This window comes from Rhinolophus sinicus, chromosome 18 (genome assembly GCF_057876585.1).
Source record: "Rhinolophus sinicus isolate RSI-liver-muscle chromosome 18, RSI-T2T, whole genome shotgun sequence".
Lineage (NCBI taxonomy): Eukaryota > Metazoa > Chordata > Mammalia > Chiroptera > Rhinolophidae > Rhinolophus > Rhinolophus sinicus.
Window position 1 is genome coordinate 3,528,059 of NC_142518.1, and position 72,089 is coordinate 3,600,147.

Here is a 72,089-nt window from a genome sequence, read left to right on the forward strand (position 1 = left end):
CCCATGTAATGTAGTCCACCAAACCATACCTGGAAGCTGCTTTCTTTGTTTTTATTGTATTACATTTATTATGTATGAGTCACATTCTTAAGATGCAACGAGCCTTCGAGGTAAGAGCAAATTGTGTAAACTTTCAGGAGTGACAAAAAGCATTGTGCATGTTGGTCAAAATGTCAGTTATGTAAATAAAACATGACACTCAAATTACGTTTACATAGAGGATCACAGGCCAGTAGCTCAGGATGGAAACCCAATTTCTATAATAGAATGGACTTTGCTTATTCATACACTTTATATTCTGCAGCTTCATGCTGCTTTGGTTGAAGTAACTTTTTCGGAAATATTTAAAATTAGGCAGGTGTGAGTTCAAAAACATGAACTTGTTATAACTCTGTGATATTTACTATCAGATTACTAATTCTATGACTATTGATGAGATTTGTAGAAGTTATATACTATTGGATTTGATTTCTCTGTGTGTGTGTGTTTTTTTTTTTTTTTTTTAATTTGATTTCTCTTAATACCTGAGAGTTAACTAACCTTATTAAAATTCCGGACAATAATTTGCAAAGAGTTTCTTACATAGCAGAAAGTTAATTGCTTCTTCTCATTTGAAAATCTCCCTTCTATATAGTTGTGTCTATGAATGTTCTCCAGTTCTGTATTTCCTTTCGTAGAAACACTGTACGCCTTCCGTTCCTAAAGGAATTGAAAACAGAACGCTGACATGGCTTGCAGGGATAAGCCTCACATCACATGTATGAAAATAAACTCCTGGAGGCTGAATTCCAAATGAATCTCCTCACGCTAATGAAGAGATGCAATCTAACAAGGATTCAGAAGAAAATGGTGCCTTCGGTTTCACTGGGATTTCAGTTCTGACTTTGGTATTCCAGACAACAGCCCAGCCTTCTCCAGCTTAAAGTGACCTAAAATTAACTTTTAGCTGCGAAGAACATCTTTAATTGGGCAGAAATGGAGCAAAACCCAGGGGCTGGTGGACAGTTTGTCGGCACTAACCCAGGCCATGTGTGGTCCTAGATACACATCATTTGTCTTGAGAAAATGAAGTGGCTTAATTATTTTCACTAAACAGGGTCTTGCATAGTTATACATAATGAGTGTCTGAAGTCTATTGAATAGCTCTTCTCAGAGAATTATAAGTAAACTAACAGCAGTTATCTGTTTCTATCATCCACCTGTGTGTCTGTCTGTCTGTCTGTCTGTCTGTCTGTCTATCTATCTATCTATCTATCTATCTATCTATCTATCTATCTATCTATCTATCTATCTATCTATGCATCCATCTATCTATACCAACGTGTACCCTGTTTTGCTTGATTCAAAACTTTGCATAAATGTAATTACATTGTGGCTATCCTTCAGTAGCTAGCATTTCCCCCCAATTTGTTAGACGTTTTTGCATGTTAGTATATCTCTCGTGGACTGATTTGATCTGCTGTAAAAGGTTTTCGTTGCATGAATAGGTAGCACATGACTTTGTTTCTCTGTTGGTGGGAAATTAAGTTGTTTCTAGTTTTCAGCCCCATGGACCCTTCTTGTACGTGTGTGATTTTGAACACAGATATGAGTGTTTCTTTAACATAAATAATTAAGAGTGAAAAGGCTGGCTAGGAGGGCAGGCTCATATTTGTATCATTCTCCAGCATAGAGTTGGAAGCAACGCCTGACCACTGAGATTGGCAGACTCTTTAATATTTTCCAGCCTTATTGTTAGGCGATAATACCTCATTCTTGTTTTAATTTACATTCTTCTGATGACTGGTGCAGTTGAATATCTTTTCATATGTTTATGAGCCATTTATCCTCTTCTGAGCGCTTCATGTTCAAAATTTTGCGCATTTTTCTTTTTTCTGTTTCATTTTTTTAATTGAAATATATACACATATACATACAAGTAATACATATATTATTACCACAAAATATTTTATATAACATACTTGTATAATAGGTGTCCCATATACAGTACATATTTATATAATATGGGTCCTAAGTATTTATTATCGATATAAAACTTTCATCAGTTACATGCACACCAAAAAAATGTGTGGTTAATATTTGTGACCTTTGTTTATGACTAGTTATTAAAGTTATGGCTAAAGAATTTATCTTGTAATTATGAGGTTAACGTGTCAATCATTTTCTCCTTGATCTGTATTCCTTGTCTTGGGTCGGAAAACTTTTCCTACTTGAAGTCATAACATTTTAATGTATTTTCTAGAATTTTTAAAGTGTTGTTCTGCACATTCCAGTATGATGGGTTATATTTAGTTTCAAAGTAGCACTGCTTCAAAAACCCTCTGGGGGCCGGCCCCATGGCTCAGGCGGTTGGAGCTCCATGCTCCTAACTCCGAAGGCTGCCGGTTCGATTCCCACATGGGCCAGTGGGATCTCAACCACAAGGTTGCCAGTTCGATTCCTCAAATCCCTCAAGGGATGGTGGGCAGCGCCCCCTGCAACTAAGATTGAACACGGCACCTTGAGCTGAGCTGCCGCTGAGCTCCTGGATGGCTCAGTTGGTTGGAGCGTGTCCTCTCAACCACAAGTTTGCGGGTTTGACTCCTGCAAGGGATGGTGGGCTGTGCCCCCTGCAACTAGCAACAGCAACTAGACCTGGAGCTGAGCTGCACCCTCCACAACTGAGACTGAAAGGACAACAATTTGACTTGGAAAAAAAGTCCTGGAAGTACACACTGTTCCCCAATAAAGTCCTGTTTCCCTTCCCCAATAAAAAAAAAAAAAAAAAGCCCTCTGGCTTCTGCACTTTTCAGCGGTCGCCCTGTCAGATAATTAGAATGGAAGGCGTGTTATCAGAGTTGAAGAAAATAAAATTGTGCGTATCGTGTTTGGGCTTAATCGCTAATAAAAAGCAAAGATAATCATTGGAATTCTCAAGTATCATTAGCAACCTGAAGAGCGGCAGGCAGACATGTGAAGCAAAGTCTACAACAAGGAAAGCATTTTGATGCCCACCACTTGTCATTAGGCGGGCAATTACGGTGCAACAGCAGCACCTCATTCCACATGCAAATCCCCCGTGTGAGGGTTTAGGACACCTATGCCAAAGTCTAGCAAGGACCTTACTGAAATCAGTTTCCACTGATTGCAACAAAAGATAGCGTGTGATGCGACACCTTGCTTCCCAGGCTCATGGTAACTGGCGGGGCCGGTGGTGCTGAGCTGAGCTCAAGCCCCGGTAACTGAGCCCCGTTTCTTTCTCATGGCTGTTGTGTACACTGACATTTCGTTTCATAAATTATTCAGTATCATCATTCTGAATCAATTTACTGGGGTCTGATCGATGCTGGGTAAATAGATAAAAATTGTATTTTCCAGCCAGTTCAGACCATATTGATCCGAGAGCAGAGGGGATGGTATTAATCAATGGAGGGTCTGCCTGGGCTGCCATCTCAGGATCAGACGGACGTGTCATGTGATTCGGGAACACTGAGGTTCGTGTAAGTGCCAGATAATTCTGTCAGTGCCGTGTAAGCGATCCCCATACCCCCACCCATGACATGGCCGGTAGCCAGTCTGGAAAATCGGAGAAAATGTAAATGATCAGACACACCGTTGATCGAAGTGTATCCTTTAGTTCTCTTGCTACAGCTTTGGTACACTGGCTCAACACATTTGCGTGAAGTTACGGCATCCTACTAGGCGAGCGTGGCTCCCTACTGGTTGGAGGTGAAAATCTCCTGATGCTTGGCACAGTCCCTGCTACAGCACAGGGACTTGGGTCAGGTCCCCCACAGGCAGATGCTGGGCTAGGGTTCCTCGGGGTCTCAGGGAAGGGAAGTGAGGAGGCAGGACAGGAAGTGGGAGAGCGCCAGCAATGGGATTTCTGCAAAACCCCGGCCTCGGTTTCATCTCTGGAGCATGCTGCCACCTGAAGACTAACTCAGAGGATTTTTTTGTTTGCCTGAAGGCCAGGGAACTGGGCGTCCCTTATATACGCCCGTTCAATCATCTGCTCCAGTTTGGGGTTTAGGAGGATGAGGGGTGGGGATGCACGTGGCAAGGGCATTTGAAGTCCTAGCACAAAGGTTTCCCAGTAGCACACACATAGCAGGTCCCCTGATGGAGGTGCTCGAGGAACACATCCGAAAGCTGAGTGCACGCAGGACTGACAAAGGCATCTGCTTGGGAACATGGCAGATGAACATGGCATGGACTGGAAGGGGCCCTGACTGTTTGTTGAACTGAAAATCCATTTGCCTGGAGACTCTGTAAAGATTCGATCTGTGGTGGATTAAACACAAGAGAGAGAAAGAGAAAGAGGAAGGAAGGAAGGAAGGAAGGAAGGAAGGAAGGAAGGAAGGAAGGAAGGAAGGAAGGAAGGAAGGAAGGAAGGGAAGGAAGGAAGAGAAAGGAGGGAAGAAGAGGGGTGGGAGGGAGGAAGGAAAGAAGGGAGGAAGGAAGGAAGGAAGGAAGGAAGGAAGGAAGGAAGGAAGGAAGGTATCCATCTGCCTCTCAAATATTCCTTGCAAGGAAAATAATATTGTTAAAGGTCCTCTCAGCAATCATCCTTGAAGAAAATTGCCTAATCACTGAATGTTTTTCAAAAAACAGATTCCACCAGCCATGTGTGCCTGATCGAATCTGGAGTTGGTAGGAGGGAAAAGCGTTGATCAGAAAAGCCAGAGTGTACTTAATTTGGGGAAAATTATTGAAGAGATTTATGGAGTGGCAGAAATGGTTATAAATTGGGAAGCAGCCAGAAGAAAAGCGGAGGCAGAGGGATTATAATGTAATCAATACTTCAGTGAGCAGGTTGCCCAAGGGGGAAATAAAAAAAAAACATTCCGTGAAGCGTGGTCTGAAAATAATGACGTTTTAGAGATGTAATATTTTTTAAAAGATGTAAACTTTTTAAAAGTTGTAACACATGAACTAATGATTATTCAGTCACATATTGGATGGACTTTTACTCCGATGCTCCTTTTTAGTTTTGTTTTGTTTTTGATTACAGGACAGAAACTGTTTTGCAGTGAGATACACGTGCTATGTTATTTCTGGCGTTTTATTGCATGCTTATTCCTTATGTAGCATTGTAGGATGGCAGATGGCAAGTTATGACTCATGTGCCAAACACTGACCACCACCTGCTTTTGTAAATAAAGTTTTATTGGCACACAGTTATGCCCATCTCTTTATGTATTGCCTATGGGATTTGTGCTGTAAGAGGAGAGATGAATGGTGATAGAGACCAAATGGCCCAGAAAGCCTAAATTAGGTCCTGTCTGACCCTTTAGAGAAGTTGGCTGACACCTGTGTTAGGAGATGAATGAATTCTCAAATCGGGTTTCCCCTTTCCTTCCTCAGCTGCTTTTGTTTCAATATCCTAAGAGTGCATAGAGTCAGAATGGATCTCAAGAAAGGCCACAGATTCTATTGTCCAATCCTCTCTTTAAATGCCTGGAAGTTGCATAGTGAAAAAAGACTGCAGCGAAACAAATCCAACTCCAACAATGGCTTACCTCTGCATAGTCAAGTGTTTATCTCTGGGTAGTTAGGTGATGTTTTATGCTTTGTACCTGTAATATTTCCTGCATTTTTAACAATAAACATTGGAGTCTTTTAATACTTCTATCATAAAAAATAAAAGTCTTTTTTTTTTTTTTTTAAACTTCCAAACGTATAAAAACATCAGAGAAGCATTCTTTCTTCCCAGTCAGTAAGCAGTGGGGCTAAGTCTTGGACAAAAAAGAAAAAAATCAACATTTAACGAGCATCTTCTGTGTTCAGAAATTTTTCATATCATCCCACAGGAATGGTGTGATATTGTAATTTGGAATAACAAATATATATTTGGTGTTTGTCATGATTTCTGGCACAGAGCTCCTCAAACCCTTGGAATTTTCTAAGTGAGGAGGGTGATAAAGTGTTTTTCTGTGAATGAGGTAACTTCTGGGAACCAACCCTGAGTAGAGGGTCAGAACTTCCATTCCCACCCCCTGACCTCAGAGGGGCGAGGGGCTAGAAGTTGACTCAATCACCAATGGCCAGCGATTTAGTCAATCATTCTTACGTATTGAAACCTCCATAAAAACCCCAAAGAAGGGGTTCAGAGCCTTCCTGGTCGGTGAACAGGTGGAGGTGCTGGGAGAATGGACACCTGGGGAGGGCGTGCCCTCTGTGTCCTTCCCACATGCCCTGAGCGTCTCTTCCATCTGGCTTTTCCTGACTTACATCCTTTTATAATTAGCTGGTGACCTAGTCAGCAAAATGTTTCTCTGAGTTCTGCGAGCCGTTCTAGCAAATTAATTGTGTCGGGGTTATTGGGACCTCTGATCTACAGCTGGTCTTTAGAAGCACAGGTGACAACCTGAGTGTTTGACTGGCATCTAAAGATCGGGGGCCAGTCTTGTAGGACTGAGCCCTTAACCTGTGGAATCTGACACTTCTCTAGGGAGATAGTGTCGGACTTGAGTGGATGGAGGACACCCCCAATTCTGTTGACCAGAATTTCGCATTACAATAGCATTCTGCACTAAATAGTACTGTCCTTGCTTCAGAAGACTTGACTCCTTTCGCCAATACGACTCTGTCTGTAAAGGAAGGAGTATGACGTTGGATACAAAACTGACGCGAATTCTCATGGTCGTTTCACCATTTCACCTACAAAAATTATCAAGTACTAAATGAATTGGAAACATTAAGAATTGTGTATAAATATGTCATTAAACAAATGGTACATCACATACATAACAATATCAAAGCAAGGTCCGCCTGTTGGGACACTGTATATTACCAGAAAAAAAAAATATATATATATATACACACACGCACACATATATATGTATATATGTATTTCTGAACGAATATGCTAGCAAATAATAAATTATAGAGTAACAAATAATTTCAGAGCAATAATTTCCATTACACATGTGTCCATTAGGTGAGTGTTCATATTCATGAGAAAATAATTGGAGGTTTTTTAATAGACAGTTGATTATGGGGTATATTTTCACAAACACCTAAATTAGATCAGGCGCTTGCCTCATGTATTTAAAATAGGTTTAATAAGAAGACTTTTCTAGAACAGTCATTCCCTAATTGTCTTCTGTTCAAGGTGAGCTTTGTGAGATAAAACTGGGGCCTCTAAAACGTGGCGGAGCACATTGGAAAATGCAGTTGGTCTGACTTATTTTTGTATCCCAGGACTTTTCAGAGCCTTTGCCAGAATATCGTTCCTTGTGAATATTCATGATAGGATGCTAGAATAAAACTTCTCTAGGGATGCTGTTTGGCAAGATCTGAAGTCTTCTTTCATTATTACAAGTGGGGGGCGGGGGTATTGTCATCCAGTGGATAGAGGCCAGGAACACGTCTAAACATCTTACAGTGGTCAGGACAGCAACCAGCAAGGGATTATCTAACCCTAAATATGCATAGTGCCAAGGCTGAGAAACCTAGCATTGGGAGGGAGGGGATTTGAATAATCTCCTGGGTCCTCTTACCCTTACTTTATGACATGACCTGAGGCATCTCATTGAATTCTAGGGCTCTAAGAAGTGCTGCCTGAGGAAATAAACTACTGTGTGGGGGTCGGGGGGACTCTGAGCTCAGAGGATTACGAGTACCAGTGTCAGTGTGATGAATCAGTGATTTTTTGACGCAAGTCTGCATGACAGTGGAACACACCCCTGTGAAATAACATCTGACAGCTGTCTGATGTCAAGCTTTTCTGGGGACATCTGGTCAACCAGGGCACACGGATCAGCGTTGGTCTATTGGGTTGTGGTAAAACACTCCTGGTTAATAAACACACTCTAAGCAGAACAGGTGCCTGGAAAAAAAAGCACTCACCCTTTTAACGTTGACTGTAGGAGAGAAGCAACTCTTCTGAGGGATTTGTATCTGGGGGTTGCTTCCAGCCCAGTTCCAGGACAGACACACGAAACTTAGGAGGACACAGTATCTGGACGATAAAGTTATCAACGTCCAGTGCATATGTCAGCTACCTGCCGGAAGTTTCGTGGCCGTACAGTTGAACAGGAACAGGTAGAGGGAAATGACAGGTAGCTTCAGAATTGCATGTAGGGTCATTTTATCAAAGACCTGCAAACCCATGCAGATGAGGGTAAATATTCAAGATACATGAGCAACACTTGTCATTTGCATCTCATTTTAATTTAATTTTGATCAACATAGACCTGATATATAGATAGACAGATATAGATAGATAGATAGATAGATAGATATATACACACACATACATATATATACACATATGTGTGTGTATATATGTATATATATACCTTTTTCTTATATATATAAATACCTTTTTGTATTTTGTACTTATATATATAAATACATATATATATATGTATATGTATATATATATATATATATATATATATATATACATATATATATATATTTTTTTTTTCAATTCAGGTGAGTGAAATACTTCCTCTTTTCCTGCCAATTTCTCCTTTGCATCCCTGTTAACCCAGTCCCAGATGAAATAAAACCACAGGCATTCAAACACATGAAAGCCCATCCTCTCTGCATTGTAATTTCCATAAGAAACTAGGCCATCTTTCAAAAGGATCTGAATTGCTAGCCCCAGCCAGTACCTTGGATCAAGCATTCCCCCTGCTCCAGATGCAAACCTACTTGCCTTCCAAAGGAACCCCCCCCACCACACACACACACACACACACACACAGTGATAAATTTCACAGAAATGTGCACATCACTTTGGTTGGCTATCTTTCTACGCATGTGAGCAGGGTCTGCTAACATTTTAATCACCCCTCCTCCCCAATTCAAATATGAAAAAACAGATGAGAGCTGAAATGTCTTTTCAAGGGCAAACAGAAAAGGCCACCTGCAGGTAAAGAGCTTAACTAAATCTCAAGATTTCAGGGTTCTGTCTGGAATTCCTGAGGTGTATTATCTCGCCCACCACACACACACACACACACACACACACACACACACACACACAGCACTGGAATTTGCTAATGATTGATTTCACGCTAAATAGGAAAAAGACAAGTTGTATTTAACATAAACACAACATTTTCAGGAAGTCCTTAACCTGTTGTGTTGCAAGTACAGGAAAGTGCTTTAAATTTTATATTCCTATGTGCAAAATGGAATCGCGTTCAATAGTAGGTCAGTGGGGACACAGGAAAAAAAGAGTGAGTTCCTGTCACTTTTCTGTACCCTCAGGGCACTCAGACAGGGAGATATTGGGACTATTGTTCTGGATAGACTGGGTAGGATAATCGCTCCTGGAATGCAGCCCAAAATCTGGGCAAGGGAACTTGTGTTCATCAAACTAATCCACTGGTAAACAAAGTCATCGCATTGATTCAGACATGATGTGACAAGCAAGACACTCCTTGGTGTACTTACCAATACTTCCAGGTTCCAGGGTGCGTGGAGCCTGACGGAAATATGGTTTTAGACATTTTGTTGCCAATACATTGGATGTTCTTTCATGAATGCAAATTCTTTGAATAAAAACTCGTTAAAAGTTATTTGGGAGGAAAATTGTTTAAAAATCCTTGGTTCATTGCTAAACAGTGCATGCGTTTTCCCCAAACTCTGTGGCATTTGTTCGAGTCATATTGAGTTCATTTACATGCAAAAATCTTATTTTTTTAAATAGTGTGGGCGAGTAACACACTTTCCTCCAGCCTCATGGTTCTTTTGGCTCATCTAATACTCAAATAGACAGGAGACAGATTAGCAAGAGAAAAATAAGCAAATTTAATATGTACATGTGTATGACAACCCCGCATCCGTGAGAGAGTCAGAGACCTCACATACAGAAGAGGTTTCACAGGGAGAACGTGGTTATACAAGCCATCCTGACTTAGGCATGAGGTAATGCACCTCGGCTGCAAAGGGTCATTGCAAGATGATAAAAAGAACAGAGGTTTAATAAGCAGAAGTTTGTCCTGCCCTATAGATGGACAGAGAAGGTGATCTCTGATACTCTCGTTATGGACATGGCCTCTAACTCAAGTTCCTCTGGGTAGTTAAAGTGGGACATAGAATTTTCTCTGAGCCTGTGGCTACAGTTGCCTTTAGCTCAAAGTAATCTGTGCACCACAGAAGGCACATCTTGGGGTAGCCTGTTCTGAACCCCCACAACAGCATTTTACACTCTACTTAACATGCTCTGGGTTTGAACCTCAGAGTAGGGCTGTGGACATGCGGAGTTTGACCCATGTCTCCACTGGGGAGAACTGCTTTGCTCCTGGGCGTGGTCACCGTGTTTTACACGTTAGGGGCCAATGCAATCCTGTTTGCTTTCTCTCCTCTGGCAGTTCAGCACACGGGCTGCATATCATGGTGCGTTTTGGTTTGGTGGCAGGGCTTGGCCATCTTCACGACAGGAAGACTTACAGGAGCCCCAGCCGTCTTTGATTTAACCTTTGTTAGAAAGCTGGCCTTCTGTGATCGGTATCGGCACTGCAAGAATATTTGAACAAAGCTGAAATATTTGTGGACATTTTCAAAGAGTTGTGATGAGTGTGGTCCTTTCTTATCCGATGAGATCAAGGCTTGTTATACTAATTCAGTTAATCAATAGTTGGGTACCATAGGGGATCGTAAAAACAACATATGCATACTTTACATGGTGCATTTCACTTTATATACAGAGGGTGCCAAAAGAAATGTATACACATTTTAAGGAAGGAAAAAACTGTATAAAAATTGTAATACTCAATATATACCGATAACGAAAGATGAATACAAGTCCCGTGTGACTTCTGCAATAACAAGAGGTGCTCAAAGTGGTTACCAGCAGCGTCCAGACACTTCTGATGATGGTGAACTACTGACCAAAGAGTCCACGTGTACACATTTTTTTGGCTCCCCTGGTATATACCACATATATAGAGAGATTTATTATACGCATTCACCCACCCTAACAGCTAGCCTGTTTGCCACAGAGTTTAGCAAATTACCAAAGTAGCCAGAATATTTTACAGAAAGAATAGTCTCTGTTGAGTATTCCGACATGATGAATACATTGAGGTCATCTTAGAGAAAGTTTCCTGTGATAATAAAACAAATAATTTTTCATTTGGATATTTTTTTTCTTACTTGTACGACTCCTAAAGAGTGGATTGTAACAATGGAACATCGTCAGCCTTTCAAAATATTGCTTTGATTGGATCCTGGGCCGTTATTCCTTCATTGGTACTGAGTTTGCTGTCTTGTTCTGTTGTTGTATATCTGGTTTTAGTCCAAAATTGTCCAATCATCAAATTTCCCAGGCAGCAAGTTTCGCAACTGTTGAACAAACACTATTTGACATTTGAAGGGAAAATTCATGTTTTTATCCATCTGTTCAAAGAAAACAGACCAAAAAAATCACTCTAAAGGGAATATTGAGTAAGATATTCCTAACACATGATACAGGGAAAAGACCCAAGTTAGTAAATTCTACATTTTGTGTAGCATCCCCTGAGGGCCAGTCCAGGTGAAATAGACCTATAGGTGATGAAATGGCCCTGCATTCACAACCAGTTCTTATGGGAGATGAGAATAATTTCTTTGAAGGTATTCTCCGTAGGCTAATTACTTGCGTTAGAGTGAATGCAGATTCCCTGAGGTGGGTCCCAGCCAAGCTTGGGAACAAGGAAAGGGGAAGCTGCTAGAACCTTCTTCTTTCATCAAGCCCAGGTCTACCTGTAATTAAATGGAGAACACATCATCAGATGACGATAAGGACCAATAGGAATCTTGCTTCACCTGAGTGTCTCAGGAATGATACATCTTCCGTAGCTCCAAAGCCTGATGACAATTATTCATGTAGCCATCAACTGATCCTGGCATTAAAAATTCTAACTCATGAGTTTTGCCATGATCACAGTCTGCTCTAATAAATATAACATTTGAATTTGCTTTCCCTCCCTTACAAGAATAGATCAAGGACAATTTTTCTATCTATCTATCTATCTATCTATCTATCTATCTATCTATCTATCTATCTATCTATATCTACCGTCTCTGTTATCATTTTAAGTAGCACGTTAGTGTTTCAATGTGTAAATTGTACTATAATTTGTTTAAACACCCCTAGTGGTGAATATTTAGAGTGTTTCTAAACTGTTCTGTATTTTACACAAAAATGTGTGACGGATATTTGTACGTCTTTCCCCCCTCCCCACATTTGTCTGATTATCTTCCTGGGGTAAATCCCTAAGATGGAATTGTTGACTAGATGGACATTCCCCTTTAAGACTTTGATACATATTTCCAACTGTTGTTCTACACATCCATTGACATTGTTTGTATACTGTATACTGATATCAGGTGGTGACAATTTTATTCATCTTTGTCAATCTTGTTGTTGAAGCAAAGACCTTTTTTTTTTTGATCCACAAGCATGAGGAAACTAATTTTTAAAACTCAACTCTTTTCTTTAAAAAATAAAAACGAAAGCTTTTTCTTCCTTGCCGTAGATGGACTTTTTTCTTCTCCGTAGTATTCTAATAATTTCTGGTGAGCTTGTACTGTCCTTATCATACTGAAACTAATTTCTTTTTTGTTACATTTTGTTTGGGGAAAAAAAAAGTGTCCATAAATAAGGAACAATAAATGGTCTGAGGACTATAAAACTATTTATTTGTCAGGAAACTTCTAGCTGTGTGAGTCTAGGAAAATGGACAGAATTTTTAATAGAGCTTAAAAGTAGTGGCTTTGGGTTCAGGATTCTCTGTTGAGCTCCTTGTTGTTATGGAGAAGATATAAAAATGGGGGTGACTTCAGCATTTATAATTTTCCTAACAAGAGACCATTTCATCTGTTTTAGTCATTCATTTGTATGCAGCATGTCTGTGAGAAAACAGTAAACGTAGCTAAATCCTTCTTTGAAAGCAAATTAATTACTAGTAAGAAATGAAAATACTAAAAGAACTGTAAAATGAACAGATGTTTAAAATCTGAAATATATGTTTGAAAGCAGTGTTCTCTAGATGCTAGGGTGAGAAACGGATTTTTACCTGGAACTTTCATAGAAGTCTATTTGCATAGCGAGTTCAAAATATACTTCATTAGTGCTTTTCCACCCCCATTAAACATCAGTGAGTTGGACAGAAGGATTGAGTCTGAATGACAGTTTATGAAGAGCAGTCTGACGGCATTTGTTGGGTACTATACATCCAGGGCAATCTTTGAGGGACCCTTAGCAGCTGTGACATTTTCCCTGCAGGTGCAGAGTCATTGCAGATTAAAGAGAAACACAATATGCATTCTAGTCAGAAGGGGGATAGCAAACACACCAGGTCATCCAGTGCCCTAGGAGGTAAGCATGAAAGTGGTGAGCTTTTTCCTCCAGGCCAGACCCTGGGGTGACAGTTAGAGGCAGGCCTTGGAAGCATGCTGTCAGGGACCAGCAGAAAACCCAAAAGTTGGTGACGTGGGAATGCCAGGCAAGGTGGAACAGGTGGGAACTTGGCTTCAATCCATGGTTGCGGAATAGAAATGCTGGTTATGTGTTAGTTCTCTGTAATGATTGGGAAGATGTGTCCCTTACTGCTCCTTCCAAGTGCATCATCTAAGACCACTGCCCTCTTTCCATTACTTATGGAGTTGCATGTGTTTCTGAGCCACGAGCTACCCTCAAGGCACTCCAGGAGTCTGTGGTCTCCCTCCAGGGTGCGTGCGGTCTGGCTTTAACCAAAACAATTCAGAGCGTACCGTCTGCAAGTTTGGATGTCCTCTTTCTGACATCACGAACGTTATCTTGTCAGAGGCACTTTTGTTTGCAAACAACAGAAACCCTTTCCTAGGAGCTCAATAAAATAAACAGACACAATGACAAGGTTATACCTAGTAGCATCCTTCAGAAACAGGAGAAGGAGGGATAGTGGGGCCTCTTGAGGAAGGAAACCACGCACGGCAAAGATATTAGAAAACAGGCCTTAGCTTTCTCTCCCTCTTCCCTCTTTCTGTTGTAGGGGGAAATGCAGTTCCCTGAAAAATGGCACTTCTGCCTCGATTTTCACCCTGTTCATTGTCCCTGAGCTATTTTGCACCTCTTTGTAAGTTAGAGGTAATGATAGATATGCAAACTATGTCCTCTGCAAGGGAGTTTTAACTGACACCTTCCCGCCCCCCCAAAAATAAAAGGTTTGCCTCCATTTACAATTCAGTTCCTTTGCCCCACAGGGATTGTGTTGTTTTCTCTCTTTGAACCAGTTACAACATCTGTCTGGGTGTCTGGTTGATTAATAAGTAAAATAAAATCTTCAACATGTGTTCTTTGTTTTTTATTATTTTTTTTTAATCTGGATGAGAGTCATGCTTTTCCTTTTTTTCTGACAATCATCTTCCCCCTCCCTTGCTTTGAGTGAGTCTGCAGGCACCGGTTATTTTACCCCTGGCCGATTTTGCATGGCCTCGGTTCAAAGGAAGAGTGCCTTAAATCTCAGTTCCAACTTCCTGGGGGAGAAGCGTATGTTTGTATGTGTGCAGGTGGCTTCATCACACCCTTCCTACAGATATGCCCCAGGGGGGGTAAGACTTCAAAGGGCCAGCGTGTTGGCTAGACCCAGCCTTACTGGGAAGAGTTGAGGAAGGCATCCTTAGGGGTGTGTGTGTGTGTGTGTGTGTGTGTGTGTGTGTGTGTGTGTGTTTGCAAACAGCATGCCCGCTCTAGGTGGTTGGCAATGGTTTCCTGCCCAGAGCAGATAATGAAACTAAAGATAACTGCCACCTAGTAAAGGCTGTAAGGAGAACTCATACATGCCATATAGAACTGGGCCATCTATGCTACGCAGAGAGGATCTCCCAAAGGCATGAGTGACGTTCATTCCTTCATCTCACAAAATGTTACTGCATGAGGTGTGTTACATAAACTCATTAGAGCTAGAGGCTCTGGTGTCAACCCGAGGGGGATGCACCACAGACACGTGATGACTCACCGTCACTCAAATTAGTGTGTGATAAGCGCTCTCAAGAATTACAGGTAAATGTCTGTGGGAGTCTGGAAGAGGGCGAAGTGACATCCTGGTGGAGGGAGTCAAAGAAGGCTTTAGGGTGTGAATAGCATTCAGTGTGGACCCTGAATAAGGAAGCAGGGAGGAACTTGGGGGTTAGGGGGAGGGTGTGTGTGGGGGGGGGGTTGGGAGCAGGCAGCAGCTCGCTGGATGTATTCCGACACAGAGCTCTGCATTTCCAGCAGAGCACCCACCTGGGCTGCCTGGGACATTCTCTTTTAGCTACTTTTTGTCTCTTTAAATTGTAGCTCACGGGTGGATATGCAAACTCTGTGCAGTTTAGATAAACGTACCTCCTCCCAGCGGCAAAAGCTTTGCCCACACTGGCCTTCCGCTACCCTCAGTCAGCGTGCAGTGTTCACTTTTCAACGGATTTTAACTGCTTCCGTCATACCGCAGGAGTGAAATAAATGTTCTAACACATATTCACTTTATATCTGTATGAGAGTCATGAGCTTACCTCCTTCTGAAATTTTATCTTTTAACAAACCCTTTTGCTGCTTTCTTGGTGGTTTTTTTGGGCAGTTTTTCTTCAGTTCCTTCCGGGGTTAATGTACCGTAGTTCAAGAAACCATTTCATATGCAATGTGATACTTTTAAATACAAACTTCTGTTTTCAGAAGGAGGAATTAGATTGGCCCCATTCTCGCCACCATGTTTACCCCGGATCTAATCCACTGACACAGCGTGGCTCCCTTCTGTGTGGGACAGAGGAAGTTTTAAGACAAAGGAAACAATATGTATGTGTTTTCCCTCACAATGAGGAATTGTGATCTTATCATGGAGTCACGTTGACCTACTAAGCGCCCGATTAACCACTGTGTGTCTGGAAGTTCTGATTCGTTCCATTAATGTAAGTGAGACCCGGTGTGACACAAGTACAAGATAAGGGGAGGATAAGACTCAATTTATGAAAGCTAGGAATGCTTTTAATCTATGACATAACATTTTTTCTCAAGGAAGCTTCACGCCTGGGACTCATATCTAAGACACCATGAAGCAGATTGAGGTAAATTTTAGGAGGAAGTAAATTTGACGAGGAGCTTATTTGGGATGTGTTATATCCCCAGAGCCACAATCTCTAAACTATAGGCGTTCTTTTGCTTGGCGTTGGGTGTGATAAAAATGCCTTCCCATTTCTACTGGCTGTTTTATCCTCTTGGCATTACAAAGCCATTTATTATTTATTTATTCTTCTGCAATTCATGAATCGAGGCAGCAGTGTAAGAGGCTTTCCGTCCCACCCGAGACACAGTTTGATTGCCGTATTCATAGGGAAGCATTTTAACGTGAAATCTGAATCCTGAGGGCGTGGGGGATTGAAATGCACCCTGGCAGAGGGAATCTTCCAGCAACACTTCAGTTACGTGTCAGAAAGTCAGGACACGGCAAATGGAACTCGCTGGGAGATGTAGCATCACCGCTCAACTTCCACAAAATGAATTAGCCAAAGCAAAGACAGGGGGTTTGAATTTAAATCATTCTCTAATCCACAGCCCCATGGCGGATGGGTAAGTGCTGAATAAAATGACCTGGACGTAAGAATGAGAACAGATGAGAATCAAAGATAATCCCCAAGATCTGATCTGTGGCTGGGCAGTCACTGGACCGACGGTTAAAGGGGAAACTTGGCCAGCATTGTTTTCTAACTTCCGAATTTTTTTTTTTTTTTTTTTATTCCAAGTGGATATCAGTGGTCTTGAAATATTCGTGGTCTCCAAATCTCTATCCGTTGCAAGACATGAGTGTGGAAGCTTGTAAGAGTTTGCAAACCATAACTGACATCTTTTGATTTCCCCAAATCAATACTGTATCCCATCATTTTGTTTCCTTCTCCTGTAAGCACACGTCGTCCTCAAATATGTATTTTTAAAGGGAAAGATCGTCTTTTGTAGGTCGATGGCCATCTAAAAGAAGGAAGTAAACCCAGGAGGACATTTTGTATTTTCTTGTTCTTTTCTTTCGGAAGGTAAACCAGTCAAGGAGATTGCCAGAGTCTTAACTGTAACGTCGTGCAAATGACTTTCCTGTGTTGAATTAATTGAAAATACTTTGGGTACTGAATCTCATTAAACTGGCAACTGGAGACTAAAACAAATGCAATGGAGATAAATTCGTGTTTACTGCAATCTTGCCACCTCATATTTATTGGTTTGCATAGTCTGTTTAATATTTATGTAGTCACCATGTGATTCATAGCCAGTATCTTTTTTCAAAGATGACAACTATTCTCTTCCTATTTTCACCGTCTACACTCATTACTAGGTTTTATACCCTGTCACTCAAGAGTCACCTTTATCTGAGCTGGTTTAGGCTTATGGGCACCAACAATTAATATTTCAGAACATTTTTATTTTAACATGATTTTACACTTACAGAAACGTGGGAAAATAGCACATGGAACTGCTGTACACATTTTATATAAATTGGCAACATTTTACACATGCCTCCATTTGCGCTCTCTCCTCTCCTCTCATCTCCTCTCCTGACCATTTGAGAGTAACTTACATGCTGTTTTAACCCTAAATATTTTAGTGTATGTTTCTTAAGAAGAACAAAGCATCCTACATAACTATGTTACACTGATCAAAGTCAAGAAATTTGACCTTCATGTACCACTACCGTGTTTCCCTGAAAATAAGACCTAGCCAGACCATCAGCTCTAATGCGTCTTTTGGAGCAAAAGTTAGTATAAGACCCGGTATTATATTATATTATGACATGTTATATTATATTATATTATATTATATTATATTTATTATATATTGGTATGGGTCTTATAAGTACAGTGTACTTCCAGGCCTTTTTTCCAAGTCAAGTTGTTGTCCTTTCAATCTTAGTTGTGGAGGGTGCTGTTCAGCTTCAAGTTGTTGTCCTTTCAGTCTTAGTTGTGGAGGGCGCAGCTCAGCTGCATGTCCAGTTGCCGTTTCTAGTTGCCGTTTCTAGTTGCAGGGGGTGCAGCCCACCATCCCTTGTGGGAGTCAAACTGGCAACCTTGTGGTTGAGAGGACGCACTCCAACCAACTGAGGCATCCGGGAGGCAGCTCAGCTCAAGGTGCCGTGTTCAATTTTAGTTGAGGGGCGCTGCCCACCATCCCTTGTGAGACTCGAGGAGTTGAACCGGCAACCTTGTGGTGGAAAGCCCACTGGCCCATGTGGGAATCGAACCGGCAGCCTTCGGAGTTAGGAGCACGGAGCTCTAACTGCCTGAGCCACTGGGCCGGCCCCGCTTTTGTCTTTCTTAATGTGAAGATTCTGTGTCATCATCTAAGATAACCCAACTAGCGTTTCGAAAACTCTCCTAGGGCACTAAAATTATATGCCAGATGACAAGAGCTTATGGAATTGGTGGCCCCAAGATTTGACATGTTCTTTTTTGACTAAGTCATGAAAATTAAAGAACTTCTAAGGCCAGCAGACTCCCTGCCATTCTTGGTGAGAGCCCCTCCTAGGTGAGCAAATCAATTCATCAGACAGTAACCAGATGCTGCTGGAGTTGTTTAGTTAACAGGAAACCCAGCCACGTGTCTGGAATGCACTGGGTTCAGAGGAGGTATTGCCCTGGATGTGAGCTGGGACCAGTGGATGAGGGGGCGTGGTCAGGAGATTGAATTACAAGTTGAAAGAGAATCCACACTAGCAATAACTCACACACACATGCTTATCCATATCTCTACTGCTCATATATATTTACGCAGATATTCCTATTTTGTTCACCGAAAAGTGTAGAAGAGACAGAACCAAATAAAGGGAGAGATGCTCAGACAAGAAAAGAAATCACTCAGTTATGATCCAGTGGCAAGAGAGGCATCAAAAGTCATCGTGGACTCTATGAATTTTGGTAACACCAAGGACAAAGAAGCTACGAGGACAAAATGATGGAGTAGGAGGCTTTCATCTTAACCTTGAGGAACGGAAGTGAGATAGCAAGTGAAGTGAGAAATCCCTGTTTCTTCAAGCTCTGCAAACGCTTTACCAATAGGGTTGGCCTTAGAAAAGGGCGACTATAAGTGTAGGGAGGTGCTCGGGAAGGAGGAGGTGAATACAGAGAGGGCAGGGCTTTTTCAGAGACGATGAGGTGATAAGAGTTGAGTACCAGGATCCTGGCAGGTGTAACGTGTGTGTCAGGATCAGGCTGGGCATAGAACCATCCCTGACAACAGCGGTCATTCTGCTTCCGATTTGCTTAGATGTGTATCTTCAATTTCTGTTGTGTCTATAATGTAACAAATGACCACAAACTTAGCAGCTTCAAACGCCACCAGATGTATTATCTCAGTTCTGTAGGTGAGAAATCCCAGTGGGCGTGGCTGGGTTCTGTGCTGATCACAGGTCCCCTTCATGTTCAAAGCCATCCACGCCACACTAAATCCTTCTTCTACTTTGAGTTTCTTGACTTCCTCTTGTGTCTCTACTTTTTGGGGTTCATCGGATCACATTGACCCCACCTGGAGACCTATGAGGATACCTACCTTGATCTCCCTATTTTAGGGTCAGCTGATGGGTAACCTTAATTTTATCCGGGAATCTCAATTCTCCTGAGTACAGATGTCAGTTCTGTTGTTGCCATTGGCCGGATACACGATTTTGGGGCAAGTTTTTGCATTCTTGGTTCTTCAGTGCCCTCAAATGTGAAATGAGGAAAATGGCGGCACTTATGCCATGCGGGTATTTGAAGGATGAAATAAGTTAATCGTTGTCCAGCAGATAGAACGATGCATGGCATGTGGTTAGTGATTTGAAAGAGAAGCTATCAGTGCAGCTGGGACCAGAACCCAGAGATGAACTGCTAATCAGAAAAGGATGGGCATGAAAAATGGAGTTCACTAGTTGGACTGATGGTCAGATAGGGCAATGGCAGCAAAAACCACGTCCTCCTAAGGGGGAGCTGAGTTTAGTCGACGAGGAAGCAAGCAAGCAAACATAATTATTTCAGATACGGTTGAGCATTAATGAAATCATTTAAACAGGGATGACCCAGGGAGCATCGTCTACTTACGACATCTGGTACTATTCTGATTTCCTCCTTGGCAAAAGCTGAACACCAGGTGTGCCCGAGGATGGGATGGTCATACTCCCTCTTCTCTTCTTTCTGAGAGGCCGCGCTTAGCAGTGTGGATGCAGGCTTACCTGGAGTGAATTGCTAGTGTGACAAAACCATCTGCCAGCCACGTTTTATCTCTGGCTTCCATGGGAACGTATTCTCCAGGTAGATCTCGATTGACAAAGCTCCGTCCATAAATCCCTCTGATGAAGGGTTTCAAAGATCTGCTAGGAACCTAGTAAGATAGAAGAAAGAATGATTTTTTTCCTCCCCTACATCCTAAAAAGATATTAGAAATGTGTTGTGCATTCACCCAGACTGCAAATTCACTCGGCCTGAATTCGAACCGATATTTACACAATTTTACGACTTCGGTGGCTTGCATTTTCTTCTGTCCTCACTTAAACATACAGCCACTGTCTTTTGTCATGGGAAGGTCTGCATAAGGATATCTGAAGTTTTTTAACTTGTCCAGAGAATCGGTGATTGTCCTTAGAACAAGGAGGGTGAATAAATTGCCAATTGTGTGTGTGTGTGTGTGTGTGTGTGTGTGTGTGTGTGTGTGTGTGCGGTGCAGAGTATCAGCTATGCTTCATCAGAAACCCAGAGGAAGACATTGTGGGGAAATGCCCCTGTGAAGGGTACCACCCAACATTTTGTAAGCTTCACAGAGGATCAGACGTTTTTCTACACTTTAGAACTACTGAAAAGAAAATTCAAAGAAGACACTTCCATTAGATTTTTCTCTTCACTGCTGTGACGCCGTTAGCTAAAGTGCTGAGAAAATGACATTGGTCTCGTTTCAGCTACCTGTAAATATTGTCAAGCTTAGGGACTTCTTCAGGCCGGTATTGAGAAAACCGGAGCTTCATATTGAAATATATATGTAAATGAAATGTAATAAACTGAGATATACAGTATATAACATAATAATCTATTATGCTATGGTATACCGATACGTTAAAATACGTTGTAATATATTGAGATATAATATATTAATATATAATGATATAGAATATATGTGGCATATAATATAGAGAGGTTTATAATGTTATAAACTTTGTGCTATATATAAAGTTATACATTGTATAACTGTTATATAACAATGCATATATATATACAGGCTTGTTAATGTAATGTGATGTTATGTATATGTTATATTATGCTTCATAGGCATAAATGTGCATATATACACACCCGTATATAATTTGGGTGTATCTAGTATAATAAAAAGATGTGCCCTTTCCAAGTTTTGTCAACTATTTGAAATAATCCAGGGTCTAAATGGATCACCTTTAAAACCATTTCTATCCCATGTATGTAAATGTGTGACTTGCCATGCGATGGGCTATTAGGAAAATGAACTTGTCTGTGTGTTGGGGCTGTATCTTTAAATTCCGAGATTTGTGTCTGGGGTGGGACCCAGGACCTTCCTGTTCTTCCTCTTCCTCGGGTGTCTAGGGAAGTGGCCTGGGGTACCTGAGGGAGGGCATGACGATGCAGGTATTGTGGTGTTTGTGTTTGTGGAGAACAACCCCCGGTACTGGGTGCCAGCTTCCAGAGGTAGGTCCTTGCTGGTCCCAGGGGGACTCTGGGTGGGAAGGTACACCCTTACCTGTCCCCCTTGGAGATAAGAAGGCAGCTCTTATCCCAGGAAGCTCATTGCCAAGAAAAGAGACAATGCATTTATCTCTCCACTTCAACCTTCATAATAGAAGGAGATAAACTGAGCATCTGTTATTAGTTCCTTTAAAAATACTCCTCATTCACAATGATAAAATTTTCCCACGTTGCCTGCAGAAGAAGTAATGCCTAGCCCGGCTCTGCCATGCATGCAAACGTTGCACCAACCTAAAAGAGTTCTATTCATTTCATTTATATTGAAATTTAGTATATAAGGGATCCCGGAGAGAATAGTCTTGATACGGGAAATATAAACCTGTATGCATCTGATTATAAATATTAAATTCACCTTTTAATTCAGACTTGAATGGGAGCCCATGCGGGAGAGAATTAGAGTGAAAGCTAAAGATGAACAGTGAGACTTTATTTCATCTAATAATTCTCCTCTCCAGACTTAATTGGATATTACGCCTTGTTTTCCCCTAATATGCAAACGTATTTCTCTTTCTCTCCTTATATTATTCTGAGCTGACATGAAAACTATCCTCTCTGGTTGCCTTTTATGGCTCCTCTGAGCTGCCCTGGAAGTTTGGTTTCTTCTCCCCTCCTCCTTCTCTGCCTCCTGCTCTTTAGTCTTATTATTTTTATCCTAGGCTGTATTCTTAATGCATAAATGCTGCCACGTAGGTGTCCCTCGCATGTCCACTTCCAAGGTAAACGCCTTAGGATTGCACAATCTCTGCGGGGCAAGTTAACAAGAGAAAACCCAGTTTTAATTTTGTAACTAAACATGGGAATTTGCAAAGAGAAAAGGGGGGTTAGGAGGTGGCCAAATGACCATGACTTACGTACCCTCTTAGTATAAACAGAGCATAGGAATTTGGTCTTCTGCGAGGAGGAGGCAGTTTATGGGAAGGAGAGGAGAGGAACTGTAAGGTAAATAAAGGTTGTCTTGCTGACAAGAGCCTCTGAGGTGATAAGAATTGTCTCCAGGACTAGCCCTCTTCCTGGTGAGAGGCACCTTTACAAATGGAAATTTCCTTTACAGGTGTAAATTTTTTTTTTTTTTTTACAAAAAGGGAAATTGATGGATTCCATTTTTAGGCAGTTACGGGGGGGGGGGGGGGGGGGGGGGGGGGGAGGTGAAGAGCTTTTCTGGAGTCTGCTGTTCTCAATCGCCTTTACCTTGAAATAATCCATGTAGGAAAGAGGCCCATTTTGGGGTGGCATGTTCTGGTACCCTTCAACTCAACTGTCGGGGCTCATAGTAGAACTTACGAATTCCTTGATAGGAAATGCAGAATCTGTTGAGAATCTTATGTGATTCATTCCTTCAATATGCATTTACTGAGTACCTACTATGTGAATATATCTGTCTAGGTGGGAGATTGTACATCAGTGCACACGGACACAGAAATACGTGCCTTCCCAGAATTTTCATCCTATGGGTGTATGAGGCAATGACCTTATTCACAGAGGTATAGGTTTTAGTCACAAATTGCTCCTTTTTTGTTTAGCTACTTGCAGTGATGCCATGATCTGAGGTGTGTTAAGGCACCTGAACAAGTCATTTGCTTTCGTGTTTTAGTTTCTCGTCTTGGGAGCTTGTTCATGCTTGAGACTCTATCTGGAATCTTCATCATTCCCTCAGCTCTCTTTTTCCTCTACAATTTTGTTAGTTCCAAATTTCTATATGTCCTTGGGATGAGTAAACCTTAAAATGTATTGTCTGTGTAAAAAAAAAAAAAAAAGATGCAATATCATTGTTTGAAAATGGGATTAAAGAAATGTCTACTTAGAAACACCTCAAAGGTAGTAACGAGGTGCATTCCCTTGTAATTTGTTGCATTTACATTCAAGAGGCCTCTGGAGGTTTCAAAGGACAAGTGCCTAGCGCTCGCTTGTTCACAATAGGAAATGTATGACGCATAGAGTCAGAATGCCCAGGCCACATTGGACCCCAGAGCTCTGACATATCTCCACTCCTTCTATCTCTTCTATCATGTCAGTCCATTCTTGCCTCCATCTTCTGTTGGCTGGTCCAGTTGACTAACCCGCAAGCCTACCTCTTAGGTTTAACATCGACTTAATTAAGTATCGCCTCCCAGGCTGGGCAGCAGTCTGAAAACGTGATTTGGTACTTTCAATCTGAAAACCTCTTTCCTTTCTTTTGGTTGAACATGCTTATTTCAGATTGCAAGGGAATTTTCCACGGCCCGAATAGACCAGGGGGATGTCCATAGAGCTTAACCATCTTCTGTTGCTGTGGTAACTGTTGGCTTATTTCCTATTGACCTTTGCCATCCCTAAGCAGGCTTTAACCCGTAGGCTGGGATGAGAAAATGTGTTTGCGTGTCCTGAGTTTGTCATTCCCTTCCCAGTTGACTGGTTGGTTTTCTCACTGTCAAATGGGCATCGTGGACTCTGACAATCTCGTGGAGATTTTATGGAACCTAAGAGGCAATCATTTTACTTAACTTCTATTTGAAGTAAAGATTTTCTTGTCGTCGAACACACAGAAAAGTGCACAAACTGTAAGTATCCAGCTTGGTGAATTTTCACCAAATGAGCAGACTTGGGTCACCCCCAAGCAGACTTGGGTCACCATTGCCATCTTCCCAGAAGCTCCAGCGAATGCCCACTCTCAACCACTATAGCCCCTGAAAAATACCACTCTGCTAACTTCTGTCACAGTGGATTAGTTCTGTCTGTATATTTTTTTAACTTTGTGTAAGTGGTCTCATAGAGTAAGGACTCTGTGTGCGTCTGTGTGTGTATGTGCCTGGCTACTTTTACTCAACGCGGTCTTTATAAGGTTCATCCATGGTGTGTATAGATGCAAATCTTCCATTTTTATTGCCATGGAGTACTTCATCAAATATCCACTGCATTGTTCTTTAAATTCTTTATCTCTCCCCTTAACTTTTTTTTTTTTTTTTTTTTTTTTTTTTTTTTGCTAAAACATATCCTAAGGATTTGTTTTAATGAGAAGAATTGTACACGTATACGCACTAAACATTGAGACCCTGATTATGGAAAAGCTCCCATACTGTTTGATAGTTTGCTTATAAAGCCCTGCTGCAAATACAATTTCCGTCAGAGCTTTGAAATCATAGCTGTATGCCTTCAGGTCCCCAAGGATGTGATGAGACGTGTTTTTAAGAGATATCATCTCCCTGTTTTCTGTCTCTAAGCTTTTAGAATTTTTACTCTCCACCCTCATGGTGTGGCTGTTCTTTCACGTAGCTGCCTTATTCTCATTCAATCGGAAGCCACCATCATTACTTCTACAAATTATTAAAGTATTCAATAATTTAATTTATTGCCTCTCTCTAGTCTCTCTGTCCCCTCCTTCTGGAAATCCTATGAGCTTATTATTTCATTTCCTTGATCTCTGCTCTATGCCCCTTTGATTTACTTTCTATATCTTTGCAATTTTTCCTCTATGTTTTGGAAGATTTACCCAGTTTTATCTTATGGGTCACACATTTATTCTTCAAATGTCCTCATTCTATTGTGAGACTTTCAGTGAATTTTATTTCTAATAATTATCATTGACTGCTCCGTTTTAAAAAATAAAATTATGTTATCCTCCCGTATCTCCCTAATTAGTATTATTAAAATACTAGTGAGATTTTAGAGGATTATTTTTGTTTCTCTTTTATACCTATTTCATATGTTTTTAGTTGTCCTTTGCCGGCTTGATAATGACTTATGTATATTTTTATTTTTATTATGGGTTTGTTTTTCTTCTAGCTTTCCATTGTTGTTTAACTGTTTATATTATTGAATAAGAGACTTAATGGGTTTATGTACATAGCTTGAGTATCTGTTCTCAAGTCTTATGGCTCTGTTCCTAATAGACTTTTTTCATAAACGTGGGATGACAGGTCCTGTCAACAGACAGATTTTTCTGAAGGGGCACATGGGGGTCACACAGGCACTGTTGGGACCCCAATACAAGCAAAAGAAAGGGTGACTGGAAAATGAGGACCTCCAGTATTTCACTCCTTGATAAATCTCCTCTTTGTTTCATTTCCTGTGTCCATAGAGTGATTTCATATTGCCTTGCTTTTTTTTGGTTTTGGTTTTGCTTTTTTATTAGTTTCAGGTGTACAAAGCAACATGACAGTTAGACATTTACATGCGATTCTCCACATTAACAAAATGGAAACTAAAAATCATGTGGTCATAGCAATAGATGCAGAAAAACATTTGAAAAAAATCCAACATCCATTTATGATAAAAACTCTTAGCAAAGCGGGAATAGAGGGATTGTACCTCTACATAATAAGGGCCATCTATGATAAACCCACAGCTAGCATCACACTCAATGGGGAAAAGCTAAAACCATTCCCCTTAAGATCAGGAACAAGGCAAGGTTGCCCACTTTCACCACTTTTATTCAACATTGCCTTGGGTTTTGTTCTTCCTCTGTCTTCTTATATGCACAGCTGTACCAAGGGCTCTTCCATGGAAATCTCTCACTATTTACTTAGAAAGCAGGTCTGGGGGTCTTTGGCTGGGGACAGCTGCCCATGACCACACGGGGAGAGAGTGTGAGCTATCTGGTGGACCTCCATATATCCCATGATTCTGCGTGCGTTTTATGTACGGGTCCCAGGCAAGTCACTTGCCAACGTTCCGTTGTTATTTATCTGCCTATGTAGTCTCATTTCCATTTAATAATGTTCTCGGAAGTTGGTGGCACCCTGTCTTCTTTCCACCCCTACCCTGGAGTTGTTATTTGTCTGTTATAACTTGACTATCATTTCAGTAGCATCCTAGGAGGGACGGTCAGCCCTTTAGGATGGTCTGCAGCCACCATATTGAACCGGAAGTTCCATCCTCAGGTTAATGCCCGGCCCCAGACGGGCCCAATGGATGGTATGTAGCTTCTTGAAATTTCCCTTACAGACTATTTGTCATGCACTAGATGAGCAGAGCTTATTTTATGTCCCACATTTAAAGAGATTGTTTTGGGATTTTTATGTTTTCTAGTTGAGTCAAAAATATGTGTCTTTTGCTGGCCCCCAAACACATCTGACCACACTGGAAAATGGCTTTCTTTCCCCATGCTTCTTACGTATTTCCAAGTTTGACCTTCGTCCTATTTCCTTTTAACTTGCACTTTAGGGTCAATCCTTTGACATACTGAGATTATGCTCCCAAATATTTCACTGATTTTTCTCTCACTTGCTTATTTTACTCTCTTTTTTTCCCCCTTCACCTCACTTTTTTGCTCTTTTTTCTTTTTTTCTGTTTTACCAGCCCAACTGTGCACACAGGGTCTGAGTAATTATTATTTAGCAGCTGACGGTTGGCCTTGTTTTTATCAGGCAGCCTAAGTGTTATTTTCAGGCACATTGTGCTTCCACTAATGAGGACACAATAAACATCACTTGATTTGCAAGTTTGTACCCTTCCTCACACTTAACGGGTAACATGCCTGTGTTATATTGAGCTGTTTTTCACAGTTGGATTTCCTAGTTTTGTTAGGAAATTTTGAAATAGACAAAAGGGCAAAATTGTATAATATAAAGTGGCTTTCCTGTTACATTTATGTGGTAATATAAGGCCTGGGGCACATGAATCTTTATAAAAATGCTTTGAAACCACATCTCATTGTATATACAATCGCCACTTAATAAGAACATTTCACCCAAAATAGCAAAATATAGAATGCATTGACACTGTGGTAGTTTCTTAGAACTGAGCCTATTTCCGTAAGAGAAACAGCCTATTAACTATTCTATCACAGATGAATAGTCTAAATTAATTGGACCTAGGATATCAGCACTTGAGAATTTACTCACCAGTGGTTTTTCAACATTTAAAAGTAGCTTTTGTCCATTTACGAGCAGAAAAGGCAATTCGCCCAAATTATGACTTCCTTGAATTAGTTCAATACACCTCATCCAACAAAGAACACAACTTATCTACTTTGAACTGAAATGGGAACATAATTTGGAGCTGAAATGAATGGCTTAGGAGCGTGCCTGGGTGTCAGTTTAGCTCTGAGCAGAGCCAAGTTGGAGCTTACACACATTGAAGAGTCACCACGTGTTTTATGCTGCAAGGTTGGGAGCGAAGCTCCACCCCAAAGGTCAGGGTAGGAGAAGCTTCCATCTTCTCTTCATGTCTAATGATATTAACTGTGGCACCTGTCCACCTCCGAACAGCTCATTAAAAGATGCACCAGCTCTTGAGATTATAATGGGAAGCGAAATAAGTCGAACAGAAAAAGTCTAGAACCATATGATTTCACTGATATGTGGTGACAAACAAATGAGAAATAGAAACTCATAGGCACAGACAATAGTTTAGTGGTCACCAGAGGGTAAGGGGGGAGGGAGGTGGTAGATGAGGGTAAAGGGGATCAAATATATGGTGATGGAAGGAGAACTGACTCTGGGTGGTGAACACACAATGGGATTTATAGATGATGTAATACAGAATTGTACACCTGAAATCTATGTAACTTTACTAACAATTGTCGCCCCAATAAACTTTAATGAAAAAAAAGAAAGGAAATAAATTTTGAAACCTCTCCCCTCTTCCTCCCCGCCCCCCCAAAAAAGGTGCACAAGCCATAAGCGAGCCTGGGTACTCCTATAAGTTGTTTTCTCATTGAGAGTCTTCTGTTCCTCGTTAGAACCACAGGACATGATATGCGTTCCTAAGCCTATCTCCTCATCTTATAAAATTTGGGGCATTCAGAAATCCCAAGTGATTTTCTTTTTACCCTTCGACTCTGAAATGAGGAAAATTTGACTCATATAAACACACTTGCCTGGGTAGATGCTGGTGCAAATGGAATTACCACACCCCGCTTAGGACCTGCTGGAGAGCGAATCTGATGGTGGGTACATGGAATTGGTTTCAGTGTTTTAACCATAAATCGTTGAAACTCATGGTTTATAACTCTTGAAATCTATAATTTCATATCACTGCAGTGTGTAAGCCACTTCTTAGCATGGTATTATTTAACCTTTGGAATTTTACATTCAATAATATTTTTAAGCCTTCATGTTGAAAGGAAATTTTTTTTTTTTTGAAAGGAAATTTTTGTTGTTATCAATCATGTAGCTTGATGACCTGGAGTATCGTACTCAGTGTTCAGTGGCTATTTTGTGTCTCAATAAATCTTTCCATGGCAACAAATCTGAGACTACTAATGAGTGTAAAACTTTTCAGAAACTACATTGGATGAAAATTTGCATATTCGCATTTTTTCTAATAATGAACATGCAAGTTGTCAATATAACAAATGTACAATGTATTATGTGAGGAAAACATATGTTTCATATATTAAAAAGTGGTTCAGGCACATTCTCAGGAGTAATTCAAAGTAGTTTAGCTTTATACTTGGACAAGGAAACGGCATAAAGACTTCCAAGTTAAGTGCACTGTACGTATATAAATAAATCATTTCCTTATTCAAGCAGAGAAGACGTAACATCTTCCTAGACTAGATGTCAGCATCCCTGAAATCACCTGTGTCCACAGAAGGAGAATGTATTCAGATGGGTTTAAGGGCAATAGCCATTTTTGTTGTTGTTGGCAAGCCTACCGTGTTTGGGGGACCCTACCCAACTGTTGTGAATCCTTGTTGCCACCCCACAAGGTGACTCTACCTGTGCACAGTTCTCAGACTAGAAAAATGGAAGCTCATGATGCAAAAGGCTTTAGCTGGAGGTCTGGTCAAAACGAGGTGAAGTGGCTTTCCACCTGGGACCCCTATCACATCACCTGTCAATGCCATCTGTGGCCATTTATATTCAACGCCCCTTGGCAGGAAGATCTGACTTGGAGAAGGCAGCCTGTGAGTGTATGCTGCACAGACCCTTGAAAGTTTATGGGAGGATTTTGTAATTTTGAAGAAGGGTGCCAACAAATGTAACCAGTGCAGATGTCCCTGCTTTATCACCCCAGAGAATTCTGGGAAGAACGCAGTCAGCTAGCGTTTATTCATCTCTTTTTAATTTTCACTGTAGCCCTTCATCCGTGCGTGCATTCTTTTATTCATTCTCTCTTCACTCAACAAATGGACATGACCCATGAAGTGCTTAGCAGGAGTCAGGGGCTTCCCCCTCCTTTTTCTGCAGTGCAGCTGAAACAAGGATTTGCCTTCAAAAGGGCGAATTTTCTAATGGCAAATACCTCATTCACTGCCACACTGGGATACTTGCTTTCACCACATGCAGCTAAGGTTAGCGCCCGAGCTCTTAAATCGCTCGCCATATTGTTCAGGCTACTGGGTCGGTTTGTTCCTCTTGAGAGTAGAACGTAACTTGACTGATTTCTGTATCTACTCTAAGCAATGTACTGATTACAGGCATCCTGCCACTTCCACCTTATCTGTGATGACTTTGAAATTATTTTCTTGAAACACTGTCTCGCGTGTTTGGGGAATTCCGATTTCAGTGGGCACATGTGAATTTTGAAAGCCACCCCAAGCGACAGTGACTTGAAAAGGTACATTTGGTGGATGGTGGGAATCAAATGAGGGCAAAGAGAGGGCTCGTCTCTCCAAGTTACAGATGCTCTTTGCCAGTTTCATGCACTTTCTTGAGTTGGAGCCGCCCAGGGGCCCTGGCTTGCAACACCATCGAGGAAAGAGTTGATGGAGATTTATTTAAAAAACAAGGTGGGGTCACTGCTAATTCGGGCTGTAGACGATGTGGCAAAATGCCAGAGGCGCAGACGGAGGGGAGGAAGGCAGTGCAGTTGCCGGGCTGGGAGCCAGGGCTCAGAATCATTGTAATTGTAAATGAACTAATAATTATTTGAGATGGTTTGCTAATCAGCAAAACCTTGGAAGTGGCTGCTGACAAGCCCTAGCGAGGTAATTAAGGTGAAGCATTGAATTTGCATACATTTACACTTTGATCATTGTTTGCAAGATTCCCTCTCTAGAAATAGACTTCAGCTTCTTTTAAGATGCACAGGAAATCAAAGGAAGGGAGAAGGGATCACAGCAGTGCATCAATCATGCTTCACGAAACAGAATCCCCCTCGCATTGCCGATTGTCTGAAGGTGCTCACCTTTCGCTGTAAGACAGGCTCCCCTTATTTTTAAAATATTACTAACCATAATTAATATTTGTTTTTTGGCTTCTTCAATAAATGTTGGAGTTGGGAACTCTGCAAACCCATTTGCTAGGCCTGTCAAGATGTGTTATTGTTGATCGTATAATAAGCTGTAGTCTCTGCTGACTTGTTGAATGGCCCATTCTAACGTTTATATAGAATTGGACATTACCTTGGAAGGATTGACATAGATCAGGAATCAAGTAGTTTACATTCAGTGAATGCAATGCCAAGTACAAATTTTATGTATGGCTAAGGCTCTGATTTTACCTCACTGAACATGTGGATGCTTTCAGATTTAAAGTCAAGCTGAGCTTGAAGAGACACTGCCCCTGAGAACACCTCACGTGAAAATATTTTAGCGATAGCATCATGATTTGTACACTCTGAGCGTGGAACCCCTGGTCCAGACTATGCTTTTTATTAGTTGTATGCCCTTGAATTGGCCCCAAATACTGCTGCAATCTCTAGCATTGCTTGCAGCCTTCAGGAATCATGGAGATAACTGATACTTTAGAATCATTCTAAAATTCTAATGGTCTGGCTAACAGGTGATTCGCACTTTGTAATTTCTTTAAAGTTTATTTTGTTCCTGTACATAGTTTATTACTCATCCTAGCCATCATTTATAAATGGTGGGGCCTTGCAAATGAACTTGAGAAGATTAGTGTACAAATGGAGAATGGACAGACCATATACGACAATAGAACTCAGAACCTATCACTTATTCAGCAACCAGGGCCAGAATCTGGTTGGACCTCTTCAATGGTCATGCCAGAATGATCCCCACTCTTTTACCCTCTCTTCCAGCTCAGGACCAACCAGAATAAGTGAACGCTCCCCAGACTGATTACATGAGGTGCCTCCCTTCTAGTAAGTCTGCCCCTCTGGTTGCCCAAGCCCATAGCCTCCAATGACAGCACATCTGAAGCCATCCATTTTTTTCATTTTAAAGCTTTCCCACTCTCTTTCTTAGAGTGTGTGACTCTGCAAACCCATTTGGTCATGACAGACACGAGTGATGGTAGCTGACTCCCTTTTCGTAACAAGCTCTGAATACACAGCCTGTTTGCTTTCATTTGGGGGGGAGGGGAGAGTGTCTTCGTTTACTTCCGGAGACTTGAGATGGTTTCTAATACAGATGTGTGCACCATGATGGTGGTTGATGCAAGTTAATTTCCGCTCTGCAGACATCTTTCTATGTGGGGAAAGTAGGGAATAATCAATGTTGCCTTTTCAAAGGATGCGAGAGTCATGTTGTTTTCTGTTTGTTTTTCTATTAATAATTGAGAATTATGTTTCCAGTAAGCCCTGGGTTGTTGGTTTTTGTTGTTTTTCTCTGGCACGGCTGAAAAGCTGAGCAGAATCTTGAGTCCGCAGAGCAAAGGAAAACATGGGTGCAGATGCTGAGAATTGAGGGAAAAGCAAGAAGTGAATGGTCAGCTATTTTAAGAGTTGATTTTGTAGAGAAAGAAACTCTGAGGCCGATCTATATAATACGATCCCCGAGGAAATTTTAGCGATTGGAAGGTAATTTATCAGATGGTTTCGGAGAAAGGATGAGATTCAAGGAATGTATGTTCAGCTGAATGGGAGTTTTTCTCTGTAATTTGCTACATCTAAGTGGTGCCAGCAGAGAAAATCAGGGGAGGGGACTACGGGGATTCTTTGTGAGGCGTTGTCTTGTCTGGGTTTTTATCCTGCTTCATACGATCCTAGGACAGACCTCTGAAGGCTTTCTTCCCTGTAATATGGTTTTTCTTACCTACGGGCATTTGTAAGAAAAGGGATAGGACATGAAGCACTCGAGTTAGACATGTATGATGTCGCCTGCGAACCAGGTTTCACTGAGACACTAATGAAGGCCCTTTGGTGTTTCCTGTTCTAAGAGACACCCCTTGGTCTCTTCAGGGATTTCACTGGCGCAGGCTGTGGGTGCTTTGAAGAAGCCAGGCATTGTACAGTTTAATTCTAAGGCCGTTTAAGCAAAGAGACTCAAGAACAAGTTGTGGATTTGATCCCTTGGAAAGGCAAAGACAGATGATGTTTCTGAAAATATGTGCTTTTGAACATAAAACAGAGAAATTGCACGAAAGCAATCTTCTGTGTTTGATGGCAATTTCCATTTCTGTTTCAACCACTTCAGATAGAAGTACAGTGGGGCTTGCTTTCCCACTTAACCAGTCTCTGCATACAGTCACCCCAACTCTTCAGCTATTGACTTTGAAACACTGCTTACAGAAATGGTACCTCTAAAACATACTCACCTTGTTTTTCTTTTCAGAAAGAAATGCCAGTAGAACATTAGGGCTGTATCCATCTAGCCAAGCATCTTACCGTTTAACATTAAAATCGGATCAGAAAGAAAGGGCACTATTCAACCTCTTACAAAAGCCCACTGAGACATTTTTGGTCCTGTTTTTGGGTATACAAGGACATGGAGCTGGGGGCACTTATCTACTGATTCCCATAGCCTATTGTGAATAGTTTAAGGGTGGCCCCAGGGTGTTAACTTCCTGTGGTCTTAAGTGGAATTAAACCATGGAGGTAGGTAGAGGTGAGCAAATGTGGTGCATGGAGCTGTCCCCTGCCCCAGTGCTGAAACCATGGGGGAGAAGCAGAGACACAATGTCGGTCCCAGTGAGTGACAAGGCTCATTTGGTGACATTCTGTCTATGAAAATAGATTCTGAGGAAGGGCATTATACATTTATATGGGAATTAGTTATCTGGCTTGTTAATTAGGGTGCATGAAACTAAAAACCAAGACATAAGGTTAGAATAGTGACCCCATGATGGGCCTGGATTTCTAACTCATAAAGTCTGGACTTTTTGGGTAAGGGAGGCTTAAAAATAAGGGAATTGTGGTGTTGTGAGAGAACAAGCATGACAGTAATCCTTGAAATGGGGGATTAGCTTAGTCTGTGCCACTCTTGGGCTCTGTTATCTTTGGCATTCCAAGCTGGAGAAAGAGTAGAAAAGATGGTACAGAGAAGGCAATGACTGGACAAACAGGACTTTAGTTTGGTGGAAGTTGATGTTCTGGCAGAATCAGATTCTGGAGAGTAAGACTTAATTATGGAGAGTGAGGCTTTCATAAAAAATCTTGACATTAACAAGTTTGAAAGCTCCAGTGTGAAGTGAATTTATTTTGACTGGGTTAGATGACTTCAGAAGCGACTTTGAGGGGGGAAACAGTGTTGGTTTTTGGTTATTCACTAATAAAAAATGTATGAGCACTGCTTGGTTCCTGGATCAAAGGCATTTTCTACTAAGTCAGCCCTTTGGTCTTTCTCAGAATCACAGTATTGAGAACCATGAGCCAGTACACTTGTCTAGCCCTTTCTGTACCATAAACACGCTGATGTTCTCTTCATTTGAGAGATCCTTCATTAATCCTGTCATTGATGAGTATATGGTTTGAGAAGTACAAGTCAGCTGTACACTAGAATTATAGAATCACTTACTATTGTGTATCCAGTGGGGTTATGCAGTCACCAAGGTATATAATCCTGAAGGCATATTCATCAAAAACATAGAAATGGGAGCAATACCATGGGACCCATATCAGTGGAACAGCTCAGAAGAAAAACCAACTGTTGAGATGGCAGTCATTGCTATGGAATAAAATATTTGTACCTATGTATAAGTGTGGTGAGTGAAAAGATTTGTCTTCCCCTTTACAGCCTAATTTGCCTTTTAAACCACTGTGTTACTTCACAAATATGTTAGTTTCTATCTTGTGGCTCTCAGTTTAAAGCTTTACATGTTTTATACTTGTTCTGTTAACAATACATTTGCCTATTTTTTTTATTGTGTACTGTCCTATGCAATCCCCCAAATTACACAAAGCATTCAATGAGAAATTACAGCTTTCTGTTTTCCTGGAACACCTCATACATTAATTAGCAGTTGGACTTCTGTGAGGGTCAGCTAAGCATTACATCACCATCAATTGTCAATACTGTCCTCTGTATTGATTTCCACTTGATGTGGTATTTTCTGCAGTGGGGTAGCCCGTCTTGGCTCTTAATTTCCACTCCTTTCTCATTTACAGAGTGTCAGTAGGGTGTTTGACACTTGAACACATTTTATGCTCCGTCAGCATGTTTGACTTGCCTCTATGGTAACATAATACACTGTTTTATGATTATTCCTCTGTGCAGCTCTTTCTAGGCTAGCCTGGGAATGCTGTGTGCAGATAAACCATATGGTATTTATTCTTGCATCTTTCTCCCATCTCTCTTTCCCCAAGTCCCCATACACAAAGCCATACACATACCCGCTGCGTTTCTGGATGAGCAGAATACATTCAATAACCACGTGTCGAATGAATTGAATAATGGCACCAAACCCAGAATATGCCCTTTCCTCGGGCTGTTTATAGTCTAATATAAGAGTGGGAGACACTATCATGTCCAGTTAGATATGTAACTATGCCTCACCTGTTGCTTCAGGACAGGCTATGGAAAAGATGTCTGAGAAAAAAAGCCATCTGTAAGATAATTCCTCAGGTGGAAGATAAAGTCATTGCCATTCTGTTTGTAGGGTATCTCATATTGTATTGTTCACCTTCAATTCCTGTCGCCCTCCTCAGAATGCTTCTTGCTTTGGAAGAATGCTAAACATCCTTCATGCCCCAAGCTAATGCACTGTAGAACCCAGATGGTGTGTTCCTGTAGACTTTAAGGAACAGGATAAAACTTCCTATGCAAGAGCCAGACCTAGAAATCAGCTGGTTACTCACTCTGCCCCAAGCCATTTAGCCAAGACCCAGTGTCTGCAAGGGAGCAGTGATGTCTCTCACGCAAACACCCCCTTGCCCCAAACTCTAAGGCATCTCTCATTGATAGTCCACTTGAGCACTTGATTACATCTAGTCTTTAGTTCCTTCTAATACGAGCCTTGACTTTTCGTTCCTATTGTGCATTCCTTGATAGTGTGTTGTGGATTGGGAGGGCCTGGCCCGGTCCTGGGTACATGGCAGCTTTTCAATAAATAGTTGTGGACACAGAGCCCTTAGGGTGTGAATTATGAGTTCCAGGGAAAGGCAAGGTTTCATTTGCATAATTGTAAGTTGAAGACTGACAGGGGAAATGAGGTGTGAACTCTGCAGAATTGCTGTCTGCTCCTTCTTTTGCATCAAGTCTACTCCACGTTAACTACATTTAAGTATTCCAGAGTTGAAATTTCCAGAAGACGACTGATGAGTGTCGTGTAAGGAATTAATAATAATATCCTAATGCAGGCAGGTCAGGTGGTACTATCCCAACATGTTCAATTAAAGATGCTAGAAAAATGTTCTAGGGACATCCAACTTTGGAATAAAAATCAATGTAATACCCGCTGACAGGGGTTCTCAACTTGGCAGCATGGATACACCTTAGAGGGTCTAATTATCCCGTGATAATGTGTAAAATTGCATATGTGTGCATTTAAAGGAGGTATACACTTAACAAATTTTCAAAGGGATTTTCTTTTGAGAATATCAGAAGAAAAGACTGATTGCATTTCCAAAGAGACCTGTTTATTCTCTGGGCTGAGTCTAGAGGTAAAAGACAAGGCCACCATAATGTGGTCAAGACAAAGGGCCACCTAGAGCACCTGTGATGCCCAAGGTTATTTAAAATCCAGCTTATCTGTTCAGTGGTTTGTCTAAGTTTTAACATATGTAATGAGACTCAGGATCAGAGAGATTCCTTCAGGTCTATATACTTTAAAGAGGTTGGGAAAGTAAAGGAGATGTGGGCTGGTGACACAGTCACGCTGAGATGGGAGGGCAGGAAAATGTCTTTCAGCATTTTTTGCCACTAACAAAATAGTCTCTCTGTTATCCAAATTGTGAATTGTCTGTGCTGACCTACCAGTTTACAAAAGAGATTGCAGAGGCTACCAGAGCTTTGCTTTCTTTCTTATCTGAACCTGCTCTCCCTTTCCTTTCCAATTCCTCTTCAGAATTCGGTTCTAAGCATTCTCCTGAAACTACCAGCCCCCTTGAAGACACCTAGTGATGGCTTGACAGGAACACTACCTCTCTTTATTCTGCTTTTTCCTGAGCCCAACTTAATTCGGTTTTGCCAGGCAAGCAACTTTCCTACCTAGCACTTTCTCTAGGTCAATCGTTCTGGGACGAATCATGACTGTGTAATTCATAAGAGCTTAACTCTGTTCAGAGATTGGAAGATGCTTATGCCTTGCAAGGACTTCTCACTTGCTGTGCTGTTTCCCCAAGATTCTTCCTGGCCTGAAGAGACTGTCGCAAAGTTTGCAAATGCAAATGTTTCATACATGGTTGGATCCCAGGCATACATCAAGACAACTTTCCAGACATCAGCCATGGGCCTTTAAAAATCTGTCAAGTGCAAGAGCAATGAATAATTTAAAAGGAAAAAAAAAAAAACAAAACACCACACCTTATGTATTAGAAAATATTGGTGGGAGCCGAGCACTGTGAAGATACTAAATTGGGGATTGGGCAAGTGGGGTTCACAAACCCTTTCGGTGTTTAGGTCTGAACTGCTTTGCTAAGAACACGAAGGTAATGTTCACCTTTTTCCCTGGGTTGGTTTTGTGCTGCCAGCACAGAAGCAGTGTTGAACCGCGGGTACCTCAGCACAAATCAGTTCAGTGATACTGAAATGTGCTAGGCATCGTTTTCTGTTCCCCGCCTGCGTGGGTGGTTCTACTAAGCCTGTTTCACTTTACCAAGGGCCTTGGTACCATAGAAAACTCTCTTAATTTTATTTAACCTCGATTCTGCGGTGTACGTGTTTTCGATATGCACTGAAGTGCCCAGACCTACACAAGGCCAGGCCTTTTGTGAGGGGAAGCATTGGTGCCATCATGTGAGTTGTGTGCTAAACTGGACACTTTGTCCATGGGCCCCCATTTTCACTTGAAAGGATGACTGCTGGGCAAACTTCGGGCTTCCTCAAGTTGGGAGAGATTTCCTAGAAAGTGACCCAAGGGAACTGGTCACTCCAAACATAACAGCCAACAGTATCTGTCACCGGGGATAACATTCAGCAGCTTCCCGATACGTAAAGACTATTGCTGAGGAAATCAGTGGTGATGTTAACAGGTGAGATTTTCAATTCTATATAATACAGCGTGTGACTATTTGGACCATCGGCAAAACGTACTGAAGCCGTATTTTGCAAATGAATAATGCATCACGTCGCGAAATCATGCATGGCTAACAGATCCACTTAAAATGCAAGACAGGCCTATGGATTTTAATACAGCAGCATAGGAAAAGACCATTAATGCTGACTACAGATTCGAAGTTCCAAGAACGCTTTTAGAAACCACCTCTATGTTAGAGTTTGGATGTCAGAGCAGAGCAGAATGGCCACAATTATCTATAAAGGCTATTAAAATTCTCGTCTCTTTCCCAACAACATGGCTGCACAAGCCTGGGTTTTCTTCACCAACTCCACCCAAAACAACAGATGACAGCAGGTTGAATGCAGGAGCCCAGTTACCTCCAGCTGTCTTTTGTGAATCCGGGGATAAGCACATTTGCAAGAGCACCAAACAGTAACTCTTCTCATGTTTGCAGTTGTGTTTTGTAAAATCGGTTTATTTCCCACCAATATGTGATTTATCTTTCGACATATTTGGCATTGCTAAGTCAGTTTTCTAGGAACGTCTCAGACTTAATTTCCACTGTGACCAATAACAAGAAATATACCCCCCGAAGCTGTCTGGGATCCGCAGATGCTTGTAAAAATGTAAAGGGATGCTGAGACTGTGAAGTCTGAGCACCGCTGCTTTCAACAGTGTTCCTGAGAGAGAGGTGATCCTGAAAACCAGCTGGGGAGGGCATATAAAACCTTTGGCCACATTCCCCGGAAATTCCAGTTCTGGGGCATGGTTTGGGCCAGGTGCCCTCACACGTGTGACAATCAATGGAGCAAGTGGGATCAAGTGTCATGATTAGTATGACATATTGTGCAAGTAAAATAGAAATTACATGCTGTATCATGCGGGGTTTTTTTCCAACCTCAAAGTAAATTCCAATTGATGTTTTCTACACCTGCTGCTTTTTATAATTATTAATATATGTGGCCCTGGTTGTTGTTTTGGGAACCTGTAACTGACCTTTTATTATTCTCTCATGGGTCTTGGTTGCTAAGTTATCTTTCAATTGGGGAAATCATTTTCTTGTGTTATGGCCCATGCTTTCTGTCGGCTTGCAGTCGTGGTGCTTGGAGCCGGTGCTCAGAATATAAAATGCTTTTATTTTTATTTTTTATTTTGTCTCCACTTATTCAGTCAGGCATAAGACACACACGTTGTTATTTACCAAACTACTTGTAACTAAAGAAGAACAGCTTGTTAAAAAGCTGTCATTTCAATTAGAGGAAACACAGAGTACGATTCAAAAGACATAATTTTGTAATCCCGATGTCGTTCACCTTTGACGCGAAACCATAGAAACTGAGAAATGAACATGTACAGACACTTTGTTTCATACTCTAGAAAAAGACTCAACTAAGAGTGAATAGTGATAGAGAGAGAAGTTGATACATAATTCAAGTTGAATTTCCAGAGGAAAAGACTCATAATGAGGGTCTTGGAGAAACAGGAATACATCCGGGAAAAAAAAAAAATCCACTAAGATTCAATTTGATTCAAAAACTTTTGAGCTACCCCATGACTATAACAGAGACGTTTAGGATATGCTTGTTTTCTTTTTCATGGATTTCAAATCTTGAACAAGGATTGGGTAGCTGCAGAGAGTCACACACAGTTTGGAATATCCTAGAACAAGTTGACTCGGCTTTAGAGTAGCATTGACCATGGAAGTACCAATAAAAGGGGCTGGACACGAAACAGTGAACAGCAATAACAGATTAAGCGGTAAAAAATCGGGGGGGGGGGTGTCATAAATACCATAAAGCCAATTTGATAACAAAAGGAAACTATGAGAGAAGAGCGACATCGTCTCAGCAGTGATTTGGGAAATTTTAGGTCTGAAATGAGTGAGTGAATTTTAGGTGTGAGGCAAGTGGGTGAGATTGGCATAGTGGCACCGCTTAGTATTGAACCAAGAAGCCATCTTGGAGATGTTTGTGTAGAGACAGAAGCAGAAGCAGAGACACGCGGATCTTGGAGTACATTGTACATGAATACTGTCCTTAAAGCCGTCATGCAGAAATTCTCAAACACTTCTCGAACCCACATTTTTCATACAATTCAGAGCAATCACCAATTGAAAGCAAACAAAGCAATTCCTGTCTGGCTGCTTTTCAGAGCTAACAAGGAGATGCAGTTCCAGGTGACAGCCTGACAGATGTTGGGGTACCTGAAGGATGCCAGCGTCTTCTTAAAATCCACCTTCTTAAAATGCAGCACATTTTTATGGTGATGTTCTCTTGGAGGCCATCTGCAGAGTCCCTTGTGGTATTCTGTTACAGAAGACTGTTTACTTGAACGACCATAGAGGGTAGAACGTTGAGCCACAAAACCAGTTTACATGCAGTTTTATCCTGGAAGAATTTCATGGGATACTGTTCAATTATTAAGAAGCAACCTGTGAAGTCTAGAAAACCCATCAGTTGTTGATAGATTAACTGGTCAACCTCAGAATCAGAGCAAGCGTTTCTCCAAGTGTCCTTATTGCAGGGGGACCATCACAGTTAAACTGTCATCAAGCCTTTATGTGGTAGACTCTGTCTATGGAGTTGACTCAAAGACGATTTTGACAGCGCCTGGCATTAAGGACGCTGTAATGGTCTAGCACTGTATCTGGACGTGGGGTTCCAGATGGACCCTAGTAGCATATAACACGTGACACTGTTTTTCACTTTATGGTGTGCTAGGTTTTACTAATCTATTTCTAAGTATCTTGTCGTTTTGGGGACAGACAGTAATGCTTTCTGAAAATAATGGCTTACCTTTCATCAATTAGCTGTTAGAAACATCTCCCCAACTCTTAGATTTGGTATCTATCCAAATAATACTAATTCTCTGCTACATGATTTATGTTTGGGAAATATAGATTTCATCGTTGTAAAAGACAGAACAAAATAAAAGAAACAAAAAATATTCTGAATTGTCTGAAATATCACAGACCTCACAAAATATTGAGAAAATCATGCCAGTGTAGAGATTGTCTTAATTAAATAATTTCTTAAAGTTTAATGGAAAAATTATAAAAGAATATTAATTGCAACTTCCTTGATAACACGGGAGATGTATATGATTTGCTGGGAAAACATAACCTTCCAAAATGGCCTTGTACAATGTTGAAAACTTTAATAAACTTAAACAACAAATATGCCGTTAAAAAATCTAGTAGATTGTTTAATGTGTGAAATATATATACATATATATATATATAATTACTTAAATAATAATTCTAGTATAATTTATACTAGTGTTTCTAAAAGTGGTGGTGGGTCAGCAGCATTAGCACCCCCTGGAAGCTTATTAGAAATGCAAGTTCTTGGGGTCCACATCAGGATAACTAAGTGAGAACTTAAAGAGGTGCTGCTGGGATGGGGGAGGGAGGAAACTGTCATTTAAAACACCTTTCCAGGAGAGCCTCATGCGTGCTAAAGGTGGAGAAGCTTTGTGTTAAAATCTACCAGACAATCATGTAGGGAAGGAAAAATAATTGTTTTCTGAGTTCTTGGCTCGGACCGCTGTAGTCAAAGACAGATTCACAAGAGAAACACAAACAGAAGTGTATTACCATGTCTACCTCACGTCTACATGGGAGAGACCCGTGGAAAATGAGTAACTCCCTGAGGTGGCTTAGAACTCTGGTTGATGTCGTGTCTTCCACAAAGAACAATGAATTTATGGAGAACTGGTAGGACAAAGGACAAAGGAAAGCAGTTTTAGGCTTCCACGGGTGGAGATAAAGGTTAATTGGTAGAATTTGTTCCCCTGGATGGTAGTGTCTAAAGTTGTCTGTAAGGATTAACCTTTGTCCTGGTAGAGAGAGCAGGAGGGAGACCTTTGCAAATTTATGTCCTGCTTTCAAGCAAATAAGGGAAGGACATAGATTTTTCTTTGTATCTATTTTTTCTTAATTGTCTTCAGCTCAAAATAATCCTCCTGCCAAAGTGGCATATTTTTGGGTGGCATAATTTGCTACCCTTCAGTAGGAAACGTGTAAATTGTCCAAATTCATTTTATACATGAGTATAACATTAATTTAAAAATTGGATGGTAAAATTTAAAACAACAAAACAATAATTTTGTTTATGAACACAGATTTAAAGGTCTGAATAAAATATTGGCAGATGTTACACAGGTTTAGCTCCAAAGAATATATATTATAATCAAGTAAAATTAATTTCATAAATGTAAAAATTTTCAGCTTCAGGAATTACATCAATATGATTAATGAAAATAAAAATCAAAAGAGAAAAATCCATGTAACTACATCAATAGATGTCACATAAATATTTAATAAAGAAAATAGCACTTAAAACAGTCTAAGTGAAACATATATGGAAACAAACTATTTTAATATGATAACTATTATTCACCTCAAATAACTATCATCAATCTAATAGAGTGATTCTGGAAAATGTCTATTCCAGTTAGGTATAGAACTGTGACATTAGTTTTCATCATTATTATTAAATTCTTTTTATTTAATTTAGATATTAAAACACAAAAGAAGATGATAACATTTGTTTTAATATTAGAACATAGACAAAATTATTTCTATTTGCAGACTAATTAGAGACTAGCAAAAAACCAACTAGAATTAAGCAGATTTTATCAGGGTAAGTTAACATCAGTGCAAGTTATATATACAAAGCAGTATTTTTTCTCTGTAGTGATAATAATCTCTTAAAAAACAAACAAAAAAATTTTCCCAAGTCATAATAATGCTGAAAATGATTAGTTTACTGAAATAAATTTAATCAGAAAGATTTAGAATTTATATGCACAAATCTGTAAAATCTTCAGTACAAAGTACAAAACGTGGAAATATGTAGAGATAATTCATTGTCCTAGATTTGAATATTTAATTTTATAAAACACAAATATGTAAATTGAATGCATACCAGTAAAATCCCAATGAGTAGGAAAGGGAAGGATTAAATCTTCTTAATGTTCCAATAATAGTCAAGAGTATTGTGAAAACGAATAGTGTTTGTGCAGTGATTTCTGTGTATTTGTGTGTGTGTGTGTATGTGTAATAGTATTAGGGCGTAATAGTATTAGGGTCGATAAAAGGATGGGGAATCTTTCAAAAAAGCCAAGATGCAGTTATTTTTAACCGTTTAAACCTCAATTACTAGTTTTGAACTAACCTAATATAATTTAACAGAAATTAAAACATAAAGTCCCTGTTAATTAAAATAGTATTGGTGAAGAAATGGATACATGTATTAAACAGAAAAGATCACTGGTATATGTATGGACATATATATGCACATATTAAATACATACAAAATAATACATATTAAATACACATGTAATCAAGGCAATAGTTCAGTAGGAACAAACTGATAAGATCAATTTCTTTGATAAACGGATCCATCATCATTGGCTAGCTATGTGGGATAAAAATGAAAGCAAAAAACCTACATTTGTACGTCCACCATATTTACAAGCCAATTCCGGATGGGTTTAATAATCAAGGGAAATCTATAGTATTAGAAGAAAACTGAGCAAATTTATTGATCCTGGAGTCTACTTATTTGCAGACTTTTGGTTATGTAAGCGAATGTATTTTTACCTCTTTTAAGTCATTTTCTTTTGGGTCTTCCTTTGTTAGTTAAAAGCCTCTTTATTATTACATTGGACAAGAAGGAACGTCTACCAGATCTCCATCACCAAGAGTTTTAATGTCTACATTTTGTAGTCAACAAGCTGTAAATCGTACGTCAAGCACTTATAAATAAAAACTCTTCCGACATAATTGCACACATAGACATTTCAGGATAAAAACAAGAGACAGTACTTTAAAGTCAGTTGGTACACCGAAGCCTCAGTAAAAAGACCATTCAACTTTTCTTGCTCTCTGAAAATGTCTAGGCCCTGTGATTTGCACCTGTAGCAAGAAATAGTACAAAAAAGAAACATGATAGGTGAGGCATGCTAATAAAAGGATTTGTGAGTCAGTGCAAAGAAAAAAGCAAAGTGGAAGGCAACAGTATTTACAACTGTACCTAATGCAGAAAAGAGTTTGAATACCCACATAAAATGCAGCAGACAATAGATTTGTTGGCAGGGGAAGGGAACGTGGGTAACAGGATGGGGACTCTTTCAAAAAAAGCCAAGATGGATTGCTGACAAGTAAATTAATGGCCTTGAAACCGCTCTCAGTAGTTCAACAATATTTCCTGAATGTCCGCAGAGCGTGAGGCTGTGAATTCAGCTCTGTGGTGAAGCAGACGGGAACTGAACAGTCACCAGTTATAAAGATGCATTTGCTGGGTCCTGGGGAAGAGCAGAAGCCAAAGATGGACAGCTCCGTCCTTCAGGAACACGATAATGGTAGCATTGGTTTAAAAGTAGTAGATTTTAGCACATACGGCTCCTACTTGTAACAGAAAAGTAATGTGATGAAGGAATGAAGGACGCTGCTGCTTCTGCTCATGAGGGATCAACTGATAGGAAATTGCCTTCATACGCACACAATTAGAAAGTTGGTAAATGTATGAAACAGTGGTTGTCAGACTTTGACAACAGACCGCCCTACTGTGATCCTTGAGACGAGGGGCAGAAAAGAAAGAAGCAGTCACTTACTTGGCCCCAGCTTATTGTCTAAGCCAGTTTCTAGACGTCACTTCAAGGAGGAGCTAAACTGTGGTATTTCTGCTGAATCGAGGTCACAGAGACCTGGGTTCAACGAGGCTGAGGTCACCAGGAATTGCAAGGCACTGTGCTAGAGAGAAAGCATGATGATGGAGAGAGGGAGCTCCTGAGAGCTGCAGCCAGGGGTCTAGCTCAGCGGTCTCGGTTTCTGTCTCTGCACTGAGAACCACCAGTTGTCAGGCCACAGAGTGAGACCCTGAACTCGCCCAAGGATGGGAGCAGTTCATGTTCACACAGCCAGTGTGGAGACGTCTCCTCGTACACAGGGCCCACCCACAGCATCAATGAGAAAACCAACAGGCAACACAAAGATGGAGAAAGTACTCGCAAAACAATTATCTGGTAAAGGACTGAGATATGCAATATATGAAGAAGACTTACAGCTAGCTCAGCGATAGAAAGACGAACTATACAATTATTATTTAAAAGGCGAAAGACTTCAGCAGGCAGTTCTCAAGAAACATACAGAAGTGCCCGACCGGCACATGAAAAGCAAGTCAACTTCACTGGTAATATTAGGGACATGTAGTGAGATTCCACTTGACACCCAACATTAAAATAAAAAACACTGACAGCATCGAATTTTCACAATGACATGGAGCAACTGGAACGTCTATAGATATTTAGTGACAGTAAAATGGCACGGTGGTTCAAAAAGACTTGTACAGGAAAATGAAGAGCAATTTAATTTATTATAGGTTTTTTTTGTTTTTGTTTTTTTTAAGGATAAAAGGAGATGGTCAAGGTTTCGCTCAACAGGAGAAGGGAAAAACAGACCGTGCCGTTTTCATGCACTCAGCAGTGGAGAGGCACAGATCACTGATACCTACAACAGGGATAATTCTACAAAATCTATTGGTCTTTAGGAGAGAAGCCTTAGCCAAATGACTATCCACTGTAGGATTCCATTTTTATAAAGTTCTAGAACAGACAGCACCAGTATTTCTTGATGAAAACGTTAAGTCAGTGTTGCTTCGGTTGTGATGGGTGTGGAGGGTGAATGACAATTGACACAAGGGCACCCCTGCTGGGGTCTGGGTCTGTATCTTGATAGGGGTTTTCTATACTAGTGTATGTTCTTGTTTCATTCAGTGGTGTCCTTAATATCAATGTATGTCATAGATCTTTTCCTTGGTTGCAGGCCGTCACTCCCTGCCATCTGTTCAACTGTTTTCTTTCTTTCTTTCTTTCTTTCTTTCTTTCTTTCTTTCTTTCTTTCTTTCTTTCTTTCTTTCTTTCTTTCTTTCTTTCTTTCTTTCTTTCTTTCTTTTTGTTTTTTAAATATTTTATTGGGGAAGGGGAACAGGACTTTATTGGGGAACAGTGTTACTTCCAGGACTTTTTTCCAAGTCAAGTTGTTGTCCTTTCAATCTTAGTTGTGGAGGGTGCAGTTCAGCTCCAGGTCCAGTTGCTGTTTTCTAGTTTCAGGGGGCAGCGCCCACCATCCCTTGTAGGACTTGAGGAATTGAACTGGCAACCTTGTGGTTGAGAGCCCACTGGCCCATGTGGGAATCGAACCAGCAGCCTTCGGAGTTAGGAGCATGGAGCTCTAACTGCCTGAGCCCCCGGGTGGACCCCACATTTTGCTCCTTTTTGCAATCAGATTGTTTAGACGTATTCGCCACTGATTTTTCACTTTGCTTTCTTCTAACTTTCAGAGTTCTTATGACCACTTCTCTTTTGATTGAGTTATCATTGTGTTTTTATTCATTATAGTTTTGCAAAACAAGTATATAACATATTTTCATAACCTAATTTTTTTTTTTTTTGAGGGCACAGCTCCCAGTGGCCCATGTGGGGATGGAACCGGCCACCTGGGTGTTATCAACCCCACGCTCTAACCAACTGAGCTAACCGGCCACCCCATCATGTAATTTTTTATGTGGGACACTTGGGGACAGGAAATGATGCATAGCTTCCAATATTCTCTTGGCCCTGTCATCTCTGATTGAACTAATGACTTGGGCACCAGTCAATGGTATCACTTCTAGAATCAGTGCTACTGGCCTAGCCAGTCACTGGACGCAAACTCCCACCACTGTTACTTACTCTGGAGAGACTCACACCGCAGGAGGGCAAACCAGTCAGCAGTGGAACGGTTGTCCATCCTTTTGCTAAAGCCTGGCTTGCAGGCCACTCACGCGTGCCTGTGACGTTACTTAAGCTCTGAGTTGCTTGCTCATCTCCTACCTAATTCGTATAATTAAAAAATCTAATTGCATTATAATGGAGTTTTATTGACTCTCATGCCTAACTATACATACAAATAAACTGCCCGATCTAATACAAAAGTATTTAAGAGTAAATACTTTGAAAAATGTACCTCTTTATTTGTGTATGTGCATGCATATGCTATATATCTAAAAGAATATAATACTGAGATGATGGGAAAGGACACTCTAGCTGAGCATCAATACTCTTAGAGAAAAGAGACTTTAACACAAATATTAATAGAGACAAAGAAGGATATTGCACAGCACACACACACACACATACACACACACACAAGAAAAACTTTATTCACCAGGAAAATACCCCAAATTTTCTAAACTTCTATGCAACTAACAATATTGCTCAGAACAATAAAATAAAAAATGCAAGGAGATATTGATAGATCTACATTAGTCTCTATTAGTAACTGATAAAACAGGAGTCAAAAAAAATTTTTAAAAGGATGGAATGAAAGGCGGGGGAAGCAAAAGATATGGATGATTTAAAACCATAATTAACATGTTGATATAATAGATCCTATAATAAACCTTTGACCCAGTGATTGGAGAGCACATATAATGTTCAAATATGAAACATGCACACAAAACAATGTGTGATGCTTTGCCAAGTCTCAACACATTAAAATGCTAGGAAGCGTGTAGAGAGCATTCTCTGAACACGAGGAAATTAACATTGAAATCAAATCAAACTCTAATTGGAATCCTGTATTTTCACAAGTAAAATATAATTCTACATATTAATGGGTAAAAAAAAAAGAAATAGTAATGAAAATGAGAAAATAATTAGGGCTAACCACATTTGTTGTATATTAAAATCAGTGTTATAGCACTAAATGAAATTAGAGGGAAATTTCTAGACGAAAATGCTTATATTAGGAAAAGAGAAAGGCTAAAACTTAAAGATACCATCATCCAGCTTAAGAATATAGGAAATGAAAAACAAGATAATGAAGGTTAGGGCAGAAACTAAGGAAGTAACACAAGCAGCACCAAGACAGTGGAATTTGAGTCTTTCCTGTGTGCTCTGTAGGACTGTGTTTTCTGTTGCTTGTTGTTGTAGGAGCTTAAAGGGATAGTAGACGGTGGCCCCCGCACCTAAGAAAAAGGTGTGTCTTTAATCTGCTCCTAATCAATCACCCAGCCCCGCCCCCCTCCTCAGGGGCTGAGTCCAGAACAGATCAGAAAACAAAGGGGAGGGGGCTTCCTTCTGTTTTTCCTCAAATTCTCAAGTTCTCTTATTTCCTTCCCCTGACTCGAGGTACCTAGAAGCTTAGTGCAGGCACAGGGCATTTGCTGGGTGGGACAGTGTTGAGCTTGGTCATAGCTGCGAAGCCCCCGCCCCCCAAACGCATTTTTGGCAAAGCTGGGAGATAGTATCCGAAGACACTCTGTGTGTGGACACGTGGAACGTGCAGACTGAGTTGGCGGCCAGACTGTCACATAACTGTGTGTCCCGGCAGGGTCGTGCTGAGTGGCCAATGGCGTGAGCAAACCAAGGGGCTGTTGCCAGTGACTCACGAATGTGTGCGGAGGTCTGCACGCTTAGATCAGTGAGCACCCAGCCTACAGATGAGGCTGCCCCTCTGTGGGCTGACAGCGGTCACATCAGACGGCACGTTGGAAAGCCAAGTCGCAAGATGGAAAGAAATTGATTGTCACCAACAACCACACCCCTGGCCCAGAGGAACGTTCAAATAGGTTCAAGAGAAGACTTATCCATGGACATGAATTAACTTAGTGCCTTTGTCACGGAGAAGGAGATATGTAAATACACCTGCAGGGTAGGTCAGAAAGAAAATGTCAAATACCTGACAATGGGAGACAGCGTTGAATGAAAGTGGGAAAATTACACATTAGAAAAAAGCAAAAGAGGGGCTTTGCAAGGAGAAACACTGACGGAGAAGCCCCGATTGAAAAGTAAATAAAAAATGTTTTCTGGAGCCAATAGCAATATAACCACGAATACACATTTCTATTTACACACACAGTATCCAGCATTTTAAGGAGTTGCACGATGCATCAAAAAGGGGCTCTACGTCCCACCCATAGATTGTGAGCCGATGGCACCATTCTAGCTTGGGTTCCAAATCTGCCACATTTGTCTATGTGACCAAATAAAGTACGTGGAAATGCGTTATTAACACAGAAGTTATGGATATTCCGCATAAAGTGTTTACTAAGAAACGAGAAAAGGAGGTCGCTGAAAATCAAATGTACAACTTTCGCTTACTGCATATTTTCAAGTGATGAAATCTCAGTAGGTTAGCCTTTGAATATTACACATGATTCACGAGATTTTGGATTTTTTTCCTTTTCATCTACAGTATGTGACTCTATATTTTTCTCTTCCTGAGAATCATGCCCAGAGTGTCAATCTGTTATTTTATATTCCTTTCGTCTGCTAAGAAAAAAAAAAAATCACTTTCACCTTCTGTTAAAAATCTGTGAAATTCTCACACAGAGTGGATTTTTAAAAATCCCTCCAATTCAATACCATTCCTAAGAGAACGATTTAAGATTTAACCAGGATGAGAGAACAGGAATATTGTTATTTGTGGTTTTTAATTTTGCATCTTGGTTCCTGAATTGAACAAGAAATGGAAATGTTTAATGATCATATACTGACGTTACAGTCAACATTTTGTTAACGCTTGATTCTAAAACCAACCTCTTAACCCTTCAAATCCTAAGTGCTGCAAAACTAATGGAAGAACCAAGTCCTCCACGTGTGGAAATAAATGGTAATGACGTCCTAAAACAATAAGCATTATAAGATTTAGAGAAGGATTTAATATCGGCTGAATTGATAATATGAAGAAGAGGGGCTGGGTGTTAGTAACACGTGGCAGAGTTGGGGGGACCATTTACATGTACATGGAAGCAAAGAAAAACATGCAATGAACGACATTGGTAGCTGTTCGGGAATGTGAATTGCGGTCAGCTTCAGGGCGGACAGTTTGAAAAATTTCAGGATTTACAACGTCGACAAAATCCAGTGGACCTGAGAGGTCTGTTCAATGTCAGGTTGCCCTACTTCTGTTAATTATTACAGATTAAAAAGTAGCTTATGAGAAGATGGTTGATTCTGCTTCTTTAACTGTCTTGTTCTGAGATGAGAGCTTCTCCCACTTGGACGTGTCACCTACGTCCTTAGCAGAACTTGGGCGCAAAACCGGCTTTCTGGAGCTCCTACTTTAAGTGGTTACTCAAGGTCAGTGCTTGGAAAACAAGTTATTCCGATTTTATTGTAGTTCATTTTGATTGAAACTCCAAGACTCTTTGAGGGGGTTGGGGGAGGCATACATCAGTGAAACACATGAGAAGCATGTTTCGCATTTATGATTTGTTCTTTTTAAAGAAGTGTTTTCCGGGAGTGTTGAATTTCTTTAGGTGGCAGAAAATTTGGGAGAACTTGTGACTCTATGGCAGGATATTTTTCACGGCGCTTGGAGAGGGGGCCGGTTAGCGTGGGGTGAGTAAGGTGAGCTGTTATTTACCAAGCATTTGCCTCCCAGGCAAAATTTAATTCAGTAATCAAGACAAACACTATTTTGATGAATTTAAAACAATCCTGTAAAACGTGCGTAAAGAATAAAACATCAACATTTGAAATAAAGACAGAACCAGAGATGTACAGTGCCTGGAGCCTCAGGCGAAAGGGAAAGGAAAAATAATGATGTGGGCTTTCTTTCAAAGTTTGATATTTTGTTCATCATGGATATTTTGCATTAATTCTTAATTAAAAAAAAAAATTATTGCACTAAAATGTTTATTTCAATCCGTGAGTTTTTTGTGCCCCCTTAAATTTCATGCCTTACCCTCCTCAGCCTCCTCCCGGCCCTGGGAGGCCAGCATTGCCCTCTCCTCGTCCCCTCTGGGCACAACGTCTGAACCAAACGTGACACCCATGGTGACGAGCGTTATTTTGCCGTAGTTGGGTGACCCGTTTTGGCAAGGAAATTCTTCTCGTTGTTTGCATGCTTACTAGCAGATCTGGAAAGATGCTTCTGTAACCTTTGCCCTTGGAAGACCTGTTGTGATGGGGGGGACCAGAAGAGGGGAAAGGTAACAGGGCCTTCTAGAAGCTAGAGGCCCCTCAGGGTCTTGGAGGACACCGGATCCAACTCATTCCACAATAATTTCCCAAACATTTATTCTGATGGCAAAATTAATTCTATTAATCGCAGCTATGATTTATACTCCACAGACATGCACCAAACACCCTATATGCCAGACACTGTTCTTGGGGATAACCATGATAGGAAAAATGCATATTCTCTTAGTTGCTGACAGTGTGTGTGTCCGTGTGTGTGTGTACGTGCTCAAACAGGCACACACAGCTGTATACACATGTGTGCACTTACCTTGGGCAGGGTCCTGGGTCTCTTGTAATGGCCAAGATTACAAAGGTGAGAAAACAACCCAGACCTGCTCCCTTTCCTCCAGATGCGTACAGTCTACTTGGGAGAGGATGGATAGATAGGCAGTTCTTCCAGGCCGAGGCAACTTCCTGTGCAAAGACCCGGAGGCAGCAAATCCAGGCCAGGGGGTAGGGAGCAGCAGTGTGACGCATTTCTATCTTTATCCTAGAAGAAATGAGAACTTGCCAAAGGCTCTTCTTGAAGGGGAAAGGGACATCATCGTATCCATGGTCCGACCTGAAAGCAGGAGAAGCATGGAGCTGAGGAGATGGGTGAAAAGACCAGAGGACTTGGTGATTTGCGTCGGCCCTTAAAGCTAGGAGGCGTACAGCGGAAAAGTGAGCCCAGGCCCTCGGGACCCCATTCAGCATCCTTGAATGCACTTGCTGAGGCTTTTCTTTGTCAAGGAAACTAGGTTTGGGTTGTGCATTGAATGCTGTCTCCTACGAGGATATTTCTGGACCACCGTTCAAGTTAGTTGCTGCTGTTCTCATGTGTGCTCCTTTTTGAAGATCACTGGTTCCTTCTGTACCTGCAAATTCACACACGCACTCGCCCTCCCGCATTAATAGGTCCCTTCACCTCGCCTGGTCCTGGTGAGCAAGAAAAAGAAACGTGAGGAGTAGGTATGCCCACCAGCAGCTGTCACTCTGTGCAGCCAGAACACAGACCCCGCTCACTCCCACCCACTCAATAAGGTGACATTTGTGGGCTATACTGCACGGAGCCGCCTCTAACAGAACCGATGCACACCCATAAAACTGATTCCTTTGTGTGTATGAGTATAATTGGAACTCGAAAATCGATGAATGGCTGTCTGAAAGCACAGACATATGTATTTTTTTAAAGAAATCTAATAATTAGGGAAAAGATTGCATTCAGTCCATGAAAGACCTTTTCTTTGCAATTGCAGGGTAGGTGTGTATTGGGGTTGAAAGGGCGACTCTGATTTGCACGTGGCATTCAGTTTCTTTTCACAAGTGTTTATAGGATGTATGCTGTGTTTTCAGTGCCTGGGTCAGGGTGTTTTGGGTTGTTCGAGAGTTTAAAGACTTTTTGAAATACTGTTTTTATTTTTTATTACATGCTGTTGGCTGACGATACATCCACCGAGATAAGGAATGTGGGTGCGTCCATTGACTTGTTTCATTTTCGTCACTGTTGCTGGTTTGTGACAGAACATGTGGTTAGCTGCACAGCCTAACAAGCAGAGTAGTGCTTAAGGAGCACAGTTATAACTTTCCTTTAGTAATTCACAGGGGGGACTGAGCGTACACACACATTTTCTATTGAGTTCGGCTTTGTCCTTTGGGGTGGGGGGAAGCCGTTAAACTGGTTATCGCAACCTTTGCATACATTCTGTAGATTTACGTTGGAGCCTGGAGTGGATCCAACCTCTCCCAAGTCACAGGGCCAAATCCCAGGGCACTGCGCTGAAGTAAATAGAAACATTAAAACTGGTCTGCATAGTAAATGTATAGGAGAAGCAGAATCATTCACAGTTGGCAGGAAGGAAGCAAAGCAAGAAAGAAAAGAAAGCTTTCCCAAAGTCCCAAGCTCAATTACACATATGAAATCAAATTTCGCCAGAGATCCAAATCTCAAAATAGAAGATATAGTGCCGCCATTACAATCCCTCTGTCTTAACAATTCGGAGAGCAACTTTCCCATGGGACAAAGGAGGCAGGCCTTGGGGGAAAGTGTGGATGAGAAAATTCGCAAAGGTCTTGCAGTCCAAACTTTAGAAAATCTAATTTACCATAACCACACTTTCTAAAATCAAGGAAACCCCAGACCCCTTGCAAACATACCTTCTTTGTTTCTTATTAGTGATGTGGGAAAATGGATCCACCCTGCAGAACTGTCAATACTTCAGATAAAACAGCTCTCTCCCATTGCATGACAGACAACTGGAAGGGAGTCTTTAAAGAATGATTTCAAAAGACTCACATCTGGCTTACAAATGGCCTCATAACGTGGGTGAGAAAATTAATTTCTTGCCAACAGAATCCCCAGTGTGTCAGATATTGCGTGGACAAATTCTTTCGGTAGAGCTGTGAGTGAAGTCTTCAAAAGGAAAAAGACGGTTCTCCAATCAATTCTGCCCAGTACCCACCTGACCTCCAAATGCCACACAAACACAAAACAACATAGTGTGTGTAGAGGCTGTTTCACCCAGGCCAGCAGGAATCTCTTTCTTTCATAAGATTTTCTCTTCCAGCCGGGACTTCAGAAGGAAGAGATCAAAGGTGCCTGTCCTTGGCACCACTGTTTATTTAAATCTAAAAACATTCATGATTTAAGCTTCCTAACACATGATATGGTGGCATGACGTTCTATGTGTGTGTCCAAGATAATGTAATTTGGTTCCCCAATGAGAAATCTGGCACTGTCGTTTGGGAAAAACAGAAAAGTTTCTAGTCTCCCACTGTTGGATGGGTCTTCTGATTTTGTAGTGAGTCCAACGCTCCTTAAAAAAAAGGAAAACGTGAAAACTGAAATTAGACGTTTGTTGAATGTGGGAGAAAATTTTCACAGAAGGAAATGGTGTGAACTAGCTGCAAGCAGATGGTAAGGTGCCATGGCTGCTTGCCTGTGATCACTGGGAAAGAAGCCACAGCAAGGTAGGGCAGTGGAAATACCGATGCCCGATGACCACGTCCACCTTCCACTAGAGAGAAGAGCTGATGAATCTGACTCAGTCTTCAGCAGCGTGAAGGAAAGGTCCTGGAGTGGTAACAATTTTTTTTTTTTTTTTGTAATTTTTGAAGCAAGCAAGAAAAAGAAAAACAAAAAATCACCATTCATGCTTCTCCATTTTCAGATATAACAGAGTCCTACTTTCCTCTTAGACTTTACATCTACGTAACAGACTCTCAAATGCAGGAGGGCAGTTTTGCCGTCCCCCCCTGCCCACCGCCAGGGGTCCTTTGGCAATCCCTGGAGACATTTTTTGGTTGTGACTACTTGCCGTGGGGAGGAACGGGGCGCTACTGGCACCTAGTGGGTGGAGGCCAGAGATGCTGCAAACCTCTTTCATCAGGGCAGGCTGCCCTTCTCCTTCAAGCCCAGGAAAGAAATATCCAGCCCAAAGATACTCTTATTTGAAATGAGAAAAAACGGGGAGGGAAGAAGAGAGAAGGGGCGGGGTCTTGCACCAAAATATTTAATGGACTTAACAGGTTTCAGGAATGCGACATAAAGGACCGCAAAGGGCTCGGAAGTGCTGGAGCCTGTAGTCGGAATTGCCAAGGTCACGGAAGCTGGATCTAGAATAAAAGTTCCATTTGTGCTCTGAGCTAATGGGAGACAATTCAGGGTTTCTTAAGATGTGTGCACAACACACCTTCCTTTCACTGATAGTAAATGCATGCTTTTGAGGTACCGGAAAGTAAGGAATATGCTTCCATCCTTTTGTCGAAAAACTACCTTATGTAGCCACAGTGAACTGTTTTCTTTAAAAAATTCACCTCTATTTTTTTTTTTCTAATGAAAGAATCTTCTCCTTCTTCCTCTTCCTCCTTTCTCTTTTTCTTCTCACCTCCTTGTAACAGGAAAGCTTTGGTCCCATCAAGTCTATTTATGTTTGTAATGCAACCATCTTTAATTCCTCTGTATCGTATAAAGTCCTTAAAGTTTTAGAGGATGGCTTACTTGGCTGGGTAGCAGTTAAGACTTCAGCTATCAATCTAACCATCAATCTAATTCTCAAGGGCAGGTACCAAAAAGCAAGTCCACAGACCTCCCCGGATTATGGTAATGTATCCAAGAGAAATACAAATAAGAATCAACAGTCACGATCGTCCCAGAAAATCACTTGGCTTCCAGAGTTCCCACTGGGAAGATACACCCATTGTTCACCTTTAAATCTACAGCCTTCCAGTTAATGGTGTGAGCGATGGATTGTTACTTTGCTATTAGTAGATATATGTGCCCTGCCTGCTTGCTGAACGTATCCGAAAAATCGTCTCTTCATTTCACACATGCTCAATTGTAAATTCTGACTGCACCGTAGCCTATAAGAAGCCAACAAACACAAAAGGAAAACCATTCCCTGCCTCTCCCGGAGTTTAGGTGCAAGCCTGGCTTCCCGTCCAACACAGAAGCAACATGGTTTATGAATTTGGCTTTTGCACTTGTGTAGTGATGAAGGAGCAGCTCCTTTTTGCGGCCAGTTGCTCACGCTGGTTCTAGGAGTTTCTCTTGGAAATACATTTTTGGGTCTACCTTGGCATTCCTTCCAGAGACTGAGCTGTCTGTATCCCCACCCCCTCCCCACCTAAATACATCTCTCTCTGCTTAAATTCTCTAAAGCAGATTGTATCACTTGCGGCCCATTGTCTCGGCCAACCAAAGCTCCACCGACGGGCACGGGAGCCATGACACCAAAACCAAGGGGTGTTGGATGCTTTAGGAAGAAGTGAATACCCAAGGCTTTTATGTTGAGATTGTATATTGAACTTGTATGTTGAGCATGCTGTTTGGATGTAGGTATTGTCCAGGATAGGAATCAAAAACTGTCTTGATAGGAGATGCCTTACAGGCCAGACCCTGGCGGTGTGAACTTTCCCCTGCACTGCACGCACCATTGTTTCCTGCTGCCTTACGCTGGCCCGAGCCCATTGCACCGTCCTTTGTATCGCCTGCCTCAACGCTATAGGGGCTTGGGTTTGTGACGCGTACATATTCTGGTGCAAGACACCTTTTCGTTTTCAGGTGAGGGACAGAAGCCCAGAGAAGGCAAGCATGTTGCTTAAAACCTCAGAGTTTGCTAGCCGCACAAACTTTCTTCTGTGCCATTCTGTCTTTCCATTATCTGCATGCATGCAGGGAGCACACACAGAAGGTGGGTCTGCGTGTGGGTGTGCAGGTGTATGCGAGAGAGGAGAGAGGCAGAGAGAGAGAGAGACAGAGACAGAGAGAGAGAGAGAGAGACAGAGAGACAGAGACAGAGACAGAGACAGAGAGAGAGACAGACAGACAGAGAGACAGACAGACAGACATATTTGTTTAACCCCACATGTATTCATAATGAAGTTCATTGAAGTAGATGGATATTTTATGTTTTTTTAACATTGACAAACTAATATCCACATTTCTAAGACATTTCGTAAACCCTGCATATTTCAAGGAACGATTATCTTTCACTGTCTATGTGTCTTGTTACTTCCTGTGAGGTCTGGCAATTAAGTTCGTGAACTTGTTGCGACACTACTCACCTGATCTGGCCCCCAGTGACTTCTTTCTTTACCCGAAGATAAAGGAAATATTGAAAGGAAGACATTTTGGTGGCATTCAGGACACCAAGGGTAATACGACGACAGCTCTGATGGCCATTCCAGAAAAAGAGTTCCAAAATGGCTTTGAAGGGTGGACTAGGCACTGGCGTTGGTGCATAGCTTCCCAAGGGGAGTACTTTGAAGGTGACTGTAGTGATATTCAGCAGTGAGGTGTGTAGCACTTTTTCTAGGATGAGTTTGCGAATGTAATTGGCAGAACTGGCATAGTAGCACAAAAGGATTGGTAAAAGAAATTCTAATATTCACAGATGGGATGGCTATGTGACAGTGGAACCAGTAAGAATTAGTTTATCTCTTGCAATAAACATTTCCTCTGGCAGAATAATTAATATGGCATTACCCTCAAGGTTGAAATTTGCATGAAAGTGGAGATTATTTTTCATTTTGTACATCACTACATTTCTAGCTCACAAATTATTGCTACTTGTGTAAGTAATACTTTAAAAAGCACTTATGGAATAAATGAATGAACATAAGATTTTGTTCAGTCACCATCAGAGAGAAAGACATTCATTAAAAATGAATTTTGTAGATAATGCATGTTGGTTTTTCAAAGTAATCTTTGCAGCAAACTACATGCAAAATTAAAGCTTTTCAAAAATATGAGGTCTGACATTAGGTTTGCAAACTCATCTTAGAAAAAGTGCTACCTACCTCATTACTGAATATCAGTACGGTCACCTTCGAAGGACTCCCCTTGGGAAGCTATGCACCAATGCCAGTGCCTAGTCCACCCTTCAAAGCAATGTTGGAACTCTTTTTCTGGAGTGGCCATCAGAGCTGTCACTGTATTACCCTTGATGTCCTGAATGTCATCAAAATGTCTTCCTTTCAATATTTCCTTTATCTTTGGGTAAAGAAAGATATCACTGGGGGCCAGATCAGGTGAGTAGGGAGGGTGTTCCAATACAGTTATTTGTTTACTGGCTAAAAACTCCCTCACAGACAGTGCCGTGTGAGCTGGTGCATTGTCATGATGCAAGAGCTCCTTTGGGACCGTTTTTGCACACACCATTTTCATGCCAAGGTTTTCAGTTAAGATTTTCCCAACTGTTTCTCTATCGATGTTTACTTGGTCTGCTGTGCTTCACAGTTAGCCGATAATTTTGATGCACAATTCGATGAATTTTTGCAATGTTTTCATCAGTTCTGCTCCTTCCTGGCCGCACTGACCTCTCTTCATCAGTGACACATTTTCTCCCGTCAGAAAAACATTTAATCCATTTGTACACTGCCGTTTTCTTCATGGCATTATCCCTATAAACTGGGACTAACATGTCCCTGATTTCACTTCCACTCTTGCCAAGTTTAATAAGAAATGTAATGTTTGTTCATTGCTCTAATTCAAGCTCAGACATTCTTTCAAGAGCACACAAAAACACAGAACAGAAATAATGAACGCCACTCAGCAAGTCACCGCCACATGTTGACACACACACAGCTGTGATACACTGATATACCAAGGTTGTGAAACCTTACTGAGATGTTTGTACAGGGCTGCCACTGTAAATGCATGGTGGCAAGTTCACGAACTTAATTGCCAGACCTCGTATATATTTTTGCATTTCATCCTGAGGTATCTAAGGCTTTTTACCATTCATGCAGATGCCTTCAAGTAGCCATGGAAATTCCAGGGGCTTCTCAATTTCAAATAGTGTTTCTGATTGTGTAAGCTTTACATGTAAATGATTTTGTCTTCCGGCTCCCATGACACTCAGCCAAACGTCTGTGACCTAGAAAAATACCCATGGAGAAATGACATGAATAACATCATTAAATCAGTGACTTTTTTCACTTTCCCCTGTTGGTAGGTGATGGTTTGGGTCAGCGTCATGTCTCCCCTTTAGAGAAAGTCCTCCAGAGTCTCCAAGTGGCTTCACAACCTGCAGCATCCTGCAGTGGACAGAGGTTGCATCCTGCAGTGGACAGGTTACGTCCTGCAGTGGACAGAGGTTGCACCCTGCAGTGGACAGAGGTTGCACCCTGCAGTGGACAGAGGTTGCATCCTGCAGTGGACAGAGGTTGCACCCTGCAGTGGACAGAGGTTGCACCCTGCAGAGGACAGAGGTTGCATCCTGCAGTGGACAGAGGTTGCACCCTGCAGAGGACAGAGGTTGCATCCTGCAGTGGACAGAGGTTGCGTCCTGCAGTGGACAGAGGTTGCGTCCTGCAGTGGACAGAGGTTGCACCCTGCAGTGGACAGACGTTGCACCCTGCAGTGGACAGAGGTTGCGTCCTGCAGTGGACAGAGGTTGCGTCCTGCAGTGGACAGAGGTTGCACCCTGCAGTGGACAGAGGTTGCACCCTGCAGAGGACAGAGGTTGCATCCTGCAGTGGACAGAGGTTGCACCCTGCAGAGGACAGAGGTTGCATCCTGCAGTGGACAGAGGTTGCGTCCTGCAGTGGACAGAGGTTGCACCCTGCAGTGGACAGACGTTGCACCCTGCAGTGGACAGAGGTTGCATCCTGCAGTGGACAGAGGTTGCGTCCTGCAGTGGACAGAGGTTGCGTCCTGCAGTGGACAGAGGTTGCACCCTGCAGTGGACAGACGTTGCACCCTGCAGTGGACAGAGGTTCCATCCTGCAGTGGACAGAGGTTGCACCCTGCAGTGGACAGACGTTGCACCCTGCAGTGGACAGAGGTTGCGTCCTGCAGTGGACAGAGGTTGCATCCTGCAGTGGACAGAGGTTGCATCCTGCAGTGGACAGAGGTTGCATCCTGCAGTGGACAGAGGTTGCATCCTGCAGTGGACAGAGGTTGCACCCTGCAGTGGACAGAGGTTGCATCCTGCAGTGGACAGAGGTTGCATCCTGCAGTGGACAGACGTTGCCAGAAGACCTGGCCATGGATAAGGGAAAACGTTACCAGAGAAAGAAAAGTCAGAACACGGAAAATCCTTTCCTTATTCCAATGGACACGTATCTTCCTTTCTAGCAAAATCTGAGGGCTCACCTTTCTCGTGCAGTTTAAGTCTATGATAATATGGCCCAAAGGCAAGAAGTTACAGTTCCGAAGCGCCACCAACTTCAGATTTCACGGAAATACATGCAGAGCCCTCACGCAAATGTCGCCATCTCCTGTTGTCAGTGATTCTGAGAAAAACCACCCTAACACTGCACACGTGGAATCAATATTTTTATTCCTTATCCAAAAATATGAAAATGTGGAAGGTGTTGGAACTAACAATACCAATAGCTGCCGGGGGAAATGAATCATTTTATTGCCTACTCTTTGGGGTTTTATTTAAATCACACCATTCATTACACAGTGCGTCCCAGTTTATAAAGCCTTTTCACAATTAGTATTTCATCTGGTGTTCACCACTTCTTGAAAAGAAATATGGGGCAGATATTACTCTCCCCGCTTTACAAGCAAGTGAACAGAGACAGTTGGAAACCAGCTTTCCTTCTCCTAATTCAGTGATCTTACCATCGCCCATAGCTACATTCCTAAGACGAACTCCCCTTACTGAGTGAGATCTGAGAACAAAATACAAAACAGAAACCAAATTCATTTATTTTGTCGATTTTGGGATTCCATAATCAGACCCTTTGCTCAGGGGCGATACTTAAGAGGACAAATCGACTTCTGAGATCGTCTTCCACTATTTACTCTGCACTGAAATCTCTTTAGAATAAAGCTGGTGTATAAAAGACATTAAGCCATGCTTCTCGGGTAGGTGAGGAGGTGGGGGTGACGGCTCTGAGCCCACCTGCCTGTCTGTCCCCTCCACTTCCTCTCTCCCCGTCTTTCCTACCCACCCTTGAAGCACAGCTCAAACACCACTCGCTTAAAAATAGATTCCACGTGTCCTTGGAAATGTCTAAATGAAGACTCTGTTGTAATTAGTCACATCCTGTTTCTGGAATCCAGAGGGCCCAAGTCAGGCAGAGCAGTCATTTGCCCAGGAATCCATTTGAAGGATGGAGGGCATTAATATTCAACAATGATTTGCAAGTTAGAAATTCACTCCTCAGCTAAAATAGAGCATCTGTTTAAGTCATCATAGGCTGCTGCTTATCGTGTCAAGGAGACTCACACTTTCTTTTTTTTTTTGCCTGTTATCTTTATAGACTTCAGGGTGGATGGTTAATAGTACGTTATTCAACAGCCCTAAAGCTAATTAACAATATAAGAACAGTGTTGTGAGCGGGACGTGACTGTCAAAGTAGCAATCTCGCAGACGTGTGTGTCTTTCCACAACGCCAGACTTTATTAGGATAAAGCCGTGGATCTGGCCCTCCTGACTCGGTTTCCCATGGGTGTTAACCAGGGCTCCAGCCAGAAAGCCTCCAACAGCCGAGGGACAGCGGTTTCACACAAGAGGGTCACACAGGTTTGCAAGCAATAGGGTTGGGCCAGGCAAACAGAGTCTAGGAAAAAAGGATGAGAGTCTGATGTCTGCTGAGAGTCCCTCAGTGCTGGGGTGCGGAGCGTCGGGCGTCAGGCCAGGCTGGTGAGACGGTCAGGAGGCAAGGCTTCAAGGGCTCTATGTGGGACGAGTGCGGGTGCGGTTGTCAGCTGGTCAGCTGAGGCCTGAGGGAGAAGGCAGTCAGAGAGCTCTGGGCTTATGCTGGAGAGGGGGTGTGGTGCCCCCATCTGCAGTCCCATAAAGCGCCCAGGTGGTCACACTCCGCCCTGCGTCTGGAGTTATCTGGGTAGGGCGTTCACTGGGCACCCCGTTCACGGCATGCTCTGCTATGGCTGTCACTTTGTCACCGACCTAGCTGTCAGAACTATTAGAGTCCATGTAGTGTTCGTAATGAATGCTCTACACACACAGGAATAAGACACTCAGCTGAGTGTATCATTCCTTAGGATCTCCACAACACCTATTCTTTCTTCCCTTATTGTCCTCCTGACACCTATGTCACAGGCAACCTGCTCAGCTTTTGGGACACGTCCTGTGACATTCCATGTATCTGTCACCAAGGTTTTCCAACGTGGGTCTGATCCAATGGAGGGAATGTGGAATCACCCACCTGTGAGAACACATGAAAATTGGTTTCTAAACTTTGAAGCTTTGCTCCCAAATGCAGAGGCAGAAGCTGGAGTCATTCTTGGTTGTCTCTACTGGGAGGAACCGATATCTAATGATTGGAAGCCTGGGGTCAAGCTAAACATCATACAATGCACGGGGCAGCATCCTCACCACAAAGAATCACCAGGCACAAAAAGTCAGCCCCACGGCCTGGAGACCCCATCATGTTGGATGTCTCCCTCTCCCCTTTCCCTCCCCCGTCAGACACTCTGGAACCAAACAGGTCCTCAAGAACTGTAGAGGGAAATCCGTATCATTAGCTTATTGCCTAAGTTTTTTTAAGTAACCTCAATAGAATCCCCTTTCTCGCACGTCTCTGCAGAAGCCAAGCTGACCACATCCGTGTCCAACATGGCATTCTGCATTCCTGGTGAGAGGGGAGCTACCACGACCGACTCCCCTTCCTAAACCCGTCATTTTCCCAACACGAAAGCTGTTTACAGACGCGGCTCTCCCCGTTCTGCCTGCCAAGTGACTATGACATGTACTGTTGCTTATTGTCTCAGGAATCGGATGCAGCTTTGCCCGGACACATCACAGAACCCACTCCTTTCCTGCCTCTGCTGAGACAGCCTCGTGTCCGCAAGGATAGCTTGGAAGGGACAGCTAGCCTCCTGGCCTCTCCTTGTATGACTGTAGCGTCCCTCGCTTTGTTTGTTTTGCTTCATTCCCCTAACCATTCAATGTCACCCAGGTTCAGTCTCAGACCTTCCTTCACCCTCAGACTCCCCTTGAAATCAGACTGCGCCTTGCCTCATGCATTAATAATAACAAAAAAGTTTAAAAATAATTTTGGTTACAGTAGGAAACACTTGGTCGAATGATGCTGAACTCTTATTAAAAGTTTAATAATACATTTTTAAATAATAATAGAACTCATTAAAACTAAAACTCATTAAAAGCTCTTCTGAAAACCTGTGAGAGGCTTTTAAGTCCTGGGGAATAAATAGTCTCTGGTTCATTCGTGAAAAAAAAAAGTCATCCCTGCTCCAGCCTCTCAACTCCTTTAAAAAACTCACAGATGGTTAAGTAGGTTTGGAAAATGGAGCATCCAATAAAAAAAGATTTGTTGGTATATGTAAAAGCAAAAAGGAAACGGGGAGAATGGAATTCTTTATTTTCTTCTGTTATTTCCTCAAAATAGCTTTTCCCTTTACTATAAAAAATGTGCGGGTTTTTTTGGACATTCAGATATAAATTAGTTATGTCCAGTACTCAACTTACGAGTCCCTTTATTATGTTGGGGCATCAGAAGCTTCATTAAAGGAGATAATTGAAGATCACAAATGTAGAAAATATTTTTAACAATACAATAAAAACAACATACCGAATATATTAATATATAATAGAGTATATGGATGCTTATTGTGTTATTTTTAATGGGTACAACCAGAAAATCAATGAAGAAATGAAGGATTTCCAGAGACCCTCTAGGTCTCACCGAGGCCCTTTGTTGTCAAAATTTCCAGGTATCTCCTATTTTAACTTCTCTTTCCATAGTGTAATTTGGGCGGTGTGCTTCTGTGTATGTGTGGGTGTGTGTCTTATTGTTGCCTTTTCTTTTTCAAGGTTCCGTAATGCATATGTATTGCATAGAAATTCATTAATTGCAATGCTATTAGAATGAGAAAAAATTAGAGTGAGGGAAAGAGAAGGAAGGAAGGAAGGAAGGAAGGAAGGAAGGAAGGAAGGAAGGAAGGAAGGAAGGAAGGAAATAAGTCAGCCATTCCAAATCCATGTCTTATCCTTTGAAGGATCTTTGGGAGAATATTTTGATTCCCTTTCAAGAGTTACTTGTTACAAAGCCCCAGTGGAATCATGTCTTAAAAAAAAAAATCTTGCCCACCTGTTCCCCCCACCTCCGCCCCCAAACCAGGTCCCCGCACGGTGCCAAATATAATATCTATTTCTGGCTCTGCCCACAGCAGGCGAGAACATTAAATGTTCTCCTTTGTTAGATGATTTTCTGAGAAAATCTTTATTACCAGCTCCCTGCTGTAAACCCTTAAATTCCTCAGAAACACCAAAACATGAGTAAATAAAACGTTTGTGAGCTCCTGAGTCAGTACATACATGGGAGTCTTTCTCAGGTGTGTCTGGGGGGAGGCCCTCTGGGGAACAGAATATATGTTGTTTACTTGGAAGTGTAAACTTGCCGTTATTACATGGCTATGAAAATGAAAGGAAGGAGGGCAGTGGTGAGGCTTAAGATTTGCTAACGCGTTGGCGTGATTTGGAATTGCCCGCATTTACATGGACTCCCCACGTTCAGATATGTTCCATCACATTAAAATGTGGTCATGCTCAATTAAATTAAATTATGCATGGTCTTATAAACATACCCAACTGGGTTCCTTTCACTCGGTGCTCCAATTAACCCCCTCTCGTTGAAGCGTGTGCATGAATTTCCAGTTCCCAAGACTGGATTGGTCTCTTGTTCAGTGTGGTCTGGGTGCCATGTTAAACCCTCTCTTGGGCACACTCTCCAGTGGGACCATCCTGGCCTTCGACTTGACTTCCTGAGTCTGGAGAAACAGGAACAGTGAACAGAGGCAGGCACGGAGCCAGAGCTGCATCCAGTGACAATTATCTCAGATGTCACCAACTCTGCTTTTTTATTTTATTTTATTATTTATTTTTTATTTTAGATTTTTTTTTTTTATTGGGGAAGGGGAACAGGACTTTATTGGGGAACAGTGTGTACTTCCAGGATTTTTTTCCAAGTCAAGTTGTTGTCCTTTCAATCATAGTCGTGGAGGGCACAGCTCAGCTCCAGGTCCAGTTGCTGTTGTTACTTGCGGGGGGCGCAGCCCACCAACCTTTGTGGGAGTCAAGGTATCAAACTGGCAACCTTGTGGTTGACAGCCCACTGGCCTGTGTGGGAATCGAACCAGCAGCCTTTGGAGTTGGGAGCATGGAGCTCTAACCGCCTGAGCCACCGGGCTGGCCACCGGGCCGGCCACCACCAACTCTGCTTTTTTAGATTCCTGGGAATCAAAACCAAATGGCCACATGTCCTCAGCACCTTTTTGGGTCCAGTTGTCACCTTCCCAGTTAAGGCAAAGAGCAGCGCAATACCAGATGAGTAATATCGCCGTTTTCTACCCAGAGTCCCCTTTCATCAACTGTCATGTTTTTCTGCCCCAAAGGGCTTCTGTAGGACTTGGTTAAAATTCGTTCCTCTGCAAATGCAGTCAGTGAGCTTCACACACCGTCTCAGATTCCACTTTACTGACTGCGTCTCAGGCTGCGTGTTGGGCAGGAATTTCCTAGAATGTGTGTTCCTGAAGGAGCAGCCTTTACCCAGTGACTGAGGGAGCAAGGAGAAATATGTATTTCAGCTACCCGCCCCCCACTCTGCTAGCGTCACCTCCCATTTTCAGATTTCCTCCGTGCAATTGAGTCCCAACCGAAACAATCACTTTCTCATCTCAGGGACTTCTTCTGGGGAACCCCGTTTACAATACCATCCCAATGCACCTTTTAGCTAATAGCTAGAAGAAATGGACAGTTTCCATTGGGAGTTAACCGTTGGTTATCTCAGCGGAGGGACTAAAGCTGTTGACAGTGATTGTATTTTAACCGGTTTTGCATATGTAAAGAATTTTTATTGAGCAGATACTTCTTAGAAATGTCTTTTGTTCATTCTCCCCCTTATAGGACACAGTTCAGTTCACTGAATAAGAATAGCAGTTATATATTTCACATCCCCCTTTCTTTGTGGGGACTTGGTAATACCCAGTGGCTGAACTAGGTTTAAAGCATTTCTTACTGATTAAGATTGATCTGAAGTGACATCTGTGGACACTAGGCAAGAAGACGTGCGTGTTGGTTGATGCCGTGGGGTGCATTGGGGATGTGTCAGCGTCCGGAGGGCTGATGATGTGGTCTGAGAACTCAAGGGCCTGACTTTCTTCCACTGCTTATCATTATATTTGGCGTACGGGAGTTGGTTGATATACACATTCCTTAATCAGACTGAATGGGGCTGAAATGCATGGGATTGAAATGAGGTTGGCTTATCGGTAGATGCCTTATGAAATACACGACAGACGTCAAAAGGGTATTGGATTTCAGAGACAAATTGTCGCATAAACAGCAGGGGAATATACGGACCTATATACCATGGTCCCTAGCCACTTGTGGCTGTTTAAATGTAAATTAAAAATAAGGAAAATTAAAAAATAAATAAATCCTGCAGTCGCATAAGCCACGTTTATTTTTTTTTAATTAAAGTTTATTCGGGTGACAATGGTTAGTAAAGTTACATAGATTTCAGGTGTATAATTCTGTATTACATCATCTATATCTCACATTGTGTGTTCACCTCCCAGAGTTAGTTCTCCTTCCATCACCATATATTTGATCCCCTTTACCCTCATCTCCCACCCCCCACCCCCCTTACCCTCTGGTAACCACTAAACTATTGTCTGTGTCTATGAGTTTTTGTTTCTCATTTGTTTGTCTTGTTCTTTTGTTGTTTTCGGTTTTATATCCTCCATATCAGGGAAATCATATGGTTCTCTGCTTTTTCTGCCTGACTTGTTTTGCTTAGCTAAGCTCAGAAGCCCCTTTTCAAACAGTCAGTAGTCACATGCTGTTGGTGGCCAGTTCTAGGATATTTCCATCAACTCCGAACAGTTCTGGGACGGAGCTGAGAAGGACTTTCAACAGTTGAAATTGGAGGAGTAGCTCTCTGTTGCAATTAACTCCAAACAAAGGGTCCAAATATCTAGTATGCGTCCCTGTTCTCTTTCAGTCTTGCATTTAATATATATGTATTTTTAATAAGAGGTAGTCCACACATGCGGAAAATTCCTTTAATGCTGCAAAGCCTCATTATCGCTACCCCCCACCCCTGTCCCCCAGCAGAACACACAGTGGTGTTGCCTCAGGCGTGGTATCATGAAAACACGCCACACCATGTTTCCTCCTAAAGTGCTTTGTTTTAAAGATTGGTTTCCATTGAAGACTGAAAGAAAACAAGAGAAGAGCCATGAAAAGTAACACACACACATAAATTGGAAATGTTTGCTAAGTCTTATGTGCATGCATCTTAAGTATAAAAGATGCCCGTGCACCCCACTTTGTTTGTCCCCCATAACTTTGTCACGTTCAAGTGTACTGTAGAATCTTATTTATTGTGGTGCTTAGCAGCTCTCCTTTACTAAAAGTCCTCTCCACCACTGTAAGGATTTGGCCACGTTTCCTCCCAGTTGCATATGCGTAACTAGGACATGTATGGAGACTCCATAAATATTAGTTGAGTGAAGGACTCGAAACTCACTTTTGTGACCTGCTGGCTCTTTGGCTCACACATTCTGAGTAGCTTGGCAGCTAACCTTTCTATTCTGTGCCATTCTTCTCTTATTTCTGAGGGTGAAGCTCATTATCTGGTCTCAGATGTTGGCCGACACTGGTCCACGTGAATAGCGGAATAGGGTCACGCATTTCTCCTGGGGGAAGAGGTGTGTGCGTGCGTGTGTATGTGTGTAGGGGCACAGGTACGTGTGGAGCAAATCACAGAATGCACCATTGCACAGGTGTCACATGGATATATATATAGTCTGAAAATGCATATTCAATAAGGTGATCAATTTCTACACGGCAAGATGCCTGTTTTTATGATGCAAATTCCAAGAGGCAGGAGGTGAGGCTGGTTTACATCCGCTGTTTGAGTGAAATCCAGAGAAGCTGGAGCACTTCTGCTCAGTAATCCCATATGGGGGCTGGGGGGCCTTATTTGTGATCTGTATGCCAGGAAAGAACTTTCCACGAGGCTCAAATGGAAGCAGAATATTAATAACCTTGGGACACCCTGACGTGGATTCTGGGAGTGGTTCCTAACTTATCCCAGCTGACTGAAATTGACAGTGTTGTTTGCAGGATGCGGTGGGATGTTGATATTTCAACCCCATGGAAAAGTATTTCAGAGAAATTATGTCATCAAAACACACGAGCTCGTTTCCTAGCTAGTGTCAAACCTCAGCCACAGGCTCATTTCCCTATAAACAGGCTGCTTCTGAATTTTTCCCCAAGGCTGTTTATTTGCTTCCCGCAAGGGTGGTGTATCTTTTACGAGCAAATTCTGGGGACTTGAGAAAAGTTTTGGAAGGAAGAACCGTCCCTTCCTTCCTTCCTTCCTTCCTTCCTTCCTTCCTTCCTTCCTTCCTTCCTTCCTTCCTTCCTTCCTTCCTTCCTTCCTTCCTTCCTTCCTTCCATAGCTCTGACTCTTTAGAATAAAGTAGCCAGAAGGGTAACAATAGAGAATGGACTCTGGTTCATTTCCATTAACATACAAATGACACATCCACAGGTAAATGATTTTATCAGAGACAAGATGCTCTCTTAGTAAACCGTTTTTATTTTAAACTCCCCAAATACACGATAATCAAATTGTTCCAGACCTTTTGCATGTTGGGAAAAAAACAAGGTGTAGATTTAATCCATCTCCATTTGAAAAATATTTCCCTTTGTTTCAACGCAAACGCTTAGTGGGGGGAATAAGAAAGCCTGCAGTCCAATGATGAAATAAATGGAAAAACAGTAGGAATGCAGCTTGTCCACCGACCACTCTGCGAAATGGTGTTATAAGTCTTAATTCCCACCGACTTGTGAATCCTGTATCATTCCCATGTGTGAACTCACTACATCAAGCTTAAATTAAAAATAGTTCCAATTCCTCAGTTCTTGATGGACTTTGAAAAGTTGGCTTACGTTTCCTTCTACTAAGATGAATGTTTGTGCTCCTGGAGTCTCATTTTGTCTTGGAGCATTGTCCGTCCACAAATGCCACATGTAACACATTCTGATCCAGCCTGTGAACACTGGCTTTCGTAGCAGGTGGGCATTCGGGGGTTTTATATCTGCACACCAAGATGAGGGGAAGGCAGTCTCTCTTACTGAGTTCTGTATATTACGTGAAGCCTCCTGTATACCTCTCCCTGGTCACATTTCCTTTGTCTCCCACTCCAGATACACGCGCTATCCCGAACTATTTACTGTCCCCATTGATGTCTTTATACTTTCGTAACAGACACGTGCATGCTAAAATGATACGTTGTTTTCCATATGGAAAATGTTGACAAACATACAGTTATGCCAAAGGTGTTTCCGCAAGGAAGCCTTGGAATTTCATCCTTGAGGCAGTGGGCAGACACTGCGGACATGTCATCAGGAAAGGTGGTGTCTTCTGGCTGGGTCTCTAGAACTCCATGAAATATGTCAGCCTAACATAAAGACAATAGGGGTGGAGAGCAAGCAAGAGAGGTCGATGGATTTCCAGGAGGCCATGCTTTCGCAGAATGAATACAGGAAATGAACAAAGCTCCAAAGCTTTTGCTGGGCCTTGGGGGAGGGCACTCTTGAGAAGCTGTTGTCCTCAAGTGTCCTGCTGGCTTGTAGGTGACAGCCAAGGAAGCCTGCTCCTCTGCCTGTGTCTGAGTTACTTGGTGACGGCGGCCTTTGGGGGGTGCAGAAAAGGATGGTTGAAGGGACCTTTTCCATCCTAGAAGCCAGGTACGTCAATAACAATTCCTAGAAGCTGGAGGGTCTGTCTTCTGCATCTAGAACCTTGTGATACTGGAGTTGGCCCAGGTTTGCACGTTTTCCGCACGAGCTGCCTTCACCACAAGGCAAGCTTTTTGCTGTGTGGCTCAGCAGGGTCGCCTTCCTGCCGCCGGCTGTGGAATTTCTCTTCTCCAGGTTTCTGCAGCCTGCTGTGAGGCAGCTGAAGGTTTTGCCACAGGGGTTTCCTAGTTTAGAGGGCGTGACTGCCAACGCTCAACAAGGTCAAGCAGATGTGCTTCCCACTTCGGAGCCGTCTTGCTTAGGATCTCCTGCCTGGACACTCTACACGAAACGCCGTTCTGACAAACCATCACAAAAGACCACTGTGACACATAGGAGGGTGAAAGGATCTTTCCAAATTCAGGTAGGTGCACGGGCTGGAGTACACACTGACGGTGAAATACTGCTCCGATGGTGAAAGGAGGAGACAGTGCTCTAACGCACGGATATATTCAGACGCCAGAAAGCTGTTAAGTGCCAAAAGTGAGGAGTGGGAGGGTTCTCACAGGACGCTAATTTTTTTGCTTAAGAAAGGGGAGTAATAATATATTCTGTATTTGCACGTGAAATCCTTAGTAGGGTTCAGAAGGGGTGCCCAAAAGTGCAGGCGAGGGCTCAGTAAGCAGGAACAGACTCCACATACGCCTTTTTATATCATGTTTGTTTTGAAACACATACATTTTTACCTATTAAAATACGTTCAAACAAATAAGGGCTCGTTTGGTTGACGTCCTAGTGGAGTTAATTTCCACAAGTTGATGATTATTCTGTGGTTACGTAACATGTTCACATTAGGGGTGAGGGCAAAAAGCACCCGTATTTCAGCAACTTTTTCAGCAACTCACACATTAGTTCAAAATAGAAAGTTTGGTTTTTTTCTAAAGATGATACAGAAGCACATGGAAATGTGTTCTGCTTCATTAGTTAACCGAGAAATGCAAATGAAAACCGCAGTGAGACACCATGTAGCAAACAGAGTGGCTAAATTTTTTTTAAAAAAGCCTCTCCAAAAAAATAAGAAAAAGCCAACAACAAAACTTTTATGGGAGAAACTGGATCTCTGATATGCAGCAATGCTGGATTCAAGTTTGGCAAGTTGTTATTCAATGAATGTGTATCCACCTTTTGACTCAGAAATTCCACTCTTAGGCGTTTGTTTACCCACGAGAAGGGATTGTGCAAGAGCGATAAGAGCTTTCTTTACAATTTACCGAAACGGGAAACACCCCAAATGTACAACTATTTATTGCAGGAATCCAATGCATATTATCTCTCACATATTTGTGCAATGAAATGGCTGTCAGCAGCGAGAAGGGTCGAATGGCTGGTACGTGTAACCACATGCATGAAGCTTGCAGGCATAATGAGGAATGAGAGAAACCTGAAACTAAAGAACTCACATTGTGTGGTTCTATTTATAGGAGCTGCCGGGGGTGGGGGTGGGGGGAGGTCGTGGTCCGAACAGCAGTTGGAGGATTGACTGGGAAGAGATAAAAACACCCTATATGGTGTTAGGGGGCTAGATTATAGAGGTGCATCGTTGGCCAAAAGTCTGTTGTTCATATTTGTGTATTTGAATGTACACATATTTTATCTTAAAAAAAAAAAAGCACTGTAAAAATAATAACGACATGGGAGTTGGGATAGGCAGATGTATCGATGACACAGAATGTCTCAACATTGATAATGGAGTGATCGATTCTGGGTATTTTATTACAGCATGGCCTTTACTTTTTATATATTTGATATTTTCCATAAGTAAAAGTTAAACGTAAGTAAAAAAGAAAAAACTCAGTTCTGCTTTCAAAGGAAGCAGTAGTTTGGAGCAATACGGTGTTTTTTGGGGGGTGGGGTTGATTTTTTTTCCTTATTCAAATAGGAGTTTGATAGTGTGTTTTATGGTGATGGGAAGAATAGAGTTCTGGGGGTTGGGGGAAGCATGTGGCAGCACACGACGTGCCCTGACGACACTGACAATTAAAAGAACATTTAATAATGTGCAACGATACGATCATAATAAAAGAATGTCAAGAGCCGTGAATCCCAGGCAGATGGAAAATGGAAAAAGGAAATCTTGAAAGTGTTTTAGAGGCTGATTTGGGGTAAGAAGACCAGGAAAACCCAAGCCCATTTGTGACAGCAGGTGGTATGTTAACAGATATAAACAGAGCCCTGGACTAGTTCAAATACCGATTTCTACACAAGAGGATGGTCTTCAAATTGTAAAGGTTAAAGCAAATAAAGTTGGAAGGGATTTAAGCCTCTGATAAGTGAGGAAATAATGACAGGACACAGCTTTTTAAAATAAATTCGACCTCGGGTAAATTCTGTCTCAGAGAAAGAAGTTATTTGCTAGGCATCGAATAATCATGGCTCACAAGAGAAGTGCAGAACGGTGAGAGGCGAGTCAGTGTTGACCCAGTTTTGTTTCTCTTCTTCTAAGGTGAGGATCACATCCTGGAAATTACACACTGCTAAATTAGACAATAATCATTAATGTTCTAGAAGAGATTCTCTAACAGATGTCTCGAGAGCCCCTTGCAAAGGAGTGAGTGTCTTCTGGAAGCAACGTGGGCTTGCTAAGAGCCAGTCCTTCCCCGACTGGTTTTATGAAAGTCTGTAAATTGTCTAGCGATCAACACGTCATCTGGCAATTTTCCTCTTGCTGTTGTAGAGAAGAGACAGATGTGTAAATGCATGAGGAAGAGGCGGGCGAGGTCGGCAATCGTCTGTCTACAGGACTGAACCTCACTGGTGATCACTTTTACCCCCAGTGCAGGGCTGTGTGTCTGAATATCACACATGGAAAGAGATCCTGAGTGTGAGGCATGAAAGGGACGTGTTTCCATCTGCTCTGTGCCTATGTTCACATACCCATCTGTATCTATGGGTATCTAGCCACCTATTTCCATCTGCAATTAGCCCACCTTGCTCCGTACGTAGACACTGAAAACTAGCCGCTTGCTATACTCAG